At 36.2% G+C, this 72,089-nt stretch overlaps 1 protein-coding gene and 1 long non-coding RNA gene across 3 annotated transcripts in view; both read right to left on the bottom strand.

The window, feature by feature from the left end:
* LOC135156059 (uncharacterized) overlaps window positions 1-2,584 on the bottom strand; it is a 7,136-nt gene extending 4,552 nt beyond the window's left edge. The window contains exons 1-2 of one of the 2 annotated variants that reach the window (XR_010295184.1): window positions 2,444-2,584; window positions 910-1,092 (exon numbers count right to left, since the gene is read on the bottom strand). This is a non-coding gene — a long non-coding RNA (uncharacterized LOC135156059). The remainder of the gene's footprint in view (window positions 1-909; window positions 1,093-2,443) is intronic. The other variant, XR_010295185.1, reaches the window with a different exon arrangement.
* Window positions 2,585-14,848: 12,264 nt separating this feature from the next.
* On the bottom strand, window positions 14,849-47,851 carry LOC129271977 (HEAT repeat-containing protein 1-like). Its single transcript, XM_064107110.1, has 28 exons — window positions 47,756-47,851; window positions 43,180-43,338; window positions 42,470-42,686; window positions 41,836-41,977; window positions 41,093-41,194; window positions 40,573-40,857; window positions 39,681-39,766; window positions 38,732-38,977; window positions 37,913-38,020; window positions 36,879-36,996; window positions 36,259-36,360; window positions 35,673-35,768; window positions 35,297-35,385; window positions 33,497-33,708; window positions 32,649-32,755; window positions 31,938-32,141; window positions 31,415-31,640; window positions 30,982-31,145; window positions 30,353-30,545; window positions 29,494-29,678; window positions 27,918-28,124; window positions 26,807-27,046; window positions 25,864-25,995; window positions 25,407-25,498; window positions 24,635-24,802; window positions 24,027-24,142; window positions 21,992-22,116; window positions 14,849-15,335 (listed from the first exon to the last, which is right to left on the bottom strand). The coding sequence occupies exons 2-28, from the start codon at window positions 43,322-43,324 to the stop codon at window positions 15,135-15,137; spliced, it is 4,308 nt and encodes a 1,435-aa protein (XP_063963180.1). The 5' UTR covers window positions 43,325-43,338; window positions 47,756-47,851; the 3' UTR covers window positions 14,849-15,134.
* Between the last annotated feature and the right edge of the window lie 24,238 nt (window positions 47,852-72,089).

The raw sequence follows: 72,089 nt of genomic DNA, 5'->3' as shown, positions 1-72,089 counted from the left end.
TTAAGGTAAGTTATGGTCTAATTTTCAGATCTGAGAATTCTAGATCTAATCATCATCTTGATTTTTAACTTCCACAAATTAAAGACAATCTGTATAAAAGCTTTAAATATACAATAGTAATAGGCCCTAAATGTGGTTAAGTTAGGCCTTTCATTATTTTTTTTAATTTTACTATCGGTAGGCCTATGAATATATTATTATTCTTATACTTAATCTTTAGTAGTTTTAGAACACTTTAAATTGAATAGATATTTGGCCAAAAAATCTGACAAATTTTGAGGTGAAATTAGTTTTCTGGCATCGCCAGATCAACCGTTGCGAAACTCTATTAGCGCCAAATTACACTCTAAACTTGTCATTAGAACGTCCAAACCGATACACGTCAGCCTGGAATCTAATACTAGCACAATCAGCTATGCATTTGCACCAATTCTCTCTGTATTTTCTTGCATATGGACGTCACTCCAGTTAAAGGTCATGTCATTGTGTTATATCGCTTGGAAATTGCAAGCAAGTGATCCTTCGAAATGTTTACCTGCTTACAATTAACATTTCTTAAGCCTTATTTTTTTATATTTAGATTACAAAGGCTTACAAATTGGACAAATTAAATGTTTGCCCAAAAATTATTGTGGGAAAGGTGGATTTTTTACGGAAATCCATCTTTGTGTACCAAGTTCTACAGGCAACAGAGACTTGTCTAGGATCCGTGAATAAAAATACCCCTGGTACAATGTAAAAATGATAAAAATATCATCACAGAGTCCTCTAAGTACAGTTAGGACCATTGACAGATAAGGTGCCCCAAGATTGCGCACATCCGAATCTGCGCGATTCTGATAATGGAAGATACGCAACGACTCCAAACAAAAAATAAACTTTACACCTGAAAGAGCCTACTGTACTTACTTAGTCTTACCTACTGCCTGATGCCTCCTGACATGTAGAGCAACAACAAAGGACCTCCACTCCTGGCGGCCGGTGGTTCTGGGCCTTCTTCTGGAAACTCCCCCGGGCTAGGTCATATTCACCGACTTCTTCTCCTCAAATGTGATGCCAGGACAGGTAGTTTTGGGTCTCCCTCTCTTTCTCCTGAAATGTCATAAACAGATCTATTCATAAAAAATCTGACTCAAAATGGTGGGAAAATAATGAATTTAGGGCATTGGCAAGAGTTCCATATGCACTCCCCTAAAATTGAAAAACATGAAGAAGGTTCAGAATAATATATCTAGCACAATATAGAACATATATGATGGGGGAGTGGATAGTACTAGGAGTGGAAATACATACTAAAATATGGCTTTATTCCGTCAAATTTCGAGCATGTATGGATGTATCTAGTGTGTGTAATTGTCCATAGACATCGGTTTATTTACTCAAGGGTCTGTGTCACTCTGTGAGTCAAGTCTAGTCTAGTCGAACTATTGGCTGATAATCGTTAAAATACCCCTTCCGGTATCAGCACTTCTCGCTAGCATTAGCAGGAACAGGTCTTGACTGCAAATAAAACGAGGTGATCTCAAGTCCCAACTTAGGTGCCAACACAACGGTAAAAAAAAATTATAGAAAAATCTGAAATGAACGAACTGGAATTAAGTCTCAACAATCTTATTTTTTATCATGTTGGTGGGGGGTGCATTGGAATTGCATATGGAACTCTTTCCTGGGCATTTCATGTGACGGCCTCAAAATGCAGCCTCTGTCAGTCTGTGACTGCTTTCTTATCGAAATCTTCGCATCATGTGTAATAGGTCTGTGTAAAGTGAATAGGTGCGCAGACATCGGCCACTATTAGTATTACCCAGTTGTTGTGTGTCCGGACAGGTTGTGTGTCCGGACGATCAATTTTAGAAAGTCATTTGGAAAAAATTACAAGCGAAGTTCCATCAATTTTTAGTACAAAATGTTAGGAAATATTATAAGGAACAAAATAGAAGATGATTAAAAGTATTGAATTCATATTTTTAGTGTAATCCAAAGACAAAAAAGAAGGCTTCAAAAAGATAAACTGTCCGGACACCCGACCCCCATCCTACCACTAATCATTTTGTTCAATCAAATTTCAAAATGACCATGACTGGCCGAGATTTTTTCCCAAGAAAATCAATTATTTCTCTCAATTTTTTATGAAACTTTTTGCACACTTACTCATAAGAATACAAGGAACATCATCAATTGAAAGATTTTGTAAAATAATAGGAAATTCACGTTAAATCTAAACTCAAATCGTTAGGTGTGCTGTGTGCAGACTTTGAGACCACCACCAGTGGTCCACATCACAGCAGCGAGCAGGCGCTCGGGGCCGGGCGAGCGCCCGGTTAGACAGGATGGGATTGCCAGTGTCATGTCATTTTCATTGACGAAATCTTTAGCTAGTTGCAAGCCGGGGCATTTAACAAACTACGAAAAGAAAATCATAGAAAATGGTTATCTAACTTACTGTTTAGCCTACTGCAAATGTCTTCGAAGTCGTTGTCCATATCTAACCCGTATTCTTTAAGTAGTTGAATTATTAACGGCCTTCTTCGTCACACTTCTCGATGGAGTTCAATAAACTGCAACGCAACGGAATTCTTTTCAAATGTTGGCGGTAAGTGCGCATGCGCAAGCCTGTCACCGCCCCCCCCCCCGGCCCCCCCGGCGAATCAATTTTTAATTTTGATAGGGGGTGAGCTGAGGGGGTCTAAGTTATGGGTGTGATAACTTTTTTGTGTGGTATTTCTGATTTTCAACAGAAGGGCAATAACACACAAATACCACATATTTGAATTGACAATACCACACAATGGGCTAATGTGGTAACATGCATGCTTTCATGTGGTAATTTTGATTTACCACAGCAGTATATAACAATACCACACAAATACCACATATTTGAATAGACATTACCACACAATAGCATCATGTGGTATTGCATTCATGCGGTAAGTTTGATTTACCGCAGAGCATAACACCACAAAAATACCACATATTTGAATTTACATTACCACACAATGGGCTATATAATGCGTTAACATGCTTTCATGTGGTAATTTTGATTTACCACAGCAGTATAACAATACCACACAAATACCATATATTTGAATTTACATTACCACACAATGGCATCATGAGGTACATGCATTCATGTGGTAATTTTGATTTACCACAGAAGTATACAATACCACACAAATACCACATATTTGAATTTACATTACCACACAATGTCATCATGTGGTAACATGCATTCCTGTGGTAATTTTGATTTACCACAGCAGTATAACAATACCACACAAATACCACATATTTGAATTGACATAACCACACAATAGCATCATGTGGTATTGCATTCATGCGGTAAGTTTGATTTACCGCAGAGCATAACACCACAAAAATACCACACATATTTGAATTTACATTTCCACACAATGGGCTAATGCGGTAACATGCATGCTTTCATGTGGTAATTTTGATTTACCACAGCAGTATAACAATACCACATAAATACCACATATTTGAATTTACATTACCACACAATGGCATCATGAGGTACATGCATTCATGTGGTAATTTTGATTTACCACAGAAGTATACAATACCACACAAATACCACATATTTGAATTTACATTACCACACAATGTCATCATGTGGTAACATGCATTCCTGTGGTAATTTTGATTTACCACAGAAATATAACGATACCACACAAATACCACATATTTGAATTTATATTACCACACAATGGCATCATGAGGTAACATGCATTCATGTGGTAATTTTGATTTACCACAGAAGTACCACATAGACAACAAATTACCACAGCTACCAGCTGACGTTACCACACAAGGATATGGAAAATTACCACAGATGTTCATGTGGTAACCATGTGGTAACCTACATTCATGTGGTAATTCGTGTGGTAAAGCCGGGTACCACACAGTTATACCACACGACATTTTTGTAAGGGGCAGGCGGGGAATGCGCGAAATTCGTGTTGAACACAATTATAAAGTAGACAGGTTCAAAATGACAAATGATATATATATACGTATAGACAGACAATGTTTAGTGACTGGGCAGACATATTTTGAAATTATACAAAAAGATAATATAGTCCTATTAAAAAAAAAAAAAAAACACCAGCGGCCACCCCCGGCCCGACTACCTTCAAGATCAACAACAACGGCCCTGCCTAGTTAGTAATTCAGGTCGCAGGCCTTTATAATTTCAGTCATGCCTTTGGATGATGGCCGAAAGTTAGTTAGTCAGAAACCACAAATGGTGTTAGTCAAGCCTGTCTTTTTACGAAATACGAGAAATGAAAAACCTTCGTTAGTCCACAGCTGAGTTAGTCGTGACAAGCTTTATAGGCCCAGACTAACAAAGTTAGTACCTTGGTAAAACGGGAATTTAATCATGCTTTTTGTAACCAATGTTTTTACACTTTCATTAAACCACGGTTAAAACCATGGTTATATAACAATCATTTTCAAACTATCATAAAACCATGGTTAAAATCATGGTGTATAACCGTCGTTTTCAACCTTGGTAAAACGCAAATTTAACCATGGTTTTGTAACCACTGTTTTTACACTTTCATTAAACCACGGTTAAAACCATGGTTATATAACCATCATTTTCAAACTATCTTAAAACCATGGTTAAAATCATGGTTTATAACCGTCGTTTTCAACCTTGCTAAGACGAATGTTTAACCATGGTTTTGTAACCACTGTTTTGACACTTTCATTAAACCACGGTTAAAACCATGGTTATATAACCATAATTTTCAAACTATCATAAAACCATGGTTAAAATCATGGTGTATAACCGTCGTTTTCAACCATGGTAAAACGCCGGAAATTTAACCATGGTATTGTAACCACTGTTTTTACACTTTCATAAAACCACGGTTAAAACCATGGTTATATAACCATAATTTTCAAACTATTATAAAACCATGGTTAAAATCATGGTGTATAACCATCGTTTTCAACCATGGTAAAACGGAAATTTAACCATGGTATTGTAACCACTGTTTTTACACTTTCATTGAACCACGGATAAAACCATGGTTATATAACATTCATTTTCAAACTATCATAAAACAATGGTTAAAATCATGGTGTATAACCGTCGTTTTCAACCTTGGTAAAACGCAAATTTAACCATGGTTTTGTAACCACTGTTTTTACACTTTCATTAAACCACGGTTAAAACCATGGTTATATAACCATCGTTTTCAAACTATCTTAAAACCATGGTTAAAATTTTGGTTTATAACCGTTGTTTTCAACCTTGCTAAGACGAATGTTTAACCATGGTCTTGTAACCAATGTTTTTACACTTTCATTAAACCACGGTTAAAACCATGGTTATATATAACAATCATTTTCAAACTATCATAAAACCATGGTTAAAATCATGGTGTATAACCGTCGTTTTCAACCTTGGTAAAACGGAAATTTAACCATGATTTTGTAACCACTGTTTTTACACTTTCATTAAACCACGGTTAAAACCATAATTATATAACCATCATTTTCAAACTATCATAAAACCATGGTTAAAATCATGGTGTATAACCGTCGTTTTCAACCATGGTAAAACGGAAATTTAACCATAGTATTGTAACCACTGTTTTTACACTTTCATTAAACCACGGTTAAAACCATGGTTATATAACCATCATTTTCAAACTATCATAAAACCATGGTTAAAATCATGGTGTATAACCGTCGTTTTCAACCATGGTAAAACAGAAATTTAACCATGGTATTGTAACCACTGTTTTTACACTTTCATTAAACCACGGTTAAAACCATTGTTATATAACCATCATTTTCAAACAATCTTAAAACCATGGTTAAAATCATGGTGTATAACCGTCGTTTTCAACCTTGGTGAAACGGAAATTTAACCATGGTTTTATAACCACTGTTTTTACACTTTCATTAAACCACGGTTAAAACCATGGTTATATAACCATCGTTTTCAAACTATCTTAAAACCATGGTTAAAATTTTGGTTTATAACCGTTGTTTTCAACCTTGCTAAGACGAATGTTTAACCATGGTCTTGTAACCAATGTTTTTACACTTTCATTAAACCACGGTTAAAACCATGGTTATATATAACAATCATTTTCAAACTATCATAAAACCATGGTTAAAATCATGGTGTATAACCGTCGTTTTCAACCTTGGTAAAACGGAAATTTAACCATGATTTTGTAACCACTGTTTTTACACTTTCATTAAACCACGGTTAAAACCATAATTATATAACCATCATTTTCAAACTATCATAAAACCATGGTTAAAATCATGGTGTATAACCGTCGTTTTCAACCATGGTAAAACGGAAATTTAACCATGGTATTGTAACCACTGTTTTTACACTTTCATTAAACCACGGTTAAAACCATGGTTATATAACCATCATTTTCAAACTATCATAAAACCATGGTTAAAATCATGGTGTATAACCGTCGTTTTCAACCATGGTAAAACAGAAATTTAACCATGGTATTGTAACCACTGTTTTTACACTTTCATTAAACCACGGTTAAAACCATGGTTATATAACCATCATTTTCAAACAATCTTAAAACCATGGTTAAAATCATGGTGTATAACCGTCGTTTTCAACCTTGCATGGTGAAACGGAAATTTAAACATGGTTTTGTAACCACTGTTTTTACACTCTCATTAAACCACGGTTAAAACCATGGTTATATAACCATCATTTTCAAACTATCTTAAAACCATGGTTAAAATCATGGTGTATAACCGTCGTTTTCAACCTTGGTAAAACGGAATTTTAACCATGGTATTATAAATACTGTTTTTATGCTATCATAAAACCATGGTTTAAATCATGGTTTTATAACATTGATTTCCAACCTTAGTAGAACGGGAGTTAAACCAAGGTTTCCTAACCATTGTTTTTATACTACTGTGAAACCATGGTTACAACCATGGTTAAATTACTATGGTTTTTTTCACCAAAGTAGAACGATGATTTTGTCATGGTTTTATAACTATTGTTTTTTAACTTTCTTAAAACTGTGGTATAATGATGGTTTTTATAACCATGGTTTTAAAATCGTCATAAAATGACATTTTTATCATGTTATTATAACCATGGTATTTTAACAATGGTATTACCACACTTCCGCCACACATTTACCTTGGTTATGAATTTAAAACCATGGACTACCATCGATCCATTGTAAAACCGCCCCTAACCATGGTTATACCATGATTACGGTTGTAAAACCATGGTTTTTTTTTATAAGGGAGATGGACTTGGGGGACCTGCATGTTATGCTGCAGTTGGAGGTCACATGGTAAGGTCAAAGGTCATTTTCAGGTCAACGTTAAAGTTTACATGCAAGAATATCTTATGACACCTAACTCCGCAACCGTAAGTCACTTTTCAACCAAACTTGGATGGTAGATGGACTTGGGGGACCTGCATGTTACGCTGCAGTCAGAGGTCACATGTTAAGGTCAAAGGTCATTTTTAGGTCAAAGTTAAAGTTTACATGCAAGACTCTCTTATGACACCTAACTCCGCAACCGTACATGTAAGTCACTTTTCAACCAAACTTGGATGGTACATGTAGATGGACTTGGGGGACCTGCATGTGATGCTGCAGTCGGAGGTCACATGGTTTGGTCAAAGGTCATTTTCAGGTCAATGTTAAAGTTTACATGCAAGACTCTCTTATGACACCTAACTCCGCAACTATTACCGTAAGTAACGGACTATAAACCGCACCCGTGGATTAACCGCACCCCCAACTTTGGACTAAAAAAAAAAAAAAAAAAAATCCTCACATTATATTTGAGGTACGAAGAAACAAAAACTAAGTTAAAGATTTCAAAGTATCCAAAGAGATTACCGATATGCGGAAATCTGCTGTTCTTGATCAATTCATCTACAAATGTTTGCAAGAAAGAAAGGTCCCAACAATATTGGCCATTTACACACTCACTCACTTCACAGTCACAGTGTACACACACACAGCACTGCCGTTCTTGTACATTGCAAACTACGATATGGTACCAGTACATCTTATCAAATAATGATCTGTGTCTTTCCCGCCGTAGGAGGAAGAAACATTCACATTTCTTGCATCACAAACTCACAATCACTTTCAGAATTTGTCTAGCATTCGATGTCTTAGCATGAATTTTGGATACGGGATTACAGGAAGGTTCAAGAAACAAAGAAATTGGCATTTTTTACAGTTGTTTTGACGGCTTCGTGCCGTCTCTCTCGTTGCGTGGTGTACATGGTATCTTATGAAAAGCAAACGGGAAAGAAAAAATAAGCTGGCGCGAAACGGGACTTTGGAGAGGATCGAGGGTTAAAATGAATGGCGCCAGCTTAAGTCCACAATATATACAACGCAAGCTAGCTCAGCTAACTCAACTCTCGCGCTCGCTCAGCTGTGACAAAATATTACCGAGTATGCTTGGCTTCTCTTTGAACTTAGCCAGGGAACTTCGCTGCTTTGAACCGAGAATAAAGTTGAAATTAGTGTCATGAAGGTGGGTGCGTTTGTTATAATCGCTTCTCATTACCCGAAGCTCATACCCCTCTAAACGACATTGCCCTGGGCGGCTACGCCCGAACCACTCGATGTGTTGTGAACTGGCAGAGGGGTTACGACGGGCTGGCTCAGACCCGTCACCGTGGATAAACCGCACCCCCGACTTTTGCTTCTATCCCGCCGAGAAAAAGGTGCAGTTAAGGACGTTCCACAGTTATGTTTGTGCGCATTATGATCTGCGCATAGATTACACTCTGAGCGCTAACGTCACAATGGATGAACATGTGATTAATTAGCTGCAGGTATGAGCTGATTTTTCTCATCTTCTGCACTTTAACTGCAGATCCGATGCGTTATTTCATGAAGCTAAAAAATTGAATTATTCCATGGACCATTCAAAGAATAGTCTCTACAATTTCAAAATACTTTACTCTGCAGTGCTGCCAAGAATCACGAATATTACCCCGAGTTTGAATAAATGGTAGAGTGGTTTCGATTTTATCTTCACATAGAAACTAAGCATTGGGCGAATTTTTGGTGTTTTAAAAAGCACATTTGCTCTAATAAAAATGCTGATACTTTAAAAACAAGCACATGAACCCCTATTTTTTAATGTTTGTACCTCTTAGGTATACCTTCCTCTACAACTCTGCAAATTTGGGTGAAAATGACATGGATTTTGAATAAAGTGCAGCATTTATTGTACGTTTGTAGTTTGTTACTGAAATTTTACATTTTTTAGATTGGGATTTTGTTATCTTTTACGCCAATTTTAAGAACTGACAGTGCTGTTAAACTTAAAATTGCAAACAAATAGCACTATAGATAGATCCTCCATTCTAACAATACAATTATTAACTCTCTTGCGAAATTTGATTACTTTTTCATGTATTTTGACTGAGTAATGGAGGTTTAAACTCATTGTAGTAATCTTGGGCGGTCTAAAAATGCTTTCAAATTCTTTTGAATGCGCAATTCTTAAGAACATCATCCATTTTGGGTTAACTGTTAAGCTCTATAGCAAAAAATCAAGCACATGGACCCATGTTAATTTTTGCATATTTGGAATATTCAGGTGCTAAAGTATCTATGTGCAAAGTATAATGGAAACGACATGGATTTTCAATATTTGGGAGCAAGACTGCGAAACCACTCGCATTTTAGACGGTATTAACAGACTTTTGCTTGTTTTCAGCGCATTTTGGGCTGTTCAAGCCAACTCGCGATACTTTGGACACTGATAATTTGAAAACGGGCACATGGACCCCATATTTTAAGTGTTTTAACTTCTTCAAAATATATTCCTCTACAAATCTAGAAAGTATGATGAAAATGACATGGGTTTTGAATGTTTGGGAGCAGAACTACGGAACCATTCGTAGTTTAGACATTTTGGACGGTTTTAGACTTTTGCCAGTTTTGGGCGCATTGATTATAGACTGTTTCAAGCCAACTCGCAACAATTTGGACACTGATAGTTTAAAAACGAGCACATGGACCCCATATTTTTAATATTTTAAAGTCTTCAGAATATATTCCTCTACAAACCTAGAGAGTATGATGAAAATGACATGGATTTTGAATGTTTGGGAGCAGAACTACGGAACCATTCGTATTTTAGACATTTTGGACGGTATTATCAGACTTTTTACTTGTTTTCAGCGCATTTTGGGCTGTTTCAAGCCAACTCGCAACAGTTTAGACACTAATAGCTTAAAAACGAGCACATGGACCCCGTTTTTTAATATTTTAACGTCATCAGAATATATTCCTCTGTAAATCTAGAGAGTATGATGAAAATGACATGGATTTTGAATGTTTAGGAGCAAAACTACGAAACTATTCGCATTTTAGACGGTTAGACTTTTGCATGCTTTCGGCACATTTTAGGTGGATTTCAATGTTATCAAGCCAACTCACAACATTTTTGGACACTGATAGTTTAATAACGAGCACATGGACCCCATATTTTTAATATTTTAATGCCTTTAGAATATATTCCTCTACAAACCTAGAGAGTATGATGAAAATGACATGGATTTTGAATGCTTGGGAGCGAAATATGGAACCATTTGCATTTTAGAGGGTATACAGAGACATTTGCATGTTTTCGGCGCTTTTTAGGCGGGTTTCAAGCCAATTTGCAACACTTTGGACACCAATAGTCTGAAAACGAGCACACGGACCCCATGTTATTATTATTTTAATGTCTTCAAAATATATTATATTCTTCTACAAATCTAGAGAGTATGATGAAAATGACATGGATTTTGAATGTTTGAGGGCAAAACTACGGAACCATTCGGATTTTAGACGGCGTTATCAGACTTTTGCACGTTTTGGGCGCATTTTGGGCGATTTTCATGCCAACTCGTACCACTTTGGACACTCATAGTTAAAAAACGAGCACATGGACCCCATATTTTTAACTCCCCTACACCTTCCATATGCATTCCTCTACAATTTAGCCGAATTTGACGAAAATGACATGGATTTTGAAAAAAGTGCAGCTTACAAAATACTTTTTTAATTTTTGAGTAGATTCACGTCTTTGAATATTTGTTTTTTCCGAGTTTTTGCACAATTCTTGCCAAATGAGGGCGCTGCTGACTCCAAATAGATATAGTTTTACCAATTCTCGCTACCCCAAATAGCGATTTCGCCGAGATCCGGGAAAATCCCTGTAACGCGCATTGCATTATGGGATAGCTTTTCGGTATTACAACTTCCTGTTCGGAAGTCCAATGCACTGTTTTGCCATACAGATCAACAGTGCCGCCATGCACAACAACACAACGTCGCTTTCGCTCGGAAAGTTCGTGATCACAACCCTCTCTTTCACGATACAGTTTAACGGCCTTTTCTGCTAAAGTCACTAATTCTGCCCGACGCTTTCCATTGCATGGTATTCATCTGTCAGTTAAAATTTTCTTAAGTTCCAAAACTGATTTTTATCCATTTTGTGGTCGACGAAAAATTGAACGAAATGAATGCTGTATATATTTAGCGTCTAGTTGAATACGATCGTGATGTCAGGCCGGTCGCTAAATGCAAAATTTTAAGATATTAATTTTTTGTTAGATTTTTTTATAACCAAATAAAAACATGAATAAAAATTATTTTTACGTGAAATATATGTTTTATTTTTATTTATAATTCAAATGGAATCAAAACTGACCAAATGTAATAAAAAGTATTATACTCTGTACATATTACGCTGATTGGCATCGATTTCAGCGTGGTGGAAAACTCAGTATCGCGAACCTCGCGCGAGCATGACTCTAAACCGGAAGTGGTGATGACGACCCGACGGAGTGAAAATTATCTCGTCTCGCGCATTATGAGATTTTTGTTCCTATTTGGGGTAGCGAGAATTAAAAGACTTTCTCTTACTTTGGTATACACTTTGTTATATATCTTGAAAATTTGATGAAGTTTGATGCGGTATCCACTGAGTAAAGATGATTTAAACTCATTTGGTGAATTAATGAGGTCTAAGAGAGGCACAATTCTCTTGAGTGCGCAAGATTGCATATCATTCAAATACGGCGACTTTGAAGACCCGTAGAAAAAAAATAAGCACATGAACCTACATTATTTTTTGCATTTTCATAATGCATAGATACCATAGTAACTCTCTGCAAAATTTTGTGAAAATGACATGGACTTCATTTTAACTGTGGAACGTCCTTAAAATATGCCTGCAATGATTGGAGCTCTTGTAAGCTGTCAAATAATGTAGGTAGTTTATTATTAAAACTCACGTTTGAATTATGTTTTTGTCATGTTGAGGAAATTTTGGACTAAAAATCTTATGGTACATTTAAGTGTATACGTGGGAGTATTTGAATATTCTTTACATACAGGGGCAGATCACCCTATTTTTTTTTGTTCAGTTGAAATATCAATTTAGGCAGATCCAGATGGCCTATGGGTCAGAGCTAACAACACCCCCCCAAAAAAAAAAAGAGAGGGAGGGAGAAGGAATAATAAATATATTTAAAGGAAAAAAGAAAAGGATGGAGGGGGAAAAAGGGCAAATCAAAAGGGTGGTCCAAAAACAAGCTTGAATATTCAAGCTAAATGAAATAAAAGTGTTGGTCCCCACCCTAAAATATTCATTAAGAGATATTAGAGAAAGCATTTTTTTATGACAAAAAGGATTTTTAAAGATTGTCTGTAAAAAGCAGTATAGCCAAATGTAATCTTAATGAGAACAAGTGGAACGCCTCTGGCAGTCTCGCCTGCATTACGCAATTTAATATAGCAGCAGTGCTAACTTTGAAAACTACTATAAAATAATCATTCACAAAAACATAATTCATATAATGACATAATACCACGTTCATTGACCATAAATGACATTTGAACGGAGACTTAAGACTGTCAACTACACCCATGTCCACATTTCATTCACTCTATCCATAAACTTTCAAAGTTATGATGGCACTTCAACAATTATCCCAACATGGCCTAAGTTTATTGACCTTAACTGACCTTTGACTTGGTTTTGTGACCTGAAACTCACAGGGGATGCTTGATTACTCTTATATCCCAAGTTTTATGAACTAGATCCATAAACTTCAGAGTTAGGATGGTAATTCAACAAATACCCCCAACACGGCCAAAGTTCATTGACCTTTAATGACCTTTGACATGGTCATGTGACCTGAAACTCGTACAGGATGTTCAGTGATACTTGATTACTCTTATGCCCAAGTTTTATGAACTAGATCCATAAACTTTCAGAGTTAGGATGGTAATTTAACATATACCCCCAACACGGCCAAAGTTCATTGACCTTAAATGACCATTGACCATGGTCATGTGACCTGAAACTCGCACAGCATATTCAGTGGTACTTGATTAACCTAATGTCCAAGTTTTATGAACTAAATCCATAGATTTTCAAAGTTATGATGGTAATTCAACAAATACCCCCAACTTGACCAAAGTTCATTGACCCTAAATGACCTTTGACCTTGGTCACGTGACCTGAAACTCGAGCAGGATGTTCACTTTTACTTGATTAACCTTATGCCCAAGTTTCATGAACTAGGTCCATATACTTTCTAAGTTATGATGTCATTTCAAAAACTTAACCTTCGGTTAAGATTTTGAAAATAATTTTCCCAACATGGTCTAAGTTCATTGACCCTAAATGACCTTTGACCTTGGTCACGTGACCTGAAACTCGAGCAGGATGTTCACTATTACTTGATTAACCTTATGTCCAAGTTTCATGAACTAGGTCCATATACTTTCTAAGTTATGATGTCATTTCAAAAACTTAACCTTAGGTTAAGATTTGATGTTGACGCCGCCGCTGTCGGAAAAGCGGCGCCTATAGTCTCGCTCTGCTATGCAGGCGAGACAAAAATTAGGCAAACACTTGAAAAAAAATGACAGATTTTGTGGAACGAAATAATTTCTAATTCCACCCAATTCAAATCCTACCACCCCCCTCTTCTATTAGTGCAAACCCCTTGCCCTATATTAATCCACAATTAGAATAGATATCATGATTCACAAATTCAATTCTTTTACCAATTAAGTATGTAAAAAAAAATAATAACACCTTAAAATATTTCTTACTTTTTCAAGAGATGAGATGATATGCTTTCATTTGATATATAATTCTTACTATTTCAAATAATTATTTTGCCAATGAACGAATGTCTCACTACTGGTATATTAATATTGTCATGCCATTGACTCTTCCATCTGAAATACATATATCATGTCTTAATTCTATGTTACAGCTCTGTGGATGGACTTAAGAAGTTTGCAGACTGAGTCGGGCCCTTTTGCTGTTACCTACCAAGCCCATTGAAGCTATTCAGTCGACAAATCAGCGTCATCAGCTGTAGATCACAAGGTTTGCTGTTCAAGTCTTACATGATATATAAACATCTACATGCATTGCTCTCCACCCAGGTATTAAATTGGATAAAGATCTTGGAACTGAAGTTATATTTGATAACATGTGATACTAGTATACCACAGTTGGGATTATACCTTAGTCATCACAATCACATTTGCATAACTTTCACTTGCACTTGGACTTGCACAGTAGGCTTTCAATATTATCAATTTCAAATTTGCACAGATTTTGAGGTCAATGGTGAAACTTGTAAGCTGCTTTTTATAAAGACTCATCTATTGATATAATCTGTGCTCCCCCTTTTAAGTAAAAATCTGTGCAATTGTGTACGAGTCTAACCTTGATTCAAGATGAATATTTCAAAGCTTTTTACCTGGAAGGATGCACTGTTTTTCTTTATTTTAGTAACAAGTCTTTCTGGATGTGAATCCACACAATTAACAAGAACAGAAGGGCAGGAAGCTACCCTCATATTTCCATATCCATGTATAAACACATCAAAAGTGACACTACAGCAGTCAAATAGATTGCCAATTTATCGGTCAAGTGATTTATCACCATCACTGCTAAAATCTCAGGTCAATCGATTTACGATTAAAAATGAAAATGATACAAATGAATGTTCTATAGATCTGACCATAAGCAATATAATCATAGATGATCAGGGGACATACATCTTGTTTGTATACAAGGATGGGAGGATATTAGATGATCTTACATGGAGGATTTGGCTTGAGGTCACCTACCCTCCGGGAAAGGCAGTATGTGTGGAAGGTAATGATATGGGTGGAAACTGGGTTTCCCTGGACTGTACAGCTAACATTGGGAATCCAACAGGGAAGATTGAATGCTATCAGAAAGGTGAATGGATGCCCCCACTCACCAATCCACAAAAATCGAGCAACCTGTTGGAACAAACAATCCTGGTCAGAATATTTGGGTCAGTGTTTTGTTGCGTTTCTATCATGGATGAAGTAAAAGAAAGATGTGAATGTGCAGATAGTGTCTTATTTCTGGCTGATCATCAGAGTAATCATCCTTGTCCAAAAATAACAACAACACCATCAAACATTTCCACAGTCACAATGAACAACAGAGGTAGCTCCATAACAACCGAGACCATCCCATTTATGAAGGTACAATACATCAGCAACAAATATATGATTCCACTGATAATTCTCTTTGTTTTTATTTATATTGCTGTTGTTTAATTTGATCAAGAAAAAAAAAAACAATAAAAACAAAGCAATTGCTCTCCAAACTCTAAAAATCGCTTGAAATATAAATGGTGGACAAAACAATCACATCTGGGTATACCCTTGACAACTCATGGTAGAAGTAGGAAAATAATTGAGGAACAGAATGGGAAATAATTACATGCTATAACAAGAAGTCGCCTGTCAAATTATTGCCAAATTGCATTTAATACTAATGAGAAACCAATTGTGCCTATAAAGTTAAAAAAATAAAAATAAAAACATCAAATTTTGAAAGCTTTCCAAAGAAAACCTGTAGGTTGTATCATTATATTTTTTTGTATTCAACATACAACCAATTAATGGAGGCTCATTTATAGTTGCCTTTTTTGTTGTTCCCTTGCACCTATAAACCATTTCATCCTGGTGTATCTTTGTTGTGATTGCACACACAATCAATCCAGGAAGTGCATTTTCAATGACATGTCCAGAGATTTTTTTTCATTAAATTAATTGTACATTGCCTACTAAGCATTCTCTTTACACTTTATTGCTAAGATTGATTGTACGTTGTAGTTGATACAATGCAAGTACATGTATATATGTCAATTTGGTACTTAATCAAACTTGGTTGCTAGTTCCAGTTCATAGCAAACATACAATTAAGAGTTAGATATTGTTTTGAGCAAAAAAATAATATGTCACGAGAGGCAATATATTGGACCTTACATGTAACTTCTGTTCAAATGGATGTTCAGAAATTGATTTTAATCAGTTTTGAAGCATTGTTTGCTTGTATGTGTGTGAAATATCAATTGTATTATGTTCTTGTTCGTTTTAATTTATGACAAAGTTGAAAATTTCTGCAGAGGACATAGTTTTTAATATCACTGCAATATCATTTCTTGTGCTATGTACATATTGTTTCTTTTATTTTGCAATGCTTATACTTTTATGCAGATATTTATTGGGAAATCGGCTCAGATACCCTTAAAACTTAAAATATGTAAAAATTAGTTTTGTGTAAAAATAAGTAATTACATATAATCAAACAGGGATTCATATTCACACTTATGTTGATTTTGAACCATATGGATAGACATTGAAACAGTAAAATTAATGAATGTTATGTATAGTTACCACAAATTGCAATGATTTGGGCCTTTTATATGATCACCAAATGTACTAAGAATATTTTGGTGTTACTGTTCAGCCAATCATGTAAAGAGAGCTTCAATATCGTCTCTGGGCTGTTAAAACCTTGTATCTCAAAACTGAAATATTTTGATGACAGCTCAGAATAAGTTTGATTTTAGAGTGATAGCTTTCTTTTGCCAAGGTAGAGTTCTTGACAGGTATCAGGAGAATGTTTTCATTAAAAAAAATAAGATCATTGCCATATTTCTTAAATACAGCTTTTTCTAAGCTGCAAGGTTTCATCAGCCCAGCCATGTTATATTATCCAACAGGGTACACACTGAGCAAATATGGACGCCATATGCACAATAAAAGCACTGTGGATATAAGTATTATTTTAAAGAGGTGAATATTTATAATGCATATTACAGGGTCAATTCCTGAACAACTACCAAGACATGTTTTTCATTGCCTCTTTTTGTTTTTAGCTCCATTATCTGATCCAATGTCAAGAAAAGTAAATAGTTACCTTCTTTGTCAAAAACAATTCTGATCAAAACACAAGTATGTAGAATAGTCTTCCATTTATTACTTTTATTTGCACATTTTCTAATTCAACCGAAACCTGCATTCTCTATGACCATTTTCAATAATGTGAGAGAAAATATCAAAGTCTCTATTCCAGTTTTGGAAGGCTTCTTATTTTGAGCTTATCAAGAGCAGGTAACAGGAAAACTTGTCGCTGTGAAGGTACACCATATTGGGATGAAAAATGAACAAAACAGCAGAAATCAGATAAAAAATACACTAATTTATGAGATTCTGTGGAAAATTTGCATACATGAGAGTTTTATATGTAATGTATAATCTTTGTAAACAATTCCTTGTAATAACGAATTGCTATTGGATCGGAAATGGGAATGGCCAGTGCTCATGTCATAGCTCAAAGGGGCCGTTTCATAAGTAAACTTTAAAATCAGTATTTTGCATGAAACCATCAGTCTTCCACATTTTTAGGACTAGTTGGCAGCTCTGTAAGAATAGATCTTAATTTTTACATTTATTGTATTTAAAGTGCCTTGTGTCAAGAGTTTGAGAACAGCCCCAAGTGGCTAGTCTTCAGTCATACATGTATGTACATGTGCCATGTACATTTGCATATGAGCTATTAATCTGCTGGCACATGGTCAAGCAATATACAAATAATTATACGAACAGAATACTTTATGAGGTGAAAGATAAAATGATCCATTCAGCGAGGCGTAGCCGAGTTGAATGGATCATTCATTTCATCTTTCACTGAACAAAGCATTCTGTCTATTACATGAACAGTCATTATTTGTCATTTGACATTCATGAATGTGGATGCAAAAGTGCATGCAGTGTGAGTGTGGTTTAATGATCGTCGCGCTGGAAACAAGTGTTTTACCTGTAGCGCCAGTGGTCTCAGCATGTGCACTGGACAAAAATCGTAGGGATCCAAAATTGCCCATTTGATGTTATTGTAAAATGGGCAGAATGAATGATATCAAACAACCAATCAAATGACAAGAATCTATGAAAGTGTCATATAATGATCAATATGTATGGTGTACATCTACAATGTAGGTCCATTCTTTGTACTGTGCATACAATGACGGTGCATGATCATCAATGCACACACACACACACACACACACACTCATGCATATACACACCCCAGAATGGACATGGATTGTGCCATGAGTGAAAGTCCAGTTGACTGTGGAATTCGAATAATGTTTGCACTCAATTCAGGGAATTTTCTATTTTTACAAGAATACTGCAAAGTAATAATGGTACACTGCAAACAAATTGCAAGTAGTGAAATGTCATGCTTCCTTTTTTAGACTTTCTTGTCCCCCCTTTTTTTTCTTTCTTTAATAATTGCCCTCTTTCTCTTTATCTCTTCCTTTATCTTTTTTTTTCCTTTTTCTTTTTAAAAATTTTCCCTCTTCTATTTGTTTTTTGTTGTCTACTCTTTTCTTTCTCTACATTTTTTTCTCTCTCTCTCCCTCTCTTTCTTTTTATCCCTTTCACCTTTTCCTGCCTTTTCTCTCCCCTGACATTTCAGTATTATATTGAATGGTCACTCCACTTCGATAAAGGTGTAGCCACAAACAACTCAAACATGAAATTTTCAATCTGTGATTTTTGCTCTCTGTCTTTCTACAAAGTTATTCAAATCAATTAATTAATATATTTATATATATATATATCTATATATACATATGATTTTTGTCATGCATTATTTTCCAATTGATTGTTAAAGAAGAGTTTAAATAGTTTTACTCTGGGGCCAGGGGACATCAAATAACCTGTTAAGTTTATCTACCCTGGCCCTCAGCAGAAATATGAAATGTGTAGTGTTATGTTCTTCAATTTCTATTCTTTTGTATGTGATTATTTGTATCACTGTCATATTTTATGTGTATTGTGAAATGTGAGCCATAAGATGATTTTTATGCAACTTATGTGGTCATGGCTGAAAAAGAAAATTAAAATATTCAAAGGGCAAGTCATCTGGTGATTGTAATATGAATTTGATTTAACATTTTGATTGACAAGTTTTGCTTGATACTTTTTCATTGTTTCACTTTGCTCATTTGTATACTGCTTTTCTTTGAAATAATGAAATCATTACAATCAATCAACTGTTTATGGTGAAGTGAACAGAAGTGTTGGTGGTGAGATAGAATTGAAAGGACAAGGAGATTAGGCACCTTAACAAAATCAGAGCTATGTCTTTCAAAATGAATCAAGCAAGCATCTTTTCATTGCTTATTCTCACATTTTTGTAGACAAAACGAGAGGAAATGTGACAAACCTTCTGTTAAAAATGCAAAGCACATTTTCAGCAGGATTTTCTGCTAAAAGAAGTGTCAGATATTTGTTCAGGTGTCTAAAAAAATAGGAGTAGCATTTCTGATGATTTTTGTAATAACAAGTAGAGTGCTTGAGAAAAAAATGCAGATGTTTTGTGTAGTCTTAGAAATTCTGCAAGTTAGCCCCACCTCCCCTACCCAAACAAAAAGATAAGAATCAAATCTGTTAACAAATGAAGTAGTATTTTTCATGAATCTAAAATTAAAGTGATTGATTTATTGGCCGATTCCTTTGTTACCTCATTCATATGGGCATGTAATCAGTCATTCTCTCTCTCATCCATTCATCCATCCAACTACCCATCCATCCACTCACTTAGTCATTCATACGCACTATAATTCTTATATTCATAAATCCAATTGCTCACTCACCCACCCACCCGACCACACACCCACCCACCCACCCACTCACTCACTCCATTACACACCCACTCACTCACTCATGCTTCTCAGGTGGACACTTGGACAATTCTATAGACTATAAGTCTATATAGAATACCAAACATATTACATTCACCTTGTACAGATATGACAAACATCCTTCTTCCATGAAGTAAAGCCCAGTGCACACAATGCGATGCAATGGCACTGAGATCCGATTGGTACAAGTTGTCAATTGTATCTCAGTGCAATTGCATCCCAGGTCAGCACACATATTGCAACAGCTCTGCAACAGCTCTGCAACAATCTGCATCTCCATGGCGCCTCCTCCATGCACAGATGCAGGGCCAATTTGATGCACATGTTTTTTTTTGCATGCTCTGAGTTGCAATTTCATCCCAGATTTGGGGGTTAAAACATGCTAATTTCAGACTTTTAATGTCAAATGAAATTTAATCTTGACCAATTATAATTGTTCAACTTCAGCTCTGAAGCAGTTACACCAAATTAGGCTAGTCAAATATGACACCATTTTCCAATTTATTATGTCTAGTTCTATGGAGATCCAGCTCAACAACCTAATCACGTGACCGGGTCAGACTAGTAGCAGCCAGGCCAGAAGAATGACCATGATTTTGGCCAGTTTCTCTTTGTGTTTATTAGTAGTGCAGAAAATTGGTTACAATGTCATAGTCTAGGACAAACCTGATTGGCTGAAATTATGAAAAATCACAGGAAGATTGGACATGTCAAATGTCTGAAATTTGGTGTATAATTTTTCTGCAAGAAGTTGTATCGCAGCTACAGAGCGTTGCAGGTTGGCGCATATGCTGTAATTTTGTTCCAATCGGGCCTTAGTGCAAATTGCGTTGCATAGTGTGCGCTGGACTCTAGTCTTCGGCAAACACGTTTTCAGCAGTCCCAGTGTAAGTCTCTGCAATCACTAAACATGATCTTGTTTTAGGGATGGCAGCGTAACCGATTACCTAATTTCCTGTACAAGATTCAGTTTTATGTCCGAAATAACATGAGACACAAAATGTACATAATATTCTCCTCTTTCCATCAGCAACAAAACAAGGTTGACAGCTGTTTGATAGTGCGTATAGAAAAAAAGAAAATTGATAATGAAAAGGATAAATCTTCAAGAAAACAAGGCTTGTAATTACATGGATTCCTCACGAAAATGAAAATTAAATGGCGAATTCAATCCATTCATGTTTACTCTACATTCTTTCCAATCAATCCTTTACATTTTTCACATGCAATTTTAAGCTATCCCATCACTCTTAAAGTGATTATTCAACATCATTCAGGATCAAGGCTGTACGCAGAAATTTTTCCTGGGGTGGGAAGGATGTGAAAAAATTTTCGAAGAAACTTGAATGAAAGGGAGCGAAGTGACCAGAATTGTCGTGGGGCGCTTTTGCATTTTTGAATGAAATTGAAGGATTTTGTGCACACTATTGGTGAATTTTTTGAGAATTTTCAGTAAAAAAATGTAGGTTTTCAAAATTTTTAGTGGAAACTACCCCCTCTCCCCGCTGCATATGGCCATGTTCAGGATCTGAACTATTTTTCCCTTGCAGCTACTGCTGGAATCATAATTGCAATCATGTAGGTCAGACATGAATGGAGGGAAAATACATATCGTCACTTTTTTTAACTTTATTGCGAAGCATGTAATAATGCTCAGGAAATATCATTTTCAGCAATTCCTCTTGAAACATTATTGCATGCACTGACAGCATGTAAAGCCTCACAGCTCAGATTTTTTGCAGACGTTCCAAAAATACTCAATCCCTTCAACAGATAAAACTGAAGAAGAAAGAATGCTAAAATTGACAAAACCACATGGGTGGACTCAGTCTTGATTATTTGAACTCAGAGTACCATGATTTTAATTAAAGGTAGTAGACATGAAAGAAAATCAAATAAACTTACAGGGAAAAGCTTAGCAGCTGTAGCCAGTAGAAGCAAAGCATGGTTGTGTGTTTGGGGATTGTCTGAGGTACGGATACATTGCACCACCAACTCAACGCTGAACTGCTCTTCTGTTATCAGTGGACCTGAAAAATTGCCAAGGATTATACAAGATAAAGGAAGGTTTTTATATTATATCAAATCACATTTACAATATTTAATATAATTTCTCAAATACTTGATTATTCATGATCTGTTGAATTTTTCTTGGTATAAGAATTGGTCTTATTTGAAAAAAACACAACAGTGAATCCCATTTGGGCAACTGTGAATTAAGTTAAAAGAACTTTATTGAGCTAATTGTTATTTTGTGACCTAAGGATCTAATGATCTTATTGCAACTGCCTCTACTTAAATGCCCTCATTCCATTCTATGACCATTCTGTCGACCATAAATTCAATACATCTTGATGAAATAGGCTTATAGCAAAATAGTCCAACAGATACAGGTATAGACAAAATGATCAATAAGCAACATCATGGTAATGAGTGAAAATGGTTGCAGACATAATGGCCCTTATTCTGAAGTCAGGTTTAATTTAAACTCTGGTTTTAAGCTGTGGTTTAACTATGGAAAGCTAGATGTTACATAAATATCTAACAGTAGAGGTTAAATGTATCAGCTCATTTGACTCCCAAAACATTATTAACTGCCTGGGAAGGATAAGTATGACAGTTGTCTTCACCATTAAAGAATTAGTAAAGAGCACAGTAAACATGAGAAGCATTCACTGTGAACAAAATTTTGAAACGTTTGGCTTCTCATAATTTTAGCACAGAGTTAGACCATGGTCTAAGTTAAACCCGACTTCAGAATACGGGCCAATAAGATCAGACTAGGTGGGATGAAACCAAATGGGTATTAGACAAAAAGGGAATAAACCATTTGGAAGTGAAGTGTACATTCGCATTATTTCTAAAAGGGACACTTAAATGGCAAAATAATGTACTTCCATAAAAAAATATCATTCATGAGAAATTCTTTAAAATCGAGGTTAATTTGTTCCCATATTATCATAGATCCAGATATGGTACATTAAAATGAACTTATCTCTGTGAAATCATGAAATAATAGCTGAAAATCTGACAACACTTATGATCACTTACACAGAAAAGCACATGTACGACAATGTATTAAATAATATGGCTTGGAAAAATATCTGACAGTTCATGGAATTCCATGTTTATTTTGCTATTTCTCACCAATTACACATTTTATTCCAGAGCTATTTGGGGCACATATTTTTCATTTCCTAAATGTATATCAGTTGAATCAATATTGTGTTGCATTAATGGTTTTCAAACATAAACAAAATAAAGTGCCATATAATCTTGCCTCTATGATCAAAGGTAAAATATTGATGCACAGTTATAACACTAGAAATCCTGAAAATTATTATGTAGAAGAAGTAAAAATACAGCATCTTCCTTTTCTTTTAAATTCAAAGGACCTTGCATTTGGAATTCTCTTCCCCGTAACATCAAACAGATCTCATATTTAAATTCCTTTAAATCCAAGCTGAAAAACTTTCTTTTCAACCATCCAACATCTTAATTTAATTTATCCCGTCATATTTCCTAATTGTTATATGTTTATTTTATCAGTACAAGTCTTGAATTTTATATTTTACTGTCCATAGGACGGCCTCGACAGAACATTTGCTTTGTTCTTTTGCAGCTTCCCATTTCATGTTCATTTTTATGCATGTACTGTAAATATCCTTGTACAATCTTAGCCTTTAAAAAAATCTTACTTGCATCTTACTATGTATCCTTGTTTCTTTATGTAGTTTTATATTTTTTATATGCTCAATGTATTTTAATGGACTTGAATAAATAAATAAATAAAAAAAAAAAAAAAATTATACATAAACACACTTGGGTGTCATAGGATTCTGTTCGAGCTAATTTTGAGATCGTTACCACAACTGGCATTTCTCTTTAAACCAAACCAATGACATGTATGATCTGAAAAAAAGTATTAAAATGATCATACCTGTTTCTTCTCCCTCTGTATCACCGAGATGATCACAGATATTGAGAATGGTGGTGAGGAGAAGTTGCTTGATGTATTCTGCAGATCCCTGATCAGTGGCTGGTAGATCTAGGCACCTAATGGCATCAAAATCAAACAGATGTGAAAAAAAATTAACAGGTCTAAACAAATAAGAGTTTGGGATAATTTGTGCATTCAAATTGCTTGTGATAAGGTTAAACTCTAAAAAACCCAAGGAGCTACTATATTAGTGTTAGGCATTACAAAAGATATCTCAAATAAGGGGATTAGTGAACTGATAACAAATTTATTCAATTTATACTCCAAAGGTAGATATACTGCACACAGAGAAATGTGCACATGGGACTAAGTCCAAACCTGGCATGACTATTTGGCCAAAAATCTCCAGACAATTTTCATCAGAATCTAATATATGGGCACTTCAGAAGCAGTGTTTACACTGGACAAATCTAATATGATATTCTTCTCAAATGACATCAAAGAACATGGATCCTCAAATATTTTCACTTTTAATAGCACCCAAATTTCCCTTCTACTTCCACAATATGCAACATTCCCCTCTGACCATAAAAGCACGGATGACTTACAGATTGAGAATGTTAAAGAGAGCAGGTACAATGGTATGCCTGCCTTCCATCTTTCCCAGTTTCCTCTGTTGTAGATTCTCCAAGATCGTCATCACCCTCTGCCACTTCCGGCCCTCGCTTGACGCCGTCTGCGATGCATCTTCGGTGCTGGAGTCCTTTGACTTTTGCCTGAAATTAACATCCAATGAGTGGATTAGAGAAATAGAACATTCAATTATTTGAAATATCCAGGTTCACCAAAATATTATTAACTTTAATGGTCAAATGTGAAATACAGTGAGCATGAATCGGAAAAAACACTAAGTTATATGCCCTTGAGCAGCATATGGCATTAATTATATGTCCAACCCTCCATAAAGGTGTGCTCAAAAGTTAGTGAACCCCCATCACAAAATGCACTCCTTCATGTTGAGTGTTGAATGTAGACAACAACACTATAATGTTCAGCGAGCCAAAAGAAGCAAACTTTATTGAATGCAATATTTTATCACTTGACTTCACAATTAAATATCTAAAACATGGCAGAACCTGAACACTTTGAATATGTTCATTTTCAGGTGAGGTTCACTAACTTTTTAGCAGCACTGAATGTGGGAAATTTTTTAAACAATATCATTCTGTTTCCTAGTTAACATGAAAGATTATAAAGCTCTTGATTCATCATGGATTGAGCAGTCCTTGGAGTGGAGTAAGAATTTCATTTCATATTTCATGCAATCACCCCCCAAAAAAAAAAATCAATAGAATAAAAATAAAACAAAAGCTGATTTACCTTACTCTTCTTGCATCTTTGACAGTCTTAGGTTTCTGGCCAGCAGTAATCTGACTAAGCTCTTTCACAACCTGTGTTCCGTTCAGTGGCAGCTGATGCCAAAACAAAGAATATATATGGAATTCCAATAAGACATTTTTGCTGGTAAAGATAAACTTTTAACAGCACCTTGATTAAAATGGTGAGGTCTGAGTAGGTTTCCATGTAAAATTTTCTAGGACACAATACACCCACAATTAGATAAATAAATCTGCATGAATTCTTTCCTCATAGGATACCACACATATGGACAAATGTCAAACTCATAACTGATCATGCTTTCTCTCCCTCCCTCCCGCCCCCCTACCCTCTCTCTATTCCCTCTATCTCTCCTCCTGCAGTTCCTCCTCTCTCTTTCTCCCCCTCCCACCCCTGCCTTCTGTCCCCACCCCTCACCCCCCTCTCTCTATTCACAAACCTTCTTGATGACCTTTGCCAGATGATTGGCTGTAGATGAACTGTTTGTGTCAACTTGCAGGTCGATCAGTCTAGCTAGTACGGCCTGTTGGGTGGTAGAGGAAGGAAGTGCCTCAAAGAATGCTCCGGTAATCTGAAAGAGGAATGTTGGCAATCATTCAAAAATATGTGCAACAAAACCACCTGAGTCAATCTTTTGGAAATGACATCTTGAATTATCATCACACCAACATCATCACCACCACCGCCGCCACCATCATCACCATCATTATCATCATCATCATCATCATCATCATCATCATAATCATCATCATAATCATCATCATCATCATCATCATTGCAATCACCAAAGGTTTATCAAGTAACATGGATCCAAAGCACACTATCTTGTACATCACATACAATCCATAACACTTAGCTTGGACATTAGAATGAATACCGCACATGTTACCTTTGAACAGCTACACCTAGCATAAGAACTATTCAAAAGGTATCTCATGCGTCTATATATTTTTATACTTTACACCAGCACCATGACATTGATTTCCCACCTGTTTCAGAGCCATCTCTGATGGAGAAGCTAGCCCTTCACAGACCGGCTTCTCTCAACTCAGCACCTCCAGAAGAATGAAGTTTATCAAATAACAAGGCTCTACATCACTATCTTATAAAGCACATAATAAACATCGATTTGCTTGGGCATCAGAATATCATAACCCACACTTTTTTTACCAAAGAAACTCTTCAAACACCCTTGACTTTGCCTGGTGCATGTAAAAACTGTTTCAAAGGTACCTTGTGTGTATAATTCCTACTAATGACCTTAACGATGTACATTATTTGTATACTATACACCAGCACCGTGCGTATAATTCTTACTAATGCCCATGTTAATGTGTATTATTTGTATACAATACAACATGGAACTGATATTGATTTCCCACCTGTTTTAGCGCCATCTCTGATGGTGAAGCCAGCCCTTCACAGACCGGCTTCTCTCGACTCAGCACCTCCAGTAGAAGGTCAAGACTCTTCTGATCAGACATCAGGTGGGCCGTCGCAGGGGTCATGTGACTCACGATACACTGCAAACTGTGAGTCTGATCAACACTGAGAGAGCCCTCTTCAACAAAGGCCTGAACTAGGAGCTCTTGTAGCAGACCAAGAAGCGACGACAGGACAGTCTATGTAAAAGGAAGGGGGGGGGGGGTTATGGTAAGACATTTATCAAAAGAAATACCAAATCCACATGTAAATATATATATATTTATTTTAATTGATGCAGTTAATTCATCTTCATTGATTAAAAAACTTTTGAGCAGAAGGGCAAATCTAAGCAAACTATAAGTTTCACTCATGCCAAATTATATGTAAAGTATTACATCTCCAATTCTTCAATGTTCCATTTGTGCCTCAATTAAAGCAGCATAATACACTCCTTCAAAAATTGCAGATTAGGAAGTTACAAATGCATGTCAGAGTTTTATTTCGTACAGAGGCAACTCTCACAAAAGTCCAAAGCTTGGAAATTGAACATATACTGCAATACATTATCATGTAATCTTCCCTACATTATTTGCTGTAAACGAAGAACTAAGTTTAAAGTTGAACCCTCAAACGGTTCTTCAGTCATTGCGAGATAAAGATATTGCAATGTAGGTAATGACCTGTGACCTTTAGCTGAAATCTAATCAGATCATTGTCCTTCCTATATGCAAAAATAAGCAGAGTTTGAATTTGAACTCTTATATAGTTCCCCAGTTATTGCGAGAACAAGGTATTTTCAGGTAATGACCAATGTGACCTTTGACTTGTGACCCGAAAAACAACTCAGATCGTCGTCTCTCCTATATGCATACTCGGACCAAGTTTAAATTCGATCCATCAAACAGTTCTTTATGTATAGCAAGAACGAAAATGGGATGGACGGACATATAACACCAAAACATAATGCCTTGGGCAACCATCTCGAGAGGCTGGAGGCATTAAAGTGATAATGTAAAAATGATAAATGTATTAAAAAAAAAGAGTAAAATAAAAGATTATGTAACTTACTTCTGAATCCACCTCATCAAGGAGCTGCAGAAGAGCCCTCTGTGCAAGATGTGGAATGCCCTCTTGCCTGATATAGTCCAAGATCCATTCCAAGCATTGCTTTGCCTGTACGGAAGAAGCTCCTTTCACATCGGGTGTAGTTTTCTCCTGCTTTGGGAATGTGACAACTGGTAACTTGTTGGCTTTCATGAGGGAGTTCCGAAGTGCCTGGATTGATCATTTTGAAGCATAAGTCATTGTGCTACTATCAAACCACTTCAATATTTCATAAAGTTACTATAATTATGTAATTTTGACATAGCATTGATATTGCAGTTCACCTTCTTATTCTATCACAATAATTCAAACAGATAAGAGTGAATATTTCAGACCTGGGGCCTGTCTTCCAAAGAGTTACGATTGATCCAATCAATCGTAACTCTATGGAAATCCATCAGTGTCATAATTTTTTCTACAGGAAATTTGCACAATGTCCTTTGAAAACATAGAGAAGCACAATGAATTTTCATGAAAACAATGAATACATGAATATACATCATAGTTAGAAAATATTTTGAAGAAACATGCATAATAGATGTTGACGTTGCTGGCCGTCCATAGTTGTGATTGATCGTAACTCTTTGTAAGACGGGACCCAGGTGTAATTCTGACATGGCATTAATAATAATATGGTTATTCATAATGTGTTCAAGACATACATTGTAATTATCAATGCACTTAGAGGTTTATTATTACACCATCGCACGCAATGTACGCACATCAAAGGGGGGGGGGGGTAATATCATTAACGTTTGTCTGCCGACAATTGCCAGCCTGATTAAATTTGAGGCTGTTTTGGGGCTATTAAAGTGCTAGCATCGGACTGTAAATATAGGAGCTGTCTGGGAATGGCTATCTGTTGGTGCTGAAAATTTTCTGAAAAAGGTCCCCTGAGTCGTCTTAGCATTGTGCAAGAATAGGAAAGCAAGGCATTTCCAAACTTTTGATCAAGTCCCACCATTTACAACTCATTTTCAATGTCGTCCATACTTTATTTGTATACACTGAAATGCTTACAAACTTTAAAGGGGATGTTCAACCTGACAATTGGTTTTGATAAAAAAAAGCAAATTTTGGAAAAAATATTGGTGGAGGTGTGATAAAAATCCATGATAGAATAAGAAAATTATAAATTTTCAAAGTTTTTAATTTTTGATGTCATATGCAAGCAGCTCCCTTATATATCATGTAATATAAATTCCATAAATCAATAGAACATGATGAATTAAAATATTTTTCCCATAGAAAGGGGTACAAAATGATATGTCTGATGATATATTCAAAGCACAAATAAAATCACTTTCAATTTTTTTTTATAAAACTGGATTTTTATAAATATATATCCCACTACATATGGAGGATCTCCTCATCTGTGACATCACAAAATAAAACTTATAAAATTAACAACTGTAATTCTTTGACAAATTTACATCAAAACTTTACCAGTATTTTTCTGCTTTTATTAAATCCAATTCATCCTCAGGGAGAACTTCCCCTTCAAAACTATTAGAAGAAAAAAAAATATTTCTGAACAAACCTGTTTAATGTATCTTGAATCTATTTCAAGAGATTCTTTCTTCTTGAGCAATCTCTGGATAAGCCAATGGTACGGAGTAACACCATCACCATGGCAACCATCATGTATTGTCTGAAGGCATCTGATTGTAACAGATCTGACTGGTTCAAGGTGACTGGACAACGCCATCAGGAGACAGGAAAGGACTGAAAGATGAAAATGAAAACAAAAAGGGAATATATTTTTGCCAGATGACAACAATTTTGCATCACTATATTTCCATAATTGGAGGCTTAAAAATTATGTGTGATTTTACACATTTCTTGCTAATAATGATTGATCAAAAGTGAAAGGTGAAGATGATTAAATCTCTCGAGATTTAATGCTTGGTCAGATGCTTATTTTAAAACTTAGGATTATTTCATATAGTATATAGATGACAGATGATGACAATAATTCTTATTGCATAAAAATTTGAACAATAGAATAGCAACATAATAGTCAAGAAAAAAATCTGGATCTCAACACATGAGGGAAATAAAATAAAATATGTACATCCGCGGCCCGTTTCATAAAATTTGTATTTAACAAATTTGCAATAACGGTTTAAATCTACTAAAATCATCCAATTTGATTTGCTGATAACTTGTTATAGAAAACTGTGCATTTATCTTAATACAAGTCTTTATGAAATTGGCCCCCAAATCTTGTATATGTTTTCTTATACTCATATGAAAAGTTATAATACTCTCAATTTATCATAACTTGAGCAGCTCATAAAATGAAGTAAGGATGGAAATTAATGGAGGTTGGATATACTAAATGCTGATTATTTAATGGAATTACCCATAAAATAACATACAAAATATACAATCCTTACCAAAACTTTCCCTCCCCAACAGAGAATTGAGTTCATTTTGCTCCATGGAATCAAAGATTGCTGCACCCATACCCAGACACCGGACTTGAAACAGTGGAGAAGGCTTGAATCCCATTGGCTGAGAGGGTATCACATGACCAATCCATCCAATACTGAGCAGCTTCAAGAAGTTTGTGGAATCACTGAATAGATTCTGTATTAACAAGGAAATATTATAAGTTAACGGAAATGAACAGATGACAAGTGTATTTAGCATTACCTGTTAAATTAGCTTTAATTAAACAGGAAATTTTAGTCATCAATACTGCTTTTATAGCCTATAATCGAGGCAGTGGCCGCATCAAGACTTTGTAGTATGCCTAGCAATTGAACCTTGAAACTCTAGTTGGAATGCTCCCCAGGGAGTGGGGAAAAGTACATACATCGTGTCCAGGCATGCCAAGATCTGATGACTTGGGTAATAACATATCTGTAGAGTGCTTTGAGACATTGTTTTGATGTATAGAGCGCTATATAAAAGTGGAATGGTACTATCATAGTCTACTGCTTTCATGCCCTTCTAAACCAAATAATTTTCTTCACTGCTAAAAAAAAAAACATATTCATGAAATAATGTTCAAGAATCATACCTTGATGACACTGTGTACAATATCCCTAAATTCCTGCTTGGTTCCGTCCTTCAAATGACATTCAGATGACCCTTGTGTCAAAAGGTCAACAAGCTGAAGTACAAAGGTCACATACTGACCTCCAATAGGACCTTTCTTCGTTCCAGGCAACCACCATTTCGAATCTGAAAAGAAATACATATATCATATCAGACTGATAAATTAAGGTTAATGATGTTCACAATATTATTTTTTTCATAAATCATGCAATTATGTAGCTACCTACTATTTTATGTAGTTATTGCTGATCATGGCTAATGCTCCATTAATTGGTTATCATGCATTAGTGACTGAAGAAGTTGTAGGCTCTATTAACTACCAAAGACTAAATAGTTGAAAATATGATACTATAAACTCTGCATATTGTAAATAAACACTTTTCCAATGCACTCACCGGGTGCAAGGGCCGACACCGACGGTGCAAGAGAGAGCACCATGCTCTCCAGTGCCCACAGCATGACTTGTACCTGAGATGAATAGAGATACACCGTGCCAGCAACGCGGTGCTTCCTCCTCACAGTGAGCAAGGCTGACAGGTGAGTGTGTAGCTGGGGAGGGAGCTCAGTAGATGGAACACCTGTTGGCTGGAGGGGGCCATCTTGCTCTTCAGAACCCTCCCCCTGGAAAAATAAAAGAACAGAAGACTTCATAAAATAAAATTTTAAAACATGTTGACATAATGGTATAATCTAAGGATGAGACTGGATAAGAAAGGGCTACGCTAAAAAAATGTAGCTTTCATTTAAAATGCTTCTTTATAATTTAAGAACATACATGTACCACTGCTACTTCAACTTAGAACAAGTTCTCCTGAACTTGAAACACATGAAAAACAAAATGTCAAGAGTAAAAATCACATTAAAAAAACCCAATGAACGGTGAATAAAAAGCAACAACAAAGAAATGTAAAAACATACCTGCTCCAACTTGATGAGCTCAACACTCTTCTGACATGTTTTCATGGCATCGATGTCCAGCACTGCAAGAAGTTTGCGAGCCATGTAGAGCTTGGATTCACCACCATGGACATGTTGCAGGGTTCGTAAGAAGACGGTCACTACGATCAGTCTGAAGGCTTCAGGTTTGGACGTAGCTTCCAGGTGGGACAGCAAAGATGAAACCTGGGAAAAGAAGAGATCAGTGTCCCGTAACACAAAGGTTAGCGATTTATCGTATGCTTGATTTTTACAATTGATTGTATATTGTAGTCAATGTAGTCAAGTTACGGGCCCCAGGGGTCTGTTTCACAAAAACACAATAAGTCTTCATTTCGTGAACATCCTATAGAAATATATATCAATCTTATATGCATAATGGCTGGACAGGTATTAGATTTTGATAGACAAATATCTGATTCATTTCATTTTATATAACCAAAGCATTAAACATGAATTTGCATGATACATACATATAATACAGTATATACATTGGTAAAATATATAAAATGATGCTTGGCAGGAAGCAGCCAGAAAGGAAAATTAACCTTATATAACAGCCGAACTTACATCATAAAAGTGTTATAAAGTACCTAATACAACACAATTATACCAAAATTGGGGGGGGGGGCAAGAGTTGAATGAAACAAATCAAAGAAATATGTAAATGTAATAAGAGAAAAAGATATTTACCGTCTTGTCCATATCTTCTTGCTTCATGGCAGCCATGTTCTTACCAAACAGATCAAGAATCTTGGTTGTGACGAGACTTTCATTCACTTTCTTCTTGGAAGACAAGACTATGTGATATAGAAAAAAAGGATTTCAAATATTTAACAACTTTGGGGGTTAAAACTATGCAATTTACAATGTTATCTTGAGAACAAGTAATTATAACAAAATTTGGAACATACTCCAAATAGAAGCCTTGGTCAGATTGATGGTCTATCAGGGGGATTAACATGAATGAATAGTAACAAAATTAGAACCAATCTCAAATAAACATTTCTATCATCATAGTCATAAAGGATATATGTTCTTTTGGTTTCTACAAATGTAGGCCTCATAAAGTTTACATTATATCATCTTATCTCAGTTTTACACATGATTATAGAAATGATTTTAACTACATTGTTCCATATCATTAATTTGAAAAATGTGTACTTTATATGAAAATGTAGCACAATTTGTATTTATCTCCTTATAAATGTATGTTCTATTGCACATGGCACCATTAGCGTCATGCTTGATGGACATGTGTGCTCTAGACGAGTTAACCATTATTTATTATTTCTATTCAGGGAAAAAAATACAGAGTGCTAGAGTCCTGGAGGTGTTTCAAAAAGATTTAAGTATGACTTAAGTTGCACTTAAATGCTGACGCGTAAATGAAAAGCAACGCGCAATCTTATTGATCAATACGCAGTAGTGCGCGTTCTGAAAAGTTCTGAAAAGTAGCGCCTGAAACCAAACTTTTTTTTTGCCTGTTGCTATTGAAATTATTTTGTTATTACATAATCACAAAATTCTATAAGACTCACCAGATTTCAAGCCTTTCATCATCAGATGACTACTGACTAAGTGAGATCCAGCTATGTCAGCTCTCACCCCAGACTCTAAACCCAAGTTTGCTTGGGCAGCGATGAAGATGTACGGTATCGTCATGGCAACTGCATCATTAACCAGATGAGGGGCCTTGGTGATGAATGATTGGCTGGTGATGATTTTGATGGCTCCTTTGACCATGCTGCCCCTGTGCAGGAAAACAAATCTATATTTAGAACACAAGTGCAAGCAATTGCTGGAGCATTGTGGCCAGTGGATTACAACAAAGGGTCATGGGTTCAAATCCCAGCCATGGCGTAATTTCCTTCGGCAAGAAATTGATCCCCAATGTACTGTACTCAACCCAGGAGAGGCGAGTGGGTACCTGGCAAGAATCAATCACTTGAAATGCTTGAGCACTGCAGTACAGCTGCCAGGCTAAAACATGGGTAAAAATATCCAAGCCCGTTGGAAGCGCATAGAGACCTTTATCATTATTATTGCTCTTGTTGTTGAAGTTGATGCTATCATTATAATTATTATCATTATTACTATTATTATTGGTTTTTTTTACAATGTACCAACTAAATGGATATTCAGCGACTATATTGCTTTACTGTGCCCAGGTGTTGATGAATGTTTGGGAACCCAACTTAGCTTGCCATATGCTAGTTGTTCAGAAAAGTTGTTCATGATTTTATCAGAAAGCCTCGTGACACAGTACATCACTACATGTAAGATAATATATTACCCTGGACTTAGAATATTTGAGGAATTTGAGCAATTTCAAATTTAACCCTAAAATGGCCGGGGGGGGGTTGAATCAACCCCCCCCCTCAACATTTTCTGCGACCATTCCGCCGCGCGAAAATTTTTGACCGCGCCACTCGCAGAGTTTATACTTTTAAGTATCGCGCATCTATTGAGACCAAATTTACGACGCCCGGGTACGCGGTTCCGAAATTACGCAACATTTTGTAAGTTCATGTCAGACCAAAAATTGTTCCAAAACGTGATTTTGTGTACAAAGTCAATGCAAATGGAGTTTTCTCATCTTATTCATAAAGATATGATTATTTTTACTTTAAACAGCTGAAAGCAATTGATTATAGCATAATTATGCTTCAAAAAGGTTGTGCAATAAATCTGGTGAAAAAAACAAAGAAAAACAAAAGGTTGAAAAACAAGGAAATACATAAGAAATTCATAAAACAATAAAATACATAAGAAATTGATTTCCAAACCAAAGTTTTTTTCAATTGCCATTGTTAAGAATGCTACAAAGAATATTTTTACCAAAAATTAGCATTCTAGGAGCTTTATTTAGTGAATTAGAGCAAAAAGTATGATTTATGCATAAATTAGCATAATTAATTCATATAAAATAAAATCTCATTATTTTGGAAAATTTTACCATACAGCCTTGTAGATTACATCGCACACTACCAGCGTGCAAATTTTTGCGGCGCTCACGCGATCGGCAGCCGAGATCTCAGGGGGGGGTTGAATCAACCCCCCCCCGGCCACAGAACAGCAAAAAAAGCCCGGCCTAGTTAGGGTTAAGGCTTCAACATCAAATTGCCCTTTTGCCCCTATTGCTGAATATTATCTGGCTAGCATTAAGGCAATCCTATAAAATAATCAACCTTCTGTATAACGGACACCCATTTTTCTCTATTCTTAAATCCCTTTAGGAACTGCTGAAGCCATGATTTTTAGAGAATATTACAATATAATCAAACCATTTCAGGAAAATCTTGCATATAAGAGGTCAGAAATTCTGTATTTTTCCTTACCAATCATTTCCATGTCTCTTCTTCTTCTTGTTGAGGAGTTTCTGGAGAGCAGCAAACATTGGATCCACTGGAACCAACTCACAAAGGCTCTGAAATACAAAAAAATGCAACACTGACGTAGTACATGATTTATTTCACATTCGCCATTCAATCAACTTTCAAAAACGTTTAGCTGCAGCAGCTGCCAAGAATTGGAAAGCCATCCCTCTTCCAATGAAAAATGCTCTGGTATTTGTGGCTTTGAATCTTCCTTTTTTCATTAATGATTCATTTCTCTATCTATCTTGAACGAGTGATTGTCTTTATCATTGTAGATGTAATCATAAATTTTCATGCCATATATGTGCCATGGTACTTCTTAATTTTTATTTCTTACCTCACCAATTTGTAGAACAGCTGCTACTACGGACGCAGAATCATCCTGTAGTCTTTGAAGAAGGCTCTCCTGGAAAAATGAATCTAATTCTCCTCCCTGGTAACAAGAAAAAAAACAGATAAGGCAAGAGAGAGAAAGAGACATATTGGAAACGGGAAATATAAATGGCATATATGCAATTATTTTATAATAATAATAATAATAATATGCAACATTTATATAGCGCTTAATTCAAATGTTTCTAAGCGCTGCATACTATTACCCCGGCTTATCAATGCCCATGAATTGTCTGTTTATCAAAATAACAAAATATGGTCAAAATAGACAAAGATCTTTGCTTTTAGAACTTTGTCCAACTTTTTCACAGATAACAAATGTTCGAGAACAATACCATTTTAAGTCACATAAACAATGAGAAATGGGGTTAGAAGGTAATATTGTACAAAAAGACGAGAAAATTTATCTCATCAAAATGTCTACATCTTTATTATCTTCATGCATAGGTGCATTTATGGTGGAAGAAAATTTTGTCTTTCATATGACTTAATCTAAAAAAGCGTTTGATAACAAGATAACATTGCCATACCTGTTGAATAATATTTTGGATGTGATTAACGGCCATTCTCCTCACATCAGGATTTGCATGGTTCAGACTCAATACAAGACTGGTGTTAGATTCAGGTAGAAGCTAACAAGAGATAAAAGCACAAACATATAGAGGAAATATACAGAGGAAAAAATGAATGTTGCCAATTTGATAAGTGAATGCTGCTAAATATAGGTTTTTTGAAAACCTAGCACCTCTTGAGATATAAATAAACTGAAATCTTTGTCGCGGTTTAATTTTTGGTTATATTGTGTGTCCAACATTGCCAAAATTTCCATTTGGACACTGCTGCTAGTGAAACAACACAAGGGGGTGTTTCATAGACATGTAAGAATATAGCGCATCACAGCATTGATCAGATCATACCTAATGGACAATTGCTAAATCATAGCTTGGTAGTTATCAATGCGATTATCCATTAAATGTCATGTGCGAGTTGGCACATAAGCACGGATTCAGATTCACACAGAACTCTTTATGAAACACCCAGAAATGTAAAATCGCCATTCATGAATATCCACAAATATCTTGAAGATATCTGTATGCCATACTTGTGGCTTATTTGTCTTATACAGTATTTAGACAGAGAGACATAATACCTGATGTTTCATGCCACCCGAGTACATGGAGACAAAATCCTGGACGTAAGTCTGCTTATCATCATTGTCACCGTCTGCCAGATAAGACTCAAGAATCAAATCCATTGCTTCAGGAAACCTAGGAAAGGAAAATGGTTTATGGCCATTTTATAGTCTAACAGCAGTTGATCTAATCTATGAATCACTGAACAACACTCAAAATCAGTTCAATCTAATTGCCATTTTATCCAATAACCAGCTAGTATATATATCACCCATTTAGGCTTCTAATCGTATGGTGTTTATTCCACTTCATTCCACTACTTTAATGATTTATCCATGTTATCTAGTCTAATTCTATATCCCTTTTTCTAAATTTAAACATAATGGCCCGCATTCTGCACTTGGGTTTAATTTACACTGGTCCAAAAGTGTGGTTTAACTATGGATAGCCAACTGTGACAGGTATCTCTCACAGTGCAAATTCATTTTGTAAGCTCATTTGACACTCCAACCGTTCATAACTGACTAGAAAATATTACTGAAATAGTTCTCTTCATTATTATAACATGAGGATAGAGCCAAGTGAAGATAGAAAACATAAGGGCAATTCCATAAAATAAGTACGTCCGACCCCCTACATGTATATGTGGGGCCTTTATGAAATTTTCTGTCTCTGATTTCTTGTTATTTTGACAGTTAATGTTCTCAAGGGTCCATGACTTGGTCAGTTTATTAAGTGAAGTAAGACTTGAGAAAAATGGGGGTCGAACGTACAAAAAGGTTTATTATTTTTATATGGAATTGCCCATAATGTTAATGCAAGTTTTGAATTTTTGGCTTCCCATAATTTTAACACAGAGTTAGACAATGTCTTAAGTTAAACCCGATTTCAGAATACCATCCAATGACACCTTAAAAATAAAAGAGAAGACAGAAGAAAGAACATCATAAACAATAAACGGATATGTATACAGAACAATGTCAAACGCACAGTGGAATAAGCATGTTCCTCAACAATAGCAATATAATTACAAACAAGAAATTCATATTACCTTCTTTCTAAGCCTTGGACTACTGGGGCAATTTTCTCTCTCAGCTCTCTCCTGCTGTCGTCATCAAGACCATTGGTACATGCAGAAACATACCCATGGAGAAGGCACCTAGAGATAGAATGGAATTAAATATGATAGAAAAATACCTGAATTCCATTGCATATTGGCTATTTGTAAAAAAAGCTACTACTGGATGACAATGTTATCATATTAGAAACTTTAATGCAATAGAGCCATGAAATATACAACAGTTCAAACTGTCCTCCATAACAGTCCATTGCAAGGTGGGGTCTTCTAATAAACTCTGTATTAGATTAGTCTTGGTGATGCATTAGTGGTATGAATGTTGTCAAGAGTAAAGTGGATGAATTGGTTATCTTTCTATTGGGTATAAAGAGTACAAGACTAAATTATATTTGAAAAAATGCATTGTGGGTAAGAAATGAGAAACAGTTTGAGCAGTTCAGGACTTGAGCTGTGCTATTCCATGAGGCCTAGGCACTTCACCTATCAAGCCCTAATTCATGACATTTATAAGTTGTATAACAGTGTGCACCTGTATTTCAGAAAAAAGAAGAAGTATACCAAGTAATTCATTTAAGCTCTGACTGAGGTGTTTATTCTTATATGTTTTTCATGTATTTGCTAGTTTCAGGGAATAATTTTCTTGGTGTCGCATTACGATTTGCTCCACAAATTGTCATGACCGAGTGTTTATGTAGGATAGATATAGTTGAAAGCTTTTCTCTTACAAACACAAATGCTATTCCATCAAATTTGAGAAGTAAAATGATTCCATGCAGATACATCTTTCATTACCTTGCAATGTTGACAGCAATCTGGCTCTCTATGTGGATCTCTCTCAGTATCCCAGTCAAGGAGGCAAGTAGATCCAGTTCTTCGCACCCCTCTGGAAATTGATCATCCTCACTGACTTCTGCATTGATAGCTGTGGTAGTCAGCTGGGGGAGCAGGGCAGAGAGTAGAGGGGTGATGTTGTGCGACTTGGACAGCTGAGCAAGGGAGATCAAGAACTTGGGCAAGGCACAGATCTGGAACATCACTCTGAAAAGAAGGAAAATATTGTGAATAAAATCAGGGTATAAAAGCTGCTATTAATTATTAAAAAATAATAATAAATTGCTATGACAAATTAGACCAGCCAATTAGAGCATGATCTTGGCAAAATATAGTGGAAATTTGTAATTTAAGACTTGAGATTTATTAATTTCAATTCACAAATAAACAACTGAAATAACAGCAAAGAGTTGAAATATCACAATGAGTTCAATATCGATCACAATAACACATAAAAATATCAGAAAGCATCAACGGGAACTGAGATGAACAAAAGTGACTTTCGCTAAGCCACTAAGATAAATTTTAAGAAAGGAGGCTAAGAACTGATATGATTTCAATTACAGGCCATTGTATAAATAATTACACAATGAGTGACTTTGTTTTTTGTGGCAGTTTTTAGTCCTATATAGCTGTTTTGTTTCTCTTTTGTAGCCCTTTTGAAAATGGCTGGAAAACAGTAAATTTTGAATGTTTAGATGAAATGGCCACAAAACAGCTACAAAATAAATACATTTCAATTTGCACATTACTATATACGATACGATCACCTACGATCACCTTAGAACTAAATTAAGCACATCCAAAAGACAATTAATGAGCAAAATCCTGAAATTGTTAGAATTGAATCTCAAATAACTTTGGGAAGTGGAAGATACTTCACAAGAGTAGAGGAAATATCTTCACTTACTTTCCTGGAAGCTGTTTAAGGTTCTGTGTTCTACATAGCACAGCTAAGCAACCTAACATCTGTTGGATCATCTCAGGACTCACATGCTGAACAGGAAAGGAAAGGTAGAAAGATAAATATATGACCTTTAACATATCATTGTTATTAGCATTGATTCTAATTTAAATACTAATAATTACACCCTGCTTGTTCACATAATACAAGAAATATCCACATTCTGGTTCCATATTCCACGAGGCCAGAGGCCAAATGGAATATGGAACCAGAATGTAGATATTTCCTGTATTTTGTAAGAACAAGCAGGGTGTAATTATTAGTATTTAAATTAGAATCAAGGTGTAAAGATTTTATCTCTTTAAGTGTATTTATATTATTGCAGAATAGGGGAAATCAATAGAATAGAACTTTAAAAAAAATGCAAAACCCTGCATTTTGAGTGATTTTTGAAAGTAAGTTATTCATGAAATAACAATGATCACAGTAAAAAGAATGCGCTTTTTGCCATTAAAATTGATATGCAAAAGTAGCGTGTAGCGCAATGCTTGAATACGCACCTAATACGGCCTCATCAGCTAAACACCAAATGGGTAATACAGGCTCATATTACCTGTACGATCTTTGTGACCCAGTAAAATAGGTAAATACGGGTGTCTCAGAAACAAATTGACCAATGAGATAAAAGAATTCATGAGAAATACAGCCCACTAAGAGATAAAATAAAATATTTCATGGTTCATGTTTAGATAGGTACAATATCAACATTGATGTCAATTAACCGGGGGGGGGGGGGGGGGGGAGGGGGGGAGGGGTATGTTCCATATTAACATACAAAGTTAAATTGAAAGAGGGATGGAGGAGGATGAGGAGAAGAAGGAGGATGACGACTACTCACCTGGCATAAGGCCTCCATGAGTGGTTCCAGGAGGGTGACTTTCAGTGTAGCAGACACACCAAGCTGACAGATGATCATATAGGTAGCCCCATTATAATCATGATAGTGCAGCTTCAGACCTCTGAGGAGGAACGGCAAGATGGATGCCAAGAAAGCTTCCTTGACCGCTCCCGGAGTTGAGATGGCTGAGACAACTGTGGCGGCGTAGAAGGAGAACATGACACGCAGAGGGGCGTTGGAGGTTTGCTGAGCAGAACCTCCAGGAAGAACCGTCTTCTTGTGAGCCTAGAATGGATGGAAACACGGTGATAAATAAACTGGTGGTATATAAAATAGCTGAAATAAAATAAAATCATGTCTGAATTATCAAAGGAAGTTTAAATCCCCTGTTTAAGCGCACATGCACACATCTTATCTATCCATATGCTCTCTATAGTAACATACATAAGTAATTGTGTGCAAATACAGAATATAATCTTGTCTAGTGCAAGAAAACTGAGAAAATATGACTGCTTATTACCTTGATAGCAAGGAGAGGGAGTTCACAGATGAAATGAAGAAATCCTCCATCAGAAATGCAGTGGGTGACAAGAGACAGCCTTGACAGACTCACACCTGGTTTCTGCAAAAAAAGAAAGAAAGAGAAATCCCGCAAACCTTACAAAATACGGCAATTATAACAAGGCAAGATTCAGTAATCAATTAAATCTCAAGGAGGTATACAAAGGACTAGGGGATGAAGCTCCCCCTCAACACTTCACACAATTTTTCCCCCCACAAAAAGATATATAGTGCCGCAAAATGTGATGATTTTTTTTCTTTGAAGTGAATTCCAGAGTGCATCTATCACTATTCCAATTCATTACTAGATTATATGAATTTGTATGCCTCAAAACAGTTATAATGTTGAGGATTTGAATTCATTTGGGTGCCTTAGACCCATTTCGACACAAAATCATACTCATTGAATTTTTGATACCTGACAACCATTATATCCAAGTTTCACAAAAGAGGGATGTTTATAGAATTTATAGCATTTGATCATATAACCTGAGGTCTATAACATATGATTGGAGAAACTAGAACACCCAGATGTCAAGTTTCATGAAATGGGTCCTTATAATGCTATAATTTCAAAATTATATATGGCATCTCAAAACTTTAACCTTGATTAAGATTTTAATGTTGATGATGCTGCCGTAGTGAAATGTGTCTCTTCTGCTTTGCAGGCAAGACAAAAATGGATGTGAAATATTGACTTACCTGAATAGGTTCCAACCAATTCCACCTGCCTTTCTTATTTTTGAGGCTGAGAAGCTGAACAGCTCTCACGAAGATCTTGGTTTCGTGGTAGGGTAGGACGCACATCATCAGCTCATCAGTATTATAATCATGGATGTGAAATCTGCAAAATAACACAACCAATCAATGAATTACAGAAATATCATTTGAAAGTTTGGAACAAAGAGTGTGAATAGTGAAAATAAATTTAAATCATAAAAAAAAACAGAAAATTATGTCAACTCTGGAAAAAAGTGATTAATCAATTGTCATGAATTTTTTTCTTTCTAACAAAAATTTAATTACTGTTTATATCAAGTCTGAAAAAGAATGTAATACACCAAAAAGTATACCACTGTTGTGTTAAACCTCCATAATTTTCTTATATTAGGTAAATATTAATTTCATTGTTAATAAATATCTCACCCAAGGATAAAGGAGAACAAATATATAAGCCATGATTAAATACCAATCATGGCAGATAAAACAGATTATTTGTCAATATTTGAAAGACAAGTACTGAGTCCATGGATGATTAACCGATCATGCTTAAAATGTGTACATTAGTAAATGTAAAAACTTCTTTTTTGTAAGCAATACTACAATTCATACATACCTATAAACTAGCCATTCTATAGCCTTTTGAGCTGGTTTCAGTAGGAAGTAGGGAGAGACATTCAGCAAAAATCTGCCGATCTTCTTGTCGAGTTTATCATTCATTGCCCTACTCTCAATGGAACGTTCCAACGACTTGGATGCCTCGTCGAATAGGAGACTCTCAAAATCTTGGAAGCGAGGATCAATGCCCTGGAGTTCTTGTAAACCATTGACACCTTTTGACCAAGAAGCAAAAAAAAAAAAAGGAAGAAAAAAAGAAAAATAGGAAGTTACAAATATCAAAGAAATAGATGTGTCTTATAAAGAATGCACACTGGTTGAGAAGCAAAGATTTTTGTTACGATTCGAACTGTCAGATAAAACAAACTTTTGAAGAAAAAAAAACAATTTTTTTTCAAATCAAACATAGAGACGAGTCCTTCCATTAAACATTCCCCTGTTTAACAGGAGGGAGATTTCACAAATAACATGTTGGTGTAATCATTGTCTCAAAATCGCTTGTAAATTTGATTAGAATCTATCTTTACTTTATAGGGGACTCTTCTCCTTTTTTTCATGATTTCAAGCATGCATGATTGTACATTGTTATCAGTGTTACTTATGTATGCATGCATATACTGTTATGGTTGTACAGAGAGAAATTGATAAAACTGAATTGAAATGAAATTCAATAAGCGATTATTTGGGCTATATTTACAGACTACTTACCAATGGCATAGTAGGTGTCTTTGTCTAGTCCACCAGCCTCAGCAGGATCAAAGAGCAATGACCTTCTGTCTTTCCTCTGAGCGGCAACTGCAGCTCTAGCTTCAGGTACTGCCAACCTCTGAAGCTGCTGGGCTAATGATGTCATGGCTGATCAGATATCTAGGAGGATAACAATTACCGTACAAGTTCATCATCCACTTAGTCCCATATTCTGCACTCGGGTTTCATGTAAACTCTAGTCTCAAGTTGTGGTTTAACTATTTGAATTTGAAAAGGTATTTATTAGAAATCACATGGCAGCCCAATGCTGAAGTGGGTGAAATATACATTGTATAATAAAATACAACAAATAAATCAATATACATCTATAACAACCATGACATCTTCAAATTATAATCAAAGATTAATAAAGGAACGAGAAAGAAATTAGGAGAACCTAGAAGGAATAAGTGACAGACAATACAGGGGGTGGTATAGGCAGGTATAGACAGGCAAAGGAGTTGAAGGAGGTGTAGGGAGAGGACTCTGAAAGAAGAGGGGTGTAATGGAAAGTGAGAAAACGTATGGATGGCCTATTGTGACACCAATCTCTAATAAATGATACAGGATTAATTTATCAGATCATTCATACATGCAACTGTCTGGGAAGAATAACTGAATTATAGTTTTCTTTGCCATTATATGTAGCATGATGACAGAACACACTACATACATGTATTAAAGGAATGCTCCATGCTAAACATTTTGACATTTTCAGCTACCCATAACGCAAGAATTGGTAAGTCAGACTCTTTTAATTCGCGCGTTCCTACTGAAAAAATAGACTGGAAGCGGCACTGGTCTCAGAACAGTCCCACCCCGTACTAGTGCTGTAGCTCGTTTCCTTCAACTCGGTCCGAACCCGTCTTGTAAATCTTATCAGAATCAGAGCTCGACCCGGAAAGGCCCGGCAACCCAGACTAGCTAAAATTGATTTATGTCCATGCAAATATACAATGTTTTGACCTACTTGACTGTAATCTGTGACCGACATCACCTTCTGACCTTGTTCTCAAAAGACGATAAAAACCCCCAAAATATTTTATTCACTGTTTATATATTATTCAGTAGTAAAGTAGAGAGGGGATTGAGATGATACAAGGCCAACTCGCAATCGCTCACAGTGCAGCGGTCAACAGCATGAGTCTGTGCATCGCTAGTGATTGGTTCTTGCTGTACTGTGAAACATGTGCTTTGAAATGATTTTTTTTAATGTGTGAAATCGAGAGGCAGATTACAAACCACATCGTTAATTATATTATCATTCAGGTGACCCAATTTTCAAACAGGCTCTCACAGAGATTGTTTCTGTCTACCATAGGATAGATTTTTTTTGGGGGGGTGGCAGAAAGAGTTCATTTCTGAGCATATTTCATTCTTCATATTTGCTTTGAAGCAATAGAATATTTTACTCGAAACTATTTTTGTGCATGATTTATTTTTATCTGTCTTATTCTAGCTTTCAGCTACCGGTAATGATATTTTTTGTGTGATAGGCCTATTGATCAAGAAGAAAAATCACTCTCTTAGAAAAAGGTGTTTTCCCCTTTTTATAAAAAAAAATGAATTAAAATACATTTTTATTCATATAAAAATTTGCCAATCAGAGTATCATTTCAATATCATCCTACCCCCATATCATCCATTTAGTCATTACATCTCTTTATCTCATACATTTTTGGGGGTTTGCTCTTGTATCCCTCCCCTTCTCTCTCTCCCTCTAACTGCAACCTCCTCTTCTTGTCTGTCTCTGTCCATCCTCTTTAATGTCTCCTTTAAATCGGACCCAAATTAAAATGTTTTACACCCAGCTGAGCTATTTTTTCAGATCACCGACTTTGTGGAATATGTCAGCACTAGAGGGGGTTTTTGGGGGGAGGGCTTCTATGGTTAGCAGAAAAAAATGATAATATAAAAGTTATCTCAATACACGGGACAGATTATTTTACAAAAAAGAAAGAAATATTCTGCATGTTATCACAGTCGTATCAAAAGGAAAACTTCTTGATATATGACCATGTCCAATGGACTGACTGGCCTTTACCTGTAAACAAATTGGACATTCTCACCTAGTGAAATCATTACTCCCAGCCAATCACATGACCAGTCACATGATATCAAATGGCAGCTGCACTGTGTGCATGTGCGCCCTTAGCCGGCTGGCTAGCTATAGGATATCGTCTCGATCTTTCACACACAAGGCCATGACTCAGGAGGTCCGATCATACACATCAATCAAAATCATCATGGGGAAAGAATGAAAATAAGGTAGGGATGCTTGGCCTTTGACCTGTCCCCTCGACCATCACACTAGGTGGATGGATTGCTTGTTAAAAACAGTTTCATGAGTTTTATTGTGGTGACAAATGACACCTCAAATATTTTCAAACCATCCGGGTTTATTTACCGAGTTCGAGGGATTCAAAGTAAAACCTGACCCGTAAAGTTCCGAGCCGGACAATGTCAACTCGGCAGGATTCAGTCCGGGAAGCAATCCGAGCTACAGGACTACCCCGTACCTTTCCCTGTATTGCGAATGGTTGGGGTGTTCAAGTGCTAGAGAGTAAAAATTTTTCACCACCCAGTGCTTACTCTCCACGGAGCCAGGGATTGCGTCCCATATGTGCGTGTACCACGAAATAAACTGAAATTTTTCCCTCCGAGATTTCTACTTTCCTTCTAAAAGATGGGATTCAACCAGGGTGACCAGACGTCCCGTATTTTGCTCCTTTGTCCCGACAAACCCTTCCCGGGACGCCTATATGTCCCGTATTTCAGCATATTGAACAAAATTAGTTAATACATTTAAAAGTGACGAATTTTCATCAAATAACCAACAGATGACGAAGCAGAGACAACAATAAAATCGATAACTAAACTTTTGCAAGTTCTGAGGTGATTTTCTTTAAAACCAAAAATACATTGCAACTAACTGGCCTCTTGTCCGTGTGTGGCAGGTTACTAGATAGGCATGTAGGATCAGAGCAGATTCTCAATGGTGCAAGAAATGACATGATAAACACTTTTTCCACCAAAATAAATCACAAATTGGCGGGAAATTTGTGTAATTATATTATGGTTTCTCAGATTACTGATTTGGAGATGTAATCGGAAGAACAATTTATTGAGTTTTCATACATGTAACTAGATCTAGTTTCAGCTGTCATTTTGAATCTTGTTGTGTATGATGCCGCAATGTTTAATCTCATTTTTAAGTTGACAATGTTTCACTTTGAAATTTTATTCACTTCTGAAACATTTTAGTTTTTCAAAATTTTAAAAATATTAAAAAAAAATACCAAATATCATTGAATTTTGTTAGATGATTGGATTGTTTTTGTTTGCTTGAAGTTTGAACTTTTTTCTCTTTCTTTCTTTTCTATCCTTCTTTCTTCATCCTTCTGTCCTTCCTGATTGCCCTTTTTTGTTCCATCTATCTTTCTTTCCTGATCCTTTCTCTCTGTGTTCATTTTTTTCCTTCTCTCCGTCATTCTCTTCCTGCCTTCTTTATTACATTTCCTCTCTTTTTTTTTATTTCCTTCGGTTCTTTTCTTTCCTTAAACATTTTTTTTTGCTTCCTTCTCCCTTCCTCTTTTTCTTGTTCGTTCTTTCTCTCCTTCCATTATTTTCTTTTTTTCATTCTCTCCTCCCTTCACTATTTCCTGCTTTCTTTCATTCTTTATTTTTCCTTCCTCCCTTCCTTTTTTCTTTCTTTCAAAGAATGAAGGAAACATTTTTCTTTCCTTCATTCTTTCTTTCCTCCTTTTTTCTTACTTTTTTTCTTTCTCTCCTTTGCTTTATTTTGTCTTTCACACATTTATTCATCTTCCCTCCGTTTCTTTATTTCTAAATCCAATTCATCCTTTTATTCTAACTTTCTTTTATTCTTTTTCATTTTTCCTCCATTTTCCCCTTCATTTTTTCTTTCTTTCTTCTCAATTCATCTCTTTTCTTTTCTTTCCTCTTTTCTTTCTCTCCTCCATTTATTTGTTCCCCCTCCCTTCCAAATTATATTTTTTTTCTCACAAGTCTAACACAGTAACACTTTTTTTTGTCGATTGTCCCGTATTTCATTTGTGAAATCTGGTCACCCTGGATACAACTTCATTTTGGACATTTAAACGATATTGATTCTATTTTATTATTATTAAAACAATGAATTCATTTATTAAAAAATGAGACGGGGAAGACTTGCTGCGATGTTTACGTCGCCATCTTGTTCTCTTTTCTTTCGCCAAGCTACAAGACGCACATCCTCGATGTGCGTCTTGTAACTTGGTGAAATTCGACAACTATTTTAACAACCATTGATACAAATTTCACAAAATTTCAGTCACAGACTGCGAAACTCTAACTTACACAATATTAACACGACATGAATTACCATATGTGGGACTGAGCTATAAACTTCCAAATATTAGTATGGCTGTCAGTGAATTAATAACGTGAATTAGATATCAATAACCAAAAAATTAATTTCATTGAATAATATTATATACAAATTTTATACTTGCGTAAGCAGCTAAGCAAAATTTACCTTCCAAATATCAAGAATATAAGGCCAAACTTGTCTTCGCAGACGAAGCACATGTGAACAAGACCCCCCGCGTAGTTTCTAACTATCAATTCAAATGATCAGTGACTAGAAAAAAGTATAATATCAAATTATCATATAATTTACAACTTAATTTGATTTTTTTTTTACTTATTTTAATTTAAATATATATTTTGAAGCAGGCATTATAAATTTGGGATCTTTAATGTTATTGCTTTTTCTGATAGATTTCTAACGTTATACCAGGGCAGTGGCAGTGAATCAAATTGGACCAAACAACAAGGTCAAGGGGAAGCAGGACTTTTCATTTTGTTTTAACTTTTTCCTTCATAATTTCTACATAATAATAATGGATGAAGATCTAGAAGAAATGCGGGCCCTTAGAGGTAAGCTATTAAGATTTATTCTTAGTTCGCAATAAGTAATTTTGAGAAGTATATTCATGCTGCAGTGAAAGATGTAGTCCCAAGCATTCAATTTCATGTGTCCAGACGATTTCCGATCGTGGCAGGCGAGCGCTAGACCGGGAAGCAAACGATGAGCGGATCTAGAGGTGTGGGCGTGGCTATTTCGTATATGACGCAATCATGAATATTCACGATAAAATCTCGGCGGCGAAGGATCCGTTCTGTGAACTTGTTAATCTTAATGCGAGGTGGAGCTACTACTAGTAATATTACACCCCTACCCTCCGCCAACACAACCTATATTTCAGCTCTTATTATCACATATATAATAATAGAGTTACCAAAAGGTCGGCCGATCCACTGAGCAAAATTGCTATGGGCAAATGAAAAGCCAATTGCAAGTGCGTAAACAGTGTGCATTGCCACCATCGTCTGTTCTCGACGGCAAAAATGAGCATTGAAATGCTTTTCCTCAGCAAATTAGTTCATCTTAGTGAAAAAAATTAGGCCCTGTGTATTCTACATTTAAATTAACTTATGTGGGATGAAGTGTCTTACCTTCATGTGGTATCGAAAGTGACGTTTGGAGGTTAAATCCACGAGAAATCCACAGAGTTTCGTCGCGTGTATTCGCTATGGAGAAAAATGCGTGCGATCGCATGCGTTATTGCAAGCTCGAGACGGCGCTGTTGAACTTGGTCTGGAAATTCATAAAAATAAACAAAAATCCTTTGAGTAGGCTCACAATAAAATCATAAAAAATATGCTTTATGACTAAAACGGTAGTTCTCTTGCCCACACATATCATACTTGTTGTTGCGTAAGAAATCCTTTTTTCATGATAAAAATATAGCAATAAATGTTTTAAAAATTATGTTTTCCACATGGAATATGTTTGAAACATCTATATTAGAAGAAAAATGTGTTTTTTTAATGAATTCAAACTAAAATGAAGTTTATACATGCTTGCACTTTTTCATACTACTCAAAAAACAAAATGGGCCGTCAATCAACGTTGGTTACCTCGGCAAGTAGGCGTGGTCTATCGTGAAGTTCGCTGGTGACGTACCTTTCTCGCTAGACTTTACTCAGCCGCCGAATTTAATTCATTCTCCGCGCACGTGCAACTGCAACTTATTATCGTCACTGCACTGCTGGTGTTTGCCGCATTGAGGACAGATGAAACAATTCAGATAGAGTTGCGCGTGTACAATGAGTGAAACAGCGCGATCGTTTCATGATCGAATGAAACAGTGTGCCTGTCGAGATAAAATTCATCTGCCATGTTATTTTCTATCGTGTTTTATGCAACTGCAATTGATTTGTTATATTGTTTTCTTTGATATTTTTCTGTATATGTATGTATGTATGAATTTTATTTGAAGTGAATGAGTTATTCTGGTGTCCTTGCCATTGAGGACAGATGAAGATGAAACAATACTGATAGAGGTGTGCGTGTACAAGGAGTGAAACAGCGTGATCGTTTCATGATCGAATGAAACAGTGTGCTTAGTTGTCGAGATAAAAATGTATCTGTCATGTAATTTTCTACGATGTTTTATACAACTGCAATTAATTTGTTATATTATTTTCTGTGATATTTTCCTGTTTATGTATGAATTTTATTTGAAGTGAATTAATAATATTATAAAGATTAATCCAATGTCGGCTTCATTTTATTCATGATGAACAAGTTAAGGTATCAAAAAATGATGCTTATTTTTTATTTAAATTACTTTGAGTAAATTTGGTATTGAAAAGGACGTTTAGTGTTTCCTGTTCAGTGCAATTTTTTTCCTTTTTCTTTTCATTTCACATTCTCGGGATGCGAACCTCCACTATATAATCAGAAGCGGATCTAGAGGGGGGGGGGGTTGGGGGGTTGCAACCCCCCCCCCCAAAAAAAAAAAATCCGGGGACCATTTTTTTAAATCTTATCTTTTTTTTAAACTTTTATTTTATTTTATTATATTTCTATGTATTTATTTCATTTATTATTATTATTATTATTATTATTTCTTTTTGGGGGAGGGGGGGGGTTGGGCGAACAAATGTCACAGAGTCCCTTGCCCCCACATCAGCTTTTTTGAGGACACGGGCCACCGCCGAAGTGACAAGCTAGGCCAGCGTTGCCGATTCTCATCCCCAAATTCCCCACATTAAAAAAAAAAAAATTGGGGGATTGTTGAAGTCTTTGGGGATGAAAAATAAATATTTGGGAATGAAAATAATATTGAGTTTTATGAAAATCGAATTTGGGGATTTTCTGTCAAAATTTGGCAACTTTGGGGATATTTTAAGTGTCGTTTGGGTGGGGATTTTCTGCCAGTCCATCATATTTGACTGAGATTTGCCAGTGAGTATCAGTGACAAGCTGTTCATAATAAAAGTATTAGGCTAACAGTGCTTATTCCAAGGTCCCCAATTCTTTGTATCTGTGTTGTTAACTGGCCTTACATTGCAGGAAAATGCAACTTAATTTTACAATTTTTCATGGGGGTTAATTTGGCAACGACCTCTATACCAAAAAGAGTGGTGTTTTAGATGCAAGAAAACACCATTTTCACACACAGATTTTCAAAAATTTTCCCTACTGTGGGAGGGGGGGACACCCCCCTCCCACACCCTCCCCCCTCGCTCGCTCCGCTCGCTTGGACTCAGTCGCTACGCTCCCTCGCATACCACCCCAACCCCCCCTTTATAAAAAGCTGGATCCGCCCCTGATAATTAATGAATACCATTAGAAACAAAAATATTTAAAAAATAAATACTCGCAAAAAATTTAGTACTAGTGCAACGGTGATTTGTTGATTTTGTTGTTTCATTTACCAGGAGGTACGACAGACAAATACCCGGTGTAGATCAAAAGATAAAGGTGCCCCCTCCCGTAATATATCAAATATTTGTTAGTGGATTTTGTCGTTCATTCTCAAGTGAGGACTTATTTTTCAACTTTTCCCAGGAATTTTGTGTATGGAATTATTTTTTTCCTAGCAAAATTTCACCTATTAAGAAGGGGGGGGGGTCTAGTATACTAGGTCTTGTTTATTTTTTGTATTGAATGCCCCTTTTTGGAAAGTCATGGATGAAACTAAACAGGGCTCCACATTAATGATTTTCAAAATTTAGCCATTTCCTATTTTCCCCGTTTAAAACTGTGAGGTGAATAATTCAAATGCTTTCACCATCGCTACCATAGAAGGATCCAGGGGGCCGGTCACCCCCCCCCCCCCTGTTGGCGGATAAAGACAAAAAATGGAGAAGGAAGAAGAAACAGAAGGAAAAGAGAGGGGAAATGAAGCCGGGGGGAAGGGAGGGAGAAAAGTGAATAAAACTAGGGAGGGGAGACTTTGATGATTTAAAAAAAAAAAAAAATTCGCTCGCGCTTCGCACTCACATTGCTCATTTTCGATGAGTTATACGTATTGCTCAATAGGCTGATATATATGAGCTTGACATTTCAAGCTTTCCAGTCAAAATACAAAACCGCTAGGACATTGAACTTTCATTATTCTTTTTTATTTATACCTCGGTCACATTTGCTCTACGGCGGCCGTACGGAGAGTCGAAAACAGCTGTTTTATTCATTTTTATTCAAACCACCTATATTTAGCTGGTACAAAAAAAGTTTAAACTCGCCGTACGGCCGCCGTAGAAAAAATGTGACTGAGGTATATAACGAATCAATAAAAAAGTGCTTTGTAAAATATTTGTTTTATGATCTGAGTATCAACATTTTTAGCTCACGCTGTGCCCTAGCATTATTTGATTTGTGGAGTACCTCCTCTTCATGTAGGCCCTATTCCATAAATTTCTCAAAATATAACTTTTTAGGTCTGATTGTCAAATCTCATCAGCTAGCACTGCGCGCACGTGCTTGGATTGGTGAATCATATTATATACCTGAAATATATATAAATCAAAGTACTTAAATTCCCCTTTCATTACAGTTTTTTTTAGTTAATAATAAGTTTATTAAATTAAAACTTTGCTCGCAATTGTCGTTCGCATTAATTTCTGAAAGTACGTTAATTACTGCATCCTATTCATAATTACAAAAGTGCTTATAATCTCCAGGGTTAACACTTTAATATCAACAAATATAGCACTCTCATTAGGCTGATTAGATTAGTAAAGAAGATATCAATATACATTTCATTAATTCCTAATACCGTAATTAAGTTGTCATTTTTTTCAGAATGGAAGATCGACATGTTTCTTTTTGCGCTTGGGAAGAGGAATCGGAAGACAGTCATTCATATGATGAAAACTGTCCGACTTAGAATGTCCCGGTCCTACAGGCCAGAATAACTTCAGCTCGACATGCTTTGCATTCGCCTCATTTTTAAGAGCAATCCATGTCCACTTCACGATTATTTTCCTACACAGTGCAGTGCTTAATTTGACCTTTTCACATCGGAATATCCAATATTTTCAGTTCGCGCTTCGCGCTCGCGTTATTGATTTCCGTGATAAAAAGTGTATTAAGAATGCACGAATTCTAGAAAACGCATGTTTATTGAGACGGGCTGCTTATCCTGTATTGAAAACAGCATGCTTAAATTATCTGGCTTCACATTAGAATATCAGAAATTTTCTTCTCGCGCTTGCATTATATAAGTAAAGGTGTAACCAATTACCCATCCTTCTACGATTTAGAAAACATGAATATAAAATAGTGTTCCTTTTTTAGGTCTATATATCTCAGTTTTTATCCGCTCACGCTTCGTGCTCCCACTTCTTGTTCAAGTTCACAAACATTGCCCAGAATGTTCAATTTTGAGGATAAAAAACATGAAATTTCAAAGATATTTTAGCTTGCGCTTCGCACTCGCACTATAGGGGCTATGTCATATGAGATTATTGTATATTGTGTTTTGTGTATGATGTTTAATGAGAATAAAGAAGTGACTGTTAGGACTACCCCTTTTAACTTTGAGCGGCTGATTGTGGAAAGTACCGATGCAAATATTTTTCGTCCCCTTCCCCGGTTTATTTCCAATTTGTTTAATTGCAAACTCGTCTTCTATCGTTTGGTCCATCAGTTCGTCAACTCGATCACCACATAGTCTTTTTTTCATTTAGTATAATGCCATTCCGTCTAATGACCAGTGGACCCAAAAGCCATTTGGTCCATATACCATTTCATTTAATTGGACTATAAGTGTTAATTGTGCAAAATGAATGAAAATAAAATGGCTATTAGACCAACCGGTTATGAGATTAAGTGGTATAGACGAGATGGCTATTAGACGAAGTGATGATTGGACCAAATGGTTAATGGACCAATGGCTGTTAGACGAAATGTTGATGGACAGATTGGCATTAGACTTAATGAAAATAGACCATGTAGTGAGTGGACGAGTTTGCCAGACGAATTGGCACCCCCCCCCTTATTGGCGATAGATCCGCCCATGAACTACTATTTCTTTCTTATCTCATCCTTTTCATGATTATACAAAACATGAATAGAGTGTCCCTCTTGATTTTTTACGCTCGCATTAATTGTTTTATAGCGACGATCATGTTCATGGTCATAATAATTGATTTAAATTTTCCATTCTTTATGCAGAAGTGTCCAAAAAAAAAATCGGCTCGCGCTTTGCGCTTGCATTATTTTATTGTTGAAATATGTAACGTTTCCATGGCTAAGTGAAATAAGCAGTCCTTAACAGGTACCTTTTAGATCAGTTCAAAACGTAAAAAAAAATCTTGCGGTGCTCGCGCTTTGCGCGAGCATTATTAAAGTAATAAAGATCGGAAATTTGATATCCTTTCCATGCATGATTTAAAAGACATGAATAGACATGTCTCGTTTTTAGGTCTAAATCTTCAAATTTTGTGCTCGCGCTTCGCATCAATTGCTAAGTTATATACCTATCCTGTTTAAGTTACAAAAAGTGCCTATGATTTCAATTCTGCTCGCGCTTCGCGTTCTTAGTAATTATTTAGTTGCATACACATCTTTTTCATGATAAACATTGCCCAGAAATGTCAAACTTTGGGAAAAAACACATTTTTTTTGTTGATAAATTAGCTCGCGTTTTGCGCTCGCATTACTTAAAGGGTTATGATATCATATATTTATGTTGATTTATAAGACAAAAGCTAAGAAGTGACATTTCTTCAAAAAAACAAATATAAATCATCTTCGCACGGCCTATTGGGGAAAAATATGGGTGAAAAAAATTGCCCCCCCCCCTTGGCGAAAGCTGGATCCACCCCTTCATCCTTTTTATTTCTCTCCTTCCATCCATCTCTCCATTCTTCCAGGAGCCGCGACGGAATAGTTTTGAAAGTGGCTAAATATGAAAAATGTTTTTTCTCGTATTTCTACCAATAAAATTATTAATGAAAATAATTCGGTACAAAAATCCATGTCATTCTTCTTCCTGTTTTAAACTACTTGAAAAAAAAATGGGAGGGGGGGTGGCCATACCGCCACTGCTAGTAATATGATTATACCATCCGTCACATAAAGATGCTTTGAAGAAAAATATTCAAATATTTGAGATAATCATGAGGATTGCCCGAGAAGAAATCTTTTAAAGAGAGGTTGCTGGCTTTGAAAAAAAAGCCAAAACAAAGAGATTATCTCTCTAAAGATAAGTTGATTTTGGTCAAATATCATACTAAACTGATTTCCAGGGGGTGCTGCCTCTGGTGCAGGGGTGGCGATCCTGGGGATAGGCGGGGGGGCTCAATGCCCCCACTTCTAAAAGCACTAAAAAGTGCCCCTTTTCTGTTCACCCACTTTCAACTTCGCTCCATTCCCCCTGCCATACGTGTACAAAAAAACGCACCACCAGCAAAAAAAAAAGAAAATCTTGGGGGTCACAACCCAAGCATCCCACTTCCCAGGGCCATATACAAGGATTCTAATTTATTAATTTTAAAGAAAGCATGAGACATCATATGTTGGAAAAAAATTAAAGAGACCTATTAATGACTGCATGTGGTCTTACCGAACGCTAGATCTGCGCACAAAACTGCTTTCATGACACGCAAAAGGGATAGATCTTGGTGGAAAAGTGGGATAAAGCAAACAGGTAAACTGCCTTCATTGGCGTTCAATAATATGGGTGGTATGATACAAATTCTGCTAGCTTATTCGTACTATTATCTCTGGCCATTGTACTTAGATCTATATTTTAATGTGGAAACATTTAAAAAAAAAATTATGATACAAATCAAGCGAGGCAAGTACAATGATATGGGAGTTCCAAGTCTTCATGCCCCAGACTGAATATATTTTGACATCAACTTACTCTAAAAACAAGTGTTATGTTTTATTTTGTATTATTCATTTTTAAGTATAAGGTAAAATAATTATAAGTCTCGGAGTGTCAGTTAATGCTGCAAAAGATGTATAAGGCCTACTCTTTTGCAGCACTATCCAGCTACCGCGGCGAGGACGCCCTCCGAGAAGGTAGCCATATCAAAACTAAAAACAAAAAATTCCCCTTAGATTACTGGTGGATCCAAGGGGCATAATTATCGAGAGCCAAAATTGCAATTTGTAATAAACATGCCCTTTTTACCCAAGCATGCCCCCTTGAAAGTGAGGATATATATACATATAGGCCCTATTTTTTGCTTGTCAATTTTTAGGGACGAAATTTTGAATTTTTGGTAAAAACATTTGTAATGCTTATCAAATTTGCCCTCCATAAGCCCTGTCCCCCTAAATTTGAGGTGGGGACCATTGGCAACGGAAAGCAAAAATTTAGGGGGGGGGGGGGACACCAAAATTTAGTGACAAGCCCCCCCCCCCCCCAAAAAAAAAAGTTTATCAACCCAAAAATTTAGGGGAGACCACATGAAATTTTTAGGGGGGGTCCACTGCAATTTTTTTTTTTTTTTTTTTTTTTTTTTTTTTTTTTTTTTGGGGGGGGGGGCGATTGTCCCCCACCTCAAATTTAGGGGGGGACACGACCCCCCTGCCTATAGGGGGACGTTGTTACCTTTTTTGGGCTAATTTTTTTTTTTCGGTCCTCCGGCCCTTTGATAATCTTTTTTTTGGTCAAAAATTTTGGTGCCCCCCTAAATTTTTTGACTGCCGCCGGTAATAGTGCCCCTCCCCTTTGGAAAATCCTGGACCCTCCCTTGCCTAGATATAGATGTTTAAAGAATTAATTATTTTGAAAGTCAGAGTGCCCCCGCCCCCCATGCTTTAGTTATCATGGCATAAAACTTATGTCATGTCTAATCCTTATATCAGCAAGAGGTCAGAGCATACAGTATCCGTCACCAAACGACTGCATTTGAGCCATTTATTTTCTCTTTTCTCTTCTTTCTATTTTTTGTTGTTATTTAATCATTGTTTATTTGGATAAGCCCGGATCCGAGACTAACTGGGACGGTGAACGCACTTTCGTTCGAGTTGTGTATTTGGGTAACAATAGGCCGAGGCGAGAAAGGACACGCCCACAATCTCTCGTTCAGTGCCGAGCTCTGTCCGTACGTGTCGACGAAATTTCAAAGAAAAATTTGTACACAAATCTGTCACAATTCGGACCAACTTTAGCCTCAGATTAACAGATATTTAGATCTCTTTGGAACACTAAAAGTCATTCACTTGAGGTTTTTTAATATGCTGATTCAGGTGAGGTACTTTTCAATGCTTTTAAACATAGATTTCAAAAATTAGATTTTCGTTTTGGGATCCCTAATAATAATAAAGTATACCACACTCCTACTCTACTTCTGCTCCTACAACCTCTAGTTCAGCTCTTATTATCACATATACGTTGTATATCGCACTCCTACCCTACTTCTGCCCCTACAACCTCTAGTTCAGCTCTTATTATCACATATACGTTGTATATCGCGTTCCTACCCTACTTCTGCTCCTACAACCTCTAGTTCAGCTCTTATTATCACATATATCATTATATACCACACTCCTACCCTACTTCTGCTCCTACAACCTCTAGTTCAGCTCTTATTATCACATATACGTTGTATATCGCACTCCTACCCTACTTCTGCTCCTACAACCTCTAGTTCAGCTCTTATTATCACATATATCGTTATATACCACACTCCTACCCTACTTCTGCTCTATGACAACCTCTAGTTCAGCTCTTATTATCACATATACGTTGTATATCGCACTCCTACCCTACTTCTGCTCCTACAACCTCTAGTTCAGCTCTTATTATCACATATATCGTTGTATACAACACTCCTACCCTACTTCTGCTCCTACAACCTCTAGTTCAGCTCTTATTATCACATATATCGTTATATACCACACTCCTACCCTACTTCTGCTCCTACAACCTCTAGTTCAGCTCTTATTATCACATATATCGTTATATACCACACTCCTACCCTACTTCTGCTCCTACAACCTCTAGTTCAGCTCTTATTATCACATATATCGTTATATACCACACTCCTACCCTACTTCTGCTCCTACAACCTCTAGTTCAGCTCTTATTATCACATATATCGTTGTATACCACACTCCTACCCTACTTCTGCTCCTACAACCTCTAGTTCAGCTCTTATTATCACATATATCGTTATATACCACACTCCTACCCTACTTCTGCTCCTACAACCTCTAGTTCAGCTCTTATTATCACATATATCGTTGTATACCACACTCCTACCCTACTTCTGCTCCTACAACCTCTAGTTCAGCTCTTATTATCACATATATCGTTATATACCACACTCCTACCCTACTTCTGCTCCTACAACCTCTAGTTCAGCTCTTATTATCACATATACGTTGTATATCGCACTCCTACCCTACTTCTGCTCCTACAACCTCTAGTTCAGCTCTTATTATCACATATATCGTTATATACCACACTCCTACCCTACTTCTGCTCCTACAACCTCTAGTTCAGCTCTTATTATCACATATACGTTGTATATCGCACTCCTACCCTACTTCTGCTCCTACAACCTCTAGTTCAGCTCTTATTATCACATATACGTTGTATATCGCACTCCTACCCTACTTCTGCTCCTACAACCTCTAGTTCAGCTCTTATTATCACATATATCGTTATATACCACACTCCTACCCTACTTCTGCTCTATGACAACCTCTAGTTCAGCTCTTATTATCACATATACGTTGTATATCGCACTCCTACCCTACTTCTGCTCCTACAACCTCTAGTTCAGCTCTTATTATCACATATACGTTGTATACCACACTCCTACCCTACTTCTGCTCCTACAACCTCTAGTTCAGCTCTTATTATTGGCCATATAATGTGACCCAAACGTGAACTATGATACATGCATTACAAAAATATCTTGCCCAAGACAGATAAAAAGTACAGTTGTGAATATGAACAGGGAAATTTTACTGATTGATTTTATAAGAATCTCAAGGCAGGTGACGAAACAGAAAGAGACATAATGGACAATTGCCTGAAACTTTAACTAAGTTTTGAAAAGTTATAAATCAATTGACTGATAGCTGTTCATTCTTCATTATGCAAATTTTCAACAACAGAAATGGTGCAATAATCAGGATAATGGTAAAGTAATTACCGATTAGAATGATCCCACATAGAAAGCGGGTTTACCCACTGATGTACTTCAAACCTATATAAAAAAGCAGCGCTGTTATGCTAGAAGCTAAAATAGAAATCAAATGATTTCAAGCAAAAACAGCATTACAATTACAAACTTGTTAGATGTTTAACTAAAATGCGTAGCACCAGTACGAAAGCCAAATGTTAGTATGGATAACATCCGTTCCATTATTTAATTTTGACACCGACATCGTATTATTACTGTAGTCAGAATCTTCAGGTCATCAAGGAAAAAGGGAAAAATGGTTCGGAACTCTCACACAAGAGAATTTGAACTTCAAAAGCTACAATCTCTCAAAACATAATGTAACTTTGAAAATATCTGTATGGTATAGCTGTACCACTTAAAGTATAGTGATATCATGTGACATACCGCACATGTTACTGCTCGATCTTTGTACTACATTTTCGATGAGTACGCATTAACTACAATTTCCCTAAAAGTTGAGGGTTTTTACGAGATCCCAATTTATTTTACTTAACAAAGTCAATAGTTTCGATTCATATTGAAAGTTTCATTTCATCTCATATGTTGATGTACTTTTGAACAGCTGTATTTCATTTGTTGTTAATGCTCATTCATGTCCAAGTTTCATGAATTAGGTCCATATGATGACATTTCAAAAACTTAACCTTGGTTAAGATTTCATTGTTGACGCCGTTGCCGCCTTCGGAAAAAGCAGTGCCTATAGTCTTGCTCTGCTATGCAGGCGAGACAAAAAAATTTTTTTTAATAGCATTTCCGGTGAAGTTGTTGCTATACAAAAAGGCATATTTGCGACTATATCATAACGCTGTGACTGCTAATACCTTCACGTCACCACCAATTGTAGTTTTGACCCAGACTTCCCCTTCAATCATTGCAGATCTCTACTTTAGGGGTGTGAGTGGTCACAAATAAAAAGATCTGAAAAAAGCTGAAGAGTATTGAAAAGGTCTAAAATAGAAAGAGCTCCCATACTATTTGTACAGAGGAAAGCCAAATATAAGCTGAAATTCAGCTGAAAATCAAAACAAAAAAATCTGAAATCAGATAAAAATCTGAACTCTCACACCCCTGCTACTTGAACTTTGCTTGGCAAAAAGGACAAATGTAGTCTGTCCTGGGTGGTGGTGGATTTTCCAGTGCAACACATTTATAATGCATCCAGCCACCACAGACTTCACATTTTGCCCAGTCCTCCTTCTTCTGAGGTTTGCCTTCTAAGAGGCAATCAGGCGCATCACAAATTAGCAGTGGTTCAGGCGCAGTCTTTGATTTGTTCAGAAGCTGGTGCTGCACAAAGATGCGCATAGCATCTGCTTTGTTGCCAAGACCCTGCGGTTCAATGCCTTTAACAATGGCGAGGGCATTCTGAAGAAAAAAAAGGAAAAAGAAAATGAGAATGTTCCAGGCCCTAAACAAGGAAACTTAGAAACTGAATATCAAAGCCATGACTTTTGGAGAGCAATGATTTCATAAAATGATTCAAGAAGAATCAAACTGAAAACTACAATTGAGAGGGTGCTCACTGGCTACATTCTCTTACCAGTCATAGAAAGTGATTTTTGAAAAGAGTGAAAATAAATTTGATTTGAGAGCACTTTGAGTCAATTTGTGTGTTTGTATGAAGCGGTTTTTTGCAAATGATGTGAATATTTGCAGAGTTTTTACTATTTTTGCATCTGATTAAGTCCAAAGAAAAGAAATCTTTTTTTCTTTCAATAGCATATATTAATCATCTGTATCTTCATTTTACATTTACATCAAAACATCAAACATAATCAAATAATTCATACAGAAGACGATACAAAGTTTTACCTGTACAATTTTGGTTGATTTTAAGTCTTTCATGCAATTCAGATGCACATAGAAATTTCAAACTTTTTTTTACTCCCTTGTAATTACATAACAAAATTGATTTGTACACAGTCCAAAAATATATATTAAAAATATATCATTCTTTGTGCTCAATACTTCTTATCAAAAGATTGGCAACAATAATAACATGTTTTTAAAGACCCTTTTAATCAACCTAATTATATGTCCAAAAACTTTGATTCAGTTTACATGTTATCAATGCATGTATTGTCTTCCTCTTCGTGACAAGTATTACAATTTGCATCTTTAATTATTCTCCATAAGTTTCATTTTACAGGTAATAAATTATACAGTAATTTGAAATTAAATGATGTCTTTTACTCTTAACAAATTCTAGTCTGTATTCATTTTCAAAATATTTTCAAAAAAGAAACAACACCGTTAATTTGATCCTCCATGATGTATAACATAATTGTAAAAGTATCTTGATGTCAATATATAATTTACTGAATTACATGTACCTATTTTTACTTTGGGTATATTAAGCTTGGTAGATATTTGGGGGTTTTTATGAGATAAATTTGAAAGCCAAATTTTAGCTTGTCTTAATTATGAATAACAAAAAATAACAGATCTATTATTATTTATAAATTTCGACTAAGATGATATTTTGAATACATTTTTAAAACTTCCATTGACATTCAAAATATCATCTAAATAGATTATTCCACTATTGAACCATTCCTAGTAAAATAATGGTATTTTTTTAAAACCAATGTAAACTGATTAAACCATTAACTATACAGCGCATCCCCCCAAAATGTCCCTCTGACGAATGGCTGAATTAATTATAAAATTAAGTATTATTCTGATTGAAATGTGCAGAACTAGAAAGTTCATTTCATGTTCTAACTTCTTTATAAATTTCATTGGTTTCGCTTCAGCAGTTTTGAATACACAATCTATTATGTAACAGTGGTGCTTTTCAGCCAAATTCCAAGTTTGCATGCAGGAATGTTGTATGTTCTGTACTGTCTAGCATATCAACTGCCTTTGATCCTCCAGAATCTGACTAGGGAATTCCCTAATCTGACCAGGGAAATCTCCATGATCAAACCTAGCTCATCAAATCACAACCTTGAACATGTTCAGAAGGTCAAAAAATGTTACACCCAGAACTTACACCAATGCTTGACAGTCCATTGCAAGATTAATAATGGTAAATGCACACACACTGATTGAGACAATAGGCTATGCCTGTGTCAGGCCTGATTAAATATTTCAACTACATGTACTGCATTCTTGTTGCATTAATAATTTGTTATTAACTTACTAAGGTAAACTTAATTTACCTATTTGATTAAAAAATTCAATTTCCACTAGTAATGGGTCGCTTCCGCCAAGTTACACTTATGATTTGTCCTTCATTGTTCAGCTTATTGTACTCACTCATTTTCTTTCAGGTTGGTACACCAAAATTTTCATGATGGATATTTCTTTCCCTTCTGAACATGCTCATGTTTGTGATTTGATCAGCCTTGTCAGATCAGGGATCAATCCCTGCTCAGATCCTGGATGTTAAATGGGGGTTAACATGCTAGAGGCAGTGCATAAATACAGCAGTGCTGCAAACTTGGAATGAGCTAAAATGCACCACTGTTACAAAACAGAAGGTGTATGCGCTGAAGCAAGACCAATGAAATTTTCATAGAAGTTAGATTATGAAATGAGCTTTCTACAGTGTAGTTCTGTACATTTAATTGAATATGATGTAATATTGTGGAATTAATTCAGCCGTATGTCAGAGGGACATTTTTTGGGGAACATGTTGTATATATACATCACACATCTTTAGTCGAATTGGATCTTCAGTTTACAGGGATTCCCCTATTTAGGAATGATGAAAATTAACAGTAATTAATAATTACCAACATGACAAATGCACCACATGAGTGTCCGTCCTGTTGTCTTGCAGACTGGAGAGTCCCAGGTTTCCAATGCACAGTCGAGAGGTCATCTGTGTGTTGTGCCCTATTTTCCATGTATTTTCTACATAAAATGATTGAATAAAAAAACAACTTTGTTTTCATTCCTGAATTGATATTCTTTTAATGTTATACAAGAAGAGGAGGGGGAGGATGGCTCATAGCCACATTTTATTTCACTAATGTTAAACTCTTTGTCTTTAATAGGCAAATTATTTGGCAATTGATTTTCATATTGTATTGTAATCAATTTCATATTGTATTGTTATATTTGTTTCTGATATCATAATTGTCAAAGTTGAACGTTTCTTGTCATTATGTATCATTATATGTACTGTCAGTGGAAGGCAAATTTCCATGTTTTAGATCAATAAATGAATCTGAATGTTTTAACATTTTAATGAAACAAAGCCAGAACCAACCTGCAATAACATTTGAATATAGAAACTGCATTCCACATGCTGTATTAATAATTTTAAAGTAATAGAAATAAAGTAACAATATTAATGACTATAGAAACGGAACTCATCGCTGCAAGACAAACTAGGCTACCCGGACCTGGATAATTGCAGTGTGACCTTGAATGTTGATATCTCTGACCTGAACTACATGTATGTATCAACATTGATTAAAATATAAACCGCCTTGATGATGTCTTACATGTGACCATGATACTTTTGAACAGTGTAACAAGGTTTTTACCCTTGTTATGAAGTTTACACTATGTTCATGCAAAGAATCAACTTTCTCATACATGTACACTTTACTCTTAAACTGAAATGGCTTGAATTACAAGACTATATGTGCATAATTTGTAACAGTCCATAGAGACAGTTCAAATTTGATTTTAAAAATGTCATAAAAATAGGTTATGATAGTAGGTTCTGTGAGGAACCCCCCCCCCCCCTCCCCCGGACACATGATATCCAAAAATACCCCGGCCTACATGTAGATAAGGTTAAAGGTCTACAATTTCCAAATGCATTACTAACATTAAACGTATGAAGGCGATGGTTCATTAGCATACCTTTTGTTTTCTTTGTTAAGTTTCTTTCGCTAATCTCGAAATGAGAGTGGATGAAGATTTACTTGCAAATTTCTGCGCAAATTGTTTCTTACATGTCTCAGTATTTATTGTTTTTACTCCACAATGCATGTACAATTCACTACGTATTAGGTCTCAAATCAAAGATAAGATTTCATTCTTACTACTAATGTTGGATTTATAATCTAAACATAATCAACAGTAACATTTTGTCATGCTTCTTCTTATGCTTATGCTGGTTGAAGTTAAAAGAGCAATCGATCCCAACAACTAAATAAAGCCCTAAAGACGGGTTTCCTTTTTTTTCTGGGACGCACTGTAGTTTTCGGTAATATCCAAAGCAGAGAAATGAACAACAAACTTATTACAGACCAATCAGTGATGATAAAAGTAAGTACAAAATATTAGTATTCTCACTTGAACATCTGGAAACATTTATTGTCATTCTTCACATTGGGGAGTGAATCCAGAACTGACACAGTGCCATCCTTTGTATTTGCAGCCAGCAACAGCCAGTGGCTTCGTCCAACATTTACAGGCATCAAAATCCATTCAAACTTCTCAAAGGTGACCTTTCAAATTAAATGGAAAAAAGATTCATGAATACTTCTTATGCTATGAAACTTATTTGCAAAAAGTCATATCTCAAAATAGAAGATCTATTTATAACCTTCTACATAATCACTTTATTAAAACAACAATAAAGGAAAGAAATTTTCAAAGTCATTACAAAACCTGATGAAGATTAAGATAGGCCCAGGTCACATTACTGCCATGCATTACTGTCAATGCAGGGCAGTAGAATAAAACTTAATGTACAGTATTGATGTAGCAGTATAACTTATATATAGCCTTTTGTCTAAATTTAATGTAAACGTAATGTACAGTATTGATGTAACAGTATAATTTATATATAGCCTTTTGTCTAAATTTCATGAACTAGGTCCAAAAACTTCCGAAATATGATGAACATTTCAAAAAAACTTGAGCATATTTTATGTCAACTGACCTAGGCTTAATGACCTTTTATCTTTAGCATGCGACCTGGATGATCAGTGAAACTTGGTTAACATCAAAAACTTAACTTTGGTTAATTTTCAGTGATGTTACCCCACCATGGTCAAAGTCACTGACCCTCAATGACCTTTGACCATGATCATGTGACCTAACACTCATGCAAGACTATCAGCAATACTTGAATAACCTTTTCAAGTTTCAAGTTTCCATAAACTTCCTAAATTACGATGAAATACTTTTAAAAAAGAACTTTGAATTAGTATATTCTATAAGTTCATTGACCCTAATCGACCTTTGACATTGATCATGTGACCTGAAACTCAATGATCAGTGATACTGTTATCATTATGTCCAAGTTTCATGAACTAGGCCCATATGCTTCTTAAGTTATGATAACATTTAAAAAACTTAACCTTGGTTAAGATTTCAAAGCTGACCCCGCCGTAGGAAATTCGGCTTCTATAGTCTTGCTCTGCTACATGTATGCACGTGAGACAAAAATTACCCTGAAGTGATATCACAATAGTTTGCAAAGAAGAGAAATAAGCATGGCAGTTATCTGCCTCTCAACCACCTAGAAATGTTCTCTTTGAGCAGGAATATTTGTTCCCTGGAAGGATTTTATTTTTCCTGATACGGTTAACACATCTTTGGCTTTGTATTCTTTGTAGATGTATTGCTCCACTAACAAGAAAACTTGATTAGTTTATTTTTCTAAATAATTAATATGCAAACTTCATGCATCATTCAATCTATTCAGGTACAGATGCATTAAGAAAATAATAAATATAATATTTAAAAGTCACCAACAACTTACACTCTTGAAGAGCCATGTGTCAAGCATTTCATTCTCCCAATGAACAGGTGCATAGGATGGTATTGTGAACAGCTTATTAAGGCTATCCATGTTGTCATTGGTCTCTTTTCTTAGGAGAGCCAAGTATGAATTGATTATCTGTAATTAAATAATCATAGTTCTATCAGAATTAGTAACTTTGTCACTCTGCATTACTTTCTGGTTTTCAACCCTTGTATATTTACACAATTGAGTACAACATTATTCCCCCCCCCAAGAAATGATAACTATATTTGTATTTGTGGCTAAGATGCCCGGGGGGGGGGGGGGGGGAGGGGGCATTTCCATTGACGAGTGGATACCATGCATGTCCTCCCACATAACACTAAGAAATCTATGTGTCTACGGTCCAATGTGCGAGGGTATAGAAAGACAAAAATGCACTAACACTACGGCCCGAATTCACAAAGGTGGTTTTGAAAACCCACGATTGAATCCATGGTTTATGCAGATTTCCTGTATAAATTACGCTTAATTTAGTGCGTATCGGGCGCGTGTACAAAGCATTTCAATTCTGATGCGTGCATTTGTCACAATGCGCCAAATTGACGCCTGTTACCATGGTTAGATATATGCTATTTTATTCAGGAGTCCACTGTTTGAAGAGTGGACTCATCCCACTGGGCAATTTGTTACAGATTACCAATTTTACCGGTTATTACCGGTAATATCACCCGGAAATTTGAGTAACACCAAATATTACCGTTATTACCATGTTATTACCGAAATTATAATTCCTGTTGATACCTGTTACTGTTATCACCCTGATGAAACCTACATTTACCTAGTTACAACAGGGTGATGAGGGGTAATAAGGGTAATGTTGAATGACTTTGATTGGTTATAACATTGCAAACTTTAGTAATAAGAGCAATCTTACAGCAATCCCAGCGAAATTTTCAAAGTCCAAAAAATTACTGTTATCACCCTGATGAAACCAACATTTTACCCAGTTACAAACAGGTTGATAAGGGGTAATGGGTAATGTTCCATTCCCAGACAGCAAAGTATCTGGATCACATACGGTTCTTATCTGGGATATCTGGGTCCCATATGGGCCCACATGGAACCCAGATGAAAACATATACTTGAACCCACATGGTGCCCAGATAGGACTCAGATGGAAACGAGACCTCCAACCCATGCGGAACCCATTAATATTGGGTAAATGGAGTAATATCAGATGGTAATATCAGGAAAATGCTGGGAATATTAGTTACTCATGAATATTCATTACTACAATAAATGGCCAAAATTTTAGCTAATATAGCTGTAATAATTAATGTGTTTATGTTTATGCAATTATTCCACCCAGAAAATTTTCAGAAAAATGTGTAGTTTATATATCATATTAGTCATAATCATGACATTAATTTTAGAAAAATGTTTTAGGGTTGAATAATTGTTAACCATAATTTGTCAAGTGTTGTAAACTCGCTCAATTTATAGAAGTAAATGACAGGGTTTGGTGGATAGGTGTAGTTAGGATTAGGATTAGGATGTAGGATTTTAGGATAGGATAAGATGATATGGCTTAGAGTATGGAGTTGTAAAAATGTGCTTCAATGACCCTAATGACACTAATTTTTTTTTTAATGAGCCGACATTAATTGGGTAATATTGGGTAAACAGAGTAATATGAGGTGGTGATATCATTAAAATGCTGGAAATAGTAGTTACATCATACTGGGTAATATTGGGTAAATGGAGTAATATCGGGTCCGGGTAATAACGGGGAAAGATTGGTCTACTATTTCCCCGTTACTACCCACTGGTGTTACCGTGGTAATAACTACGTTATTACCTGTTACAACCCGGGTAATATCGGGTAAAATGCCCAGTGGGATGTATTTAAAAAATATATTTTTACCGGCATAATGATCTCCATGATCATTGACCTAACACCTGTTCATGTCTCATATAGTATGTAAAATACTGTACCAGAATTTTTCACAAAATAACCTGTGACCTTTGACCCCATGACCCTGAATCCAAACAAAGTGTTATTCCCCCAGGATATACCCACCTTCATACAAAGTTTGATGTAAAACCACTGCACGGTTCTTGAGATATCGACAAAAAATAACCTATGACCTTTGACCCTGTGACCCTAAAATCTAAATAAGGTTTTATTACCCCAGGATATACCCTCATACCAAGTTTGGTGGAAAACCACCTCATGGTTCTTGAGATATCGACAAAATCAAAACGGGACGGACGGACGACCCAAAAACAATGCCTCCGGCCACTTCGTTGGCGGAGGCATAAAAATAAAAATATGGATTGAATGTTATGTTTGTATCATTGGATACAGATGAACTGATTATATTGTTTGGGGCCATAAGTTAAGAGGTCAAATTGCTCATTGTATATACAAATTTAGCTCATCATTGCTTTATCTAACAAAAATTTGATGTATTCTCACAAGACTTGATACACACATTTTTCTTGGTTATTACCAATGAATGTATTAGATTGTTACGTTATGGGGAAAAAGGTCAGAATTGATCACGTGTTAAAAAATAGCATATCGTCTCTAGAACTGATTAATGGATTCTCATGTTCTATTTTTATCAAAGATCTACGAAAAAGCATAAGTCTAGAATCAAAAGCTGTATGACGTTTGATCTAGTACTAGGCCTAACTTGGGTATATACACTGATGCCTGGGTATAAGTTATAACTATCTCTAAGTGTAATGTAGATGTAGTAGTAGTAGTACTAGTACTAGGCCTAAATACATACCGGTATTGGCATTCATGCCCATGGCAGTGGCACTTGTGCTGCATTCGTTATTGACGGGCATATCTAAGCCTAAGGTAGTGCCAGCTCTTCTCGTTTCGATGTAGAATTTGAGGCCAGTGTGTATCTCAAAATAATCTTTAACTTTCATTGATTCTTCATGATTGCTGACATATCCACGAAGTCGAGGGTCAGCTCCTACTGGAGTCCACACTGACTCCCAGTCAAGGGGAGGAGCGGGCAGAGAAGACTCCATTTTACAGCTAGCACGGTGCAGGTGCAGGTGGATGTTTACTTTTTCAGATAGCGCGCGCCACGTATATGATGAATATTCATATTGACGTCATGTACGAAGTAGCCACGCCCCGGCATCACCTCTAAGTCCGCTCATCGTTTGCTTCCCCGCTAGACCTGGCCGCGGGCGCTAGTGCGCTTTTGCACCCGCTCGCCAGGCCATGCTCTCAGGCGCGGCTGGCGGGCTACGCGCGGGCATGGGCCTCGGCGTCGGTGGAGAGTTTTCTGAAAGTCACGTCAGGTGCGAAAGCGCACTAGCGTACTATATAGCGACTGATACCGACAAGAGTAACTTAGACATTGCATCGACTCAATCAAGTGATTGACTAGACTTGACTATAGACAGCTGGCAGCCGTCTGTTTCGAGGAGTTTTTTAACATTTTTTTATTTTTTTTATTCTCCTCGTACACAGACGGCTCGCTAGCGTGCAGCCACCATTAGGGGACTTCCGACTTGCAATGCGAAATCCCCTCGTCGGGGCTCTTCAATTTTTGTCTTTAATGAAAAAAATTTTGAAAATTAACGCGACCAAAATGCAAATTAATATTCCCTCTTAGCATTAATTGCCCAAAAACGGAGAAAAATCAAGTTAAAAGGAACAAAAACAGTGACTTACCTCGGCTGTCCGGCGACTTCACCTCCCCGTTTTATCTGATCTTAAGTACATAAACATATGGCCATTGAGTCCCCTGTACAGATCGCGCTAGAACTTCGGTCTCTGTATTTGGTGAGTGAAGCCAACGGAGTTCAGCTGAACAACCAACATAACAGAGACCGAAGCTTTTGGTCTAACTTGACTAAAGCCAAGGTCTATGCATGATCTATCATCTAGACTAAAGTTAGACCCCAACCAGTACGACAATACACCAGACGGTGGACTGTACTGTTTCCAGAAGAAGAACTTACAATTTAGTCTTTTTTCCATGACCATGTAATGTTATCGCTTTGTATTACTTCTTTTTTAATTCTTCATTTCTTTCTTCACTTCTTTTTTCCTTTCTTCACTTCTTTTTATTTCTTCCTTCTTGTCATTTCCTTCTTTTTTAATAATTTCTTAAATTCTTTCTTTACCTCTTTCTTTCTTTTTTCTTTTTCTCTCCCCTTTTCCTCTCTCTTATTTTCCTTATTTTCTTTCATAAATTCTGTCCTTCTTCTCTCCCTGTGGTTTAGATAGAGCTATTTATTATTTTTTTATTTAGATCTAGACGTATTTTTTATATTTTTATTTAAAAAAATAAATTTCAGTCCGTTCTTAAATTCTAAGTTAGTACTTAGATTAATGTTGTAAATCGGATCAAAAATCAGATCGAAAATCGGATCGGCAGTTAAGCTTCTAAAATCGAAATCGAATCGAAAATCGAATCGGCGATGTTTAAAAACAAAGGAATACATCAAAATGTTGTTCGCGGTCGCGCGCATCTTCCTGACAAAGTCACAAAGACGAATGCATTGGAATGGAAGTCGCCAACATGCGCGATCGTTTGGAACATGTTTTAAAGCCAGGGGTTTTGAGGTGTTATTGCTTTAAAATAAACCGAGTGATTTTTATTAGAAAGATAAACGAAAGACGCATCTTCCGAGCAAAGGCGCAAAGGAAAATAAAATGAAAATATTTCTCATAGATCACAGGTTAATGAACGATCGGCGGGACATCTTTTAGAAGTATTTTTAGGTGCTAGCGATTTAGAATTATTGGAATGATCTCTTACGACGCATCATCTTAAAGTCACAAGTGCAATTAAAATGAAGTAGAAGACGCAAGCACGCACGATGATTTGAAATATGTCATTAAAATGTTTTGGGTAGCTAGCGTTTTCAAATCAATTTGAAGTTCACGGCGGGGTCCGCTATCACCATGAGGTTGAAGAGAAGATGTCTATCATCATAAAGGGGGTAAGAGAGTAGCGCAGTGAGCTCCGTCGGTAATACGACCTTTCAAAGTTCACGGCGGCTTCCGCTATCACCACGAGGTTGAAAATAAAATGAATATCATCATAAACGATGTAAGAGAGTAACGCAATAAGCTCCATCAATAGTACAGTCTTTAAAAGTTTATGGCGGGGTCCGCTATCACCACGAGGTTGAAGAGAAGATTTATATCATTATAAACGGGGTTAGAGAGTAGCGCAGTGAGCTCCGTCGGTAATACGACCTTTCAAAGTTCACGGCGGCTTCCGCTATCACCACGAGGTTGAAAATAAAATGAATATCATCATAAACGATGTAAGAGAGCAACGCAATAAGCTCCGTCAATAGTACAGTCTTTAAAAGTTTATGGCGGGGTCCGCTATCACCACGAGGTTGAAAATAAAATGAATATCATCATAAACGATGTAAGAGAGTAACGCAATAAGCTCCGTCAATAGTACACTCTTTAAAAGTTTATGGCGGGGTCCGCTATCACCACGAGGTTGAAGAGAAGATTTATATCATTATAAACGATGTAAGAGAGTAACGCAATGAGCTCCGTCAGTAGCACGATCTTTAAAAGTTCACGGCGGGGTCCGCTATCACCACGAGGTTGAAAATAAAATGTATATCATCATAAATGATGTAAGAGAGTAACGCAATAAGCTCCGTCAATAGTACAGTCTTTAAAAGTTTATGGCGGGGTCCGCTATCACCACGAGGTTGAAGATAAGATTTATATCATTATAAAGGGGGTAAGAGAGTAGCGCAGTGAGCTCCGTCGGTAATACGACCTTTCAAAGTTCACGGCGGCACCCGCTATCACCACCAGGTTGAAAATAAAATGTATATCATCATAAACGATGTAAGAGAGTAACGCAATAAGCTCCGTCAATAGTACAGTCTTTAAAAGTTCACGGCGGGGTCCGCTATCACCACGAGGTTGAAAATAAAATGTATATCATCATAAACGATGTAAGAGAGTAACGCAATAAGCTCCGTCAATAGTACAGTCTTTAAAAGTTTATGGCGGGGTCCGCTATCACCACGAGGTTAAAGAGAAGATTTATATCATTATAAAGGGGGTAAGAGAGTAGCGCAGTGAGTTCCGTCGGTAATACGACCTTTCAAAGTTCACGGCGGCATCCGCTATCACCACGAGGTTGAAAATAAAATGAATATCATCATAAACGATGTAAGAGAGCAACGCAATAAGCTCCGTCAATAGTACAGTCTTTAAAAGTTTATGGCGGGGTCCGCTATCACCACGAGGTTGAAGAGAAGATTTATATCATTATAAACGATGTAAGAGAGTAACGCAATGAGCTCCGTCAGTAGCACAATCTTTAAAAGTTCACGGCGGGGTCCGCTATCATCACGAGGTTGAAAATAAAATGTATATCATCATAAACGATGTAAGAGAGTAACGCAATAAGCTCCGTCAATAGTACAGTCTTTAAAAGTTTATGGCGGGGTCCGCTATCACCACGAGGTTGAAAATAAAATGAATATCATAAACGATGTAAGAGAGCAACGCAATAAGCTCCGTCAATAGTACAGTCTTTAAAAGTTTATGGCGGGGTCCGCTATCACCACGAGGTTGAAGAGAAGATTTATATCATTATAAAGGGGGTAAGAGAGTAGCGCAGTGTGCTCCGTCGGTAATACGACCTTTCAAAGTTCACGGCGGCATCCG

This window comes from Lytechinus pictus, chromosome 11, assembly GCF_037042905.1.
Source record: "Lytechinus pictus isolate F3 Inbred chromosome 11, Lp3.0, whole genome shotgun sequence".
NCBI classification, from domain to species: Eukaryota; Metazoa; Echinodermata; class Echinoidea; order Temnopleuroida; family Toxopneustidae; genus Lytechinus; species Lytechinus pictus.
The sequence above is the reverse complement of the archived record's forward strand: the minus strand, read 5'-3'. Positions and strand labels throughout refer to the sequence as shown.

Bases quoted from the DNA above. Each gene is read 5' to 3' on its own strand.
- LOC129271977 (XM_064107110.1), bottom strand. From the start codon at position 43,324: ATGACATCATTAGCCCAGCAGCTTCAGAGGTTGGCAGTACCTGAAGCT. The intron at 41,195-41,835 runs GTAAGTCAATAT...CTTTTTTTGCAG, and splicing joins ATTGGTTGGAACCTATTCAG to AAACCAGGTGTGAGTCTGTC. The intron at 27,047-27,917 runs GTAAGTTACATA...CCTTTTACATAG, and splicing joins TTGATGAGGTGGATTCAGAA to ACTGTCCTGTCGTCGCTTCT.